The sequence below is a fragment of the Xenopus laevis genome, chromosome 8S, assembly GCF_017654675.1.
Source record: "Xenopus laevis strain J_2021 chromosome 8S, Xenopus_laevis_v10.1, whole genome shotgun sequence".
NCBI lineage: Eukaryota > Metazoa > Chordata > Amphibia > Anura > Pipidae > Xenopus > Xenopus laevis.
Window position 1 is genome coordinate 47,227,656 of NC_054386.1, and position 72,089 is coordinate 47,299,744.

The 72,089-nt window shown below is 43.1% G+C and overlaps 1 protein-coding gene across 1 annotated transcript; it reads left to right on the plus strand.

Moving 5' to 3' along the window:
• The first annotated feature begins 34,965 nt into the window (after positions 1-34,965).
• Positions 34,966-36,661, plus strand: LOC121397621 (P2X purinoceptor 7-like). The gene is made up of 3 exons (XM_041574674.1): positions 34,966-35,457; positions 35,559-35,899; positions 36,472-36,661. The coding sequence occupies exons 1-3, from the start codon at positions 35,395-35,397 to the stop codon at positions 36,659-36,661; spliced, it is 594 nt and encodes a 197-aa protein (XP_041430608.1). The 5' UTR covers positions 34,966-35,394.
• The last annotated feature ends 35,428 nt before the right edge of the window (positions 36,662-72,089 follow it).

Below are 72,089 nucleotides of genomic sequence, written 5' to 3' on the forward strand. Positions count from 1 at the left end.
GTGATATGTTTTTCCACTTTTGCCATTATTAAATGTAGCAACATTAAAATGTTGGGTTGTAAAGAGATGGAGTATATCGCATTTGCAGAACACAGATTACCAACCCACTCTATCCCCCTAAAAACAAAAGTTATTACCAAATAACGGAATGGGATCTTGCAGAACCTCAACTTCCTCTGAGCAGAATTTGGACACAGATACAGCTATTGTCTAAGTACAAATTACAAGAGCAAATAGGAATCCTACTGTACCTTTTGGCCTTTAGCATTGTTCCCATCTTCTGCAGTTTTAAAAAAGGAACTGCTATATATAAAGACAAAATACAATTTGATAATTAATTTCCTATTTTTTAACCAACATTTAACTGTATCACTGTATCTAGTGATACAGTATGTCTTTTGTGCTGTTTTAAACTGCTGTCACTGAAATTTTATATCAAAGTGGGACTAACCTTAAACAAAAACACAGTGTTTGAATATTATTTACTCATTATAAACTTTCAAATTATGCAAAAGATGAAAAATAGAAATAATGCTGATTATTTTACTGACACCGTTATTCTCATTGAATACAGAGAAGAGCATGTTAAAACTATGTGGGATGTGTTACTGCCATCAACAAATATATACAGGGTGTGCAATTGCAAAAACAGGGCCTTAGTGCTCAATTAGAAAGAACTTGTGTTCTGATTCTGGCTCAGATTTGCGTGCTGGCATGATACCCACGGGACCCATGTGTTTACCTACGGGTTGTGCGGGTTCGGGCCAACCTCACACCCCCCTCGCACTGTCGGCTTCTGACTTCTGGCTTCCTTTTTTATAGAAACGCACCTACTTGCCCCTTTTGTGACATCATCGGCAGGGCGGGCGCGGTTCTATAGAAGGATCCCAGAAGTCGGGCACGGGCTGAGGGAGGGCAGCTTAGGGTCAGATTTTACCCAACCCACACATCACTACTAGGCGTGGGGTAGCACCAGGGGGCACAAGCCATGTCTTTACTACCGGCCCTACAGGGCTCTGTTGAATAACTACAATTTTATACTAAGCTTATCACAACCACCTATGATGGAATAGGATTACAATTGCAATAATACAGCTGATATTTTAAAAAATATATTCCCATAACTAAATTAATCAGTACGTATGTAGTTAACATCAACATTAAAATATCTAGGCCAAGTTTACAGGCTGTCTTATTTTTGGTATATTACTTTTCTAATTACTCCTTCTCACATTCCATCCTTCCTTCCAAATATACATCCTTTCATCATTTACTGATGAGCCATTTTTTTTTCATATTCCCTCTTCCACACCTTTCTCTCTGTTTGCCCTTCTGAATGTACCATTCCTTCCTCTTTTTTCTCTCTCCATAAGTGCAGTTCTCTCCCCCACTGATAAATCATTATTTTCCTTTCCTTACTCTTTCGGTGTCCTCCTCTGATCCTTTCCCTCTCACTTTGTGCCATTTTCTCCACTCTTACATTCTCTCTCTTGTGCAATACCTTGTACCATTTTCATCTTTTCTAAAACTATTCCCCCATATGTAATAAAAGGTACTAAGTTTGCCCAGGAGCAGTTAACCATAGTAACCAATAAGATGTTTGCTTTTAAACAGGTGACCAGTAAATGCTACCTGCTGATAGGGTGCTATGAGTTACTGCTCCTGGGCAAACTTAGCACCTTCTATTACATAACCTCACGTGTCATGCTCTCTTACTTCTAATTCTCCTCCATGTGCTAGTCTTTCCTCCATCATTCTGCCACCATATGTACCATTCTTTTATGGTGCTCTTAAACCATGTACTGCTCTCTTGTTCACTCCCCATGTGCCATTTAATTCTGCCATTTTATTTATACCTTTCCAAAAGGCATTCCTCTTTCCTCCCCACTGCCCTCAAGAGACTAAGGGGGTTATTTACTAAAGTCTATTTTTTTCTGGTCGGAGTTTTAAAGGGGAAAACACCATTTATACATAGAAAAATTAACTCGAAATTTTCATGATTTATTAAACCCAGAGGCTGCTAAAAGTCCAAATAAAAAAGTACTCCATCTCAAAACTGCCAAGGTCATGTAGAAGTCAATGTCAGATGTCCATTTTACAACTGGAAGATATTATGATCTGCACTGGGTTTCGTATGAGAAATCCCAAAATCCTGTTTTTCAGGAGGTTTTGGGCATCAAATCTGAAATAATTGTACCCTTCGGATGTTTCACAATTCTTTTCTTTTTTTTTTGTAACTTAAATTTTTTTTATTAGGAAATAAAGGAGACATACACAATCATAAGCCTTACAAAATAGTACAGTACATCGCAAGCAATGTTAAACAGTTGCTAATTCCATAAGGCCTCTTCGATAAAGAAGGTTGATTAAAGGGAAGAAGTAAAGAAAGAAAAAAAAAGGGGAGGGTAGACAGACGATAGGGCAGGGGGGAGTGAGTAAAGAATAAAGAGGGAGGGAGGGGAAGGAGGTAACAAAAATAGACAGCCTAGGATAGTCAACTCCAGCAAAGCTAATAACAGCATCATGTGAAAAAGTCTTCTGTAAAAAGAAGGGAAATAAGTAAAAACATTCCTTGGGTAGACTGCAAGTGGAAAAGTCTCATTCTGCTAGACCCTCGAGTACCCAAACAGACCAGACCTTTAAATATTTCTGGGTTTTGTTCTGGAGAAAGGCTATCCTTTCTTCGAAGAATCGATTACTATTTACCCGGGTTATTACTTCAGACAAAGTTGGAGGATCTAGGGCTTTCCATTTGGCTGCTATAGCTAATCTAGTCGCCGTTAGAATCTGATTGACTAAGGTCTGGGACTGTCTGGACAACCAAGGGAATGGTTTCCCTAAAAGATACGTTAAAATATCTTTGGGTAAGGGAAGGTTAGTTATTCTGGTTAGTAATTTCTCAATATCATCCCATAGTTTCTGCAATTTAGGACAAGACCAAAAAGTAAGAATTAAAGTTCCAACCTCACCACATTGCCTCCAACAAACATTCAGATGATCCGGGAACAGAGCGTGAAACTTGTCTGGTGTATGATACCATCTCATGAGTACTTTATATAGGCTCTCTTTTTGTCTGGTACAGGTGACCATTTTCTGGGCATTAAACCAAATTGCAGACCTCCGCACTCAGTTGTTGTGTCAAGCTCCCTTCCCATTTGAGCATATATGGGTGCTTTGAGTGATTGTCAGGTGGCGTGTCCATCAGCAGTTTGTAGATTCTAGAAATTAGACCTTTTTGTGGTAAGCCTGATCTGGTTAGGAGCTCGAAAGGTAGAGGAGCCGTGGATTCGCCCTGCTGTATATAAGGGTGCAGAAAGTGTCTCAGTTGGAAATATTCGAATAATCGAAGTTGAACCAATGGAGCTTTTTGGGAAAGTTCTCCAAAGGTGAGTAAAGGGGAGAGGGGACATCCCTGCCTCGTACCATTTGAAATTTTAATTGGATTATCAGCCTGGCCTGGAAGTTTGAGATAAGTGGAAGGAGTGCTATACAGGCTATTAAGTGCTGTTAGGTAGGGGCCTGACTAATCCAGGTAACGCAAAAGAGTAAACAGGAAAGGCCAACTTAAGCGGTCAAAGGCCTTTTCGGCATCGAGACTAAATAGAAGCATTGGTTGTTTCTGTTTTTGGGCAATCTCGAAAAGATCGATGGTCCTTCTGGTATTGTCTCCCGCCTGACGGCCCTGAATGAAACCTACCTGATCTTTATGAATGAGGCGTGGCATGATGGGGGCTAGGCGATTGGCAAGAATCTTGGAGAATAACTTTAAGTCAGAGTTTAGTAAGACTATTGGCCTATAATTGGAGCACAATGTTGCATCTTTACCCTCCTTAGGAATTAAAGCTAGGTATGAAGTGAGGTTGGTATGCGGGATGGGGTTACCGTTAAGATATTCATTGAAAAGTTTTGTAAGAAATGGAGAGAAAATATGGAGGAAAGTCTTATAGTACTCATAGGGGAATCCGTCAGGTCCTGGGGTTTTAGCGTTAGGCATTGATTTAAGCGTCATTGCTATCTCATCCGGGGTCAGTTAAGTGTCTGTAGGTCCAAAACCCGTGAATTTTGTGAGGTTAGCTTCCGTCAAGAAATCTGTAATAGGGTCAGAATCTGGGGCATTACCAACAGGCAGTTGTAGATCTAGATTGTATAACTGACGATAATAGTCATGAAATATCTGTCCTATTTGATCAGGGTTATAAGTTAGTTGTCCTGTCGGGGTCTTAATAGCAGTTATCCTAGAGGAATCTTTTTGCTCTCTAAGTTTTTTCGCTAGAAGTGTGTGTTGCTTGTCCCCTTTCTCATAATATTTCTGCTTGGTCCAAACTATAGCTTTCTCTGTATCTTTATATTTGGCTGCCTTAAGTTTATTTCTCACTTGTAGAATTTGTGTCAGCACAGTGGCCGAATTTTGGGTATTATAGGATCTCTCCAATGTGCGAATATAGCTTCCTCTTTTGTGCAGTAAGAGCTATAAATTTACCTCTAATAGTAGCCTTATGAGCTTCCCACAAAATCGGCAGAGATTGTACTGAATCCATATTTAATCGAAAGTATTCCTGCAATGCTTCTTCAATTATTATAACTGCATCAGCGTCATGTAGTATTGTCGCGTTCAGACGCCAGTGGGGTTCTCTGAGTGGGGGTGTGGTAAGTTGCAATTGCAAAATAATAGGGGAGTGATCGGACCAAGTAATGGGGAGTATGTCCGTGGAGTAAGGAAGTTTTAAACAGGGATGTGAAATAAGGAAGTAATCTATACGTGTATGTCCATCGAGTTCAACCTTTTTTTTTTTTTTTTTTATTAAATACCTATCTCCAAGTTGATCCAGAGGAAGGCAAAAAAAACCCATCTGAAGCCTCTCCAATTTGCCTTAGAGGGGGAAAAATTCCTTCCTGACTCCAACATGGCAATCGGACTAGTCCCTGGATAAACTTGGACTATGAGCTATTTCCCATAACCCTGTATTCCTTTACTTGCTAAAAAGCTATCCAACCCCTTCTTAAAGCTATCTAATGTATCAGACTGTACAACTGATTCAGGGAGAGAATTCCACATCTTCACAGCTCTCACTGTAAAAAAACCCCTTCCGAATATTTAGGCGGAACCTCTTTTCTTCTAATCGGAATGGGTGACCTCGTGTCAGATGGAAAGACCTACTGGTAAATAAAGCATTAGAGAGATTATTATATGTTTATATATAGTCATCATATCACCCCTTAAGCGCCTCTTCTCCAGCCTGAACATCCCCAATTTGGCCAGTCTTTCCTCATAGCTAAGATTTTCAATACCTTTTACCAGCTTAGTTGCTCTTCTCTGTACCCTCTCTAATACAATAATGTCCTGTTTGAGTGATGGAGACCAAAACTGTACGGCATATTCTAGATGGGGCCTTACAAGTGCTCTATACAATGGAAGAATGACCCCCTCCTCCCTTGACTCTATGCCCCTTTTAATACAGCTCAAGACCTTATTTGCCCTTGATGCTGCCGACTGGCATTGCTTGCTACAGCCAAGTTTATCATCTACAAGGACTCCAAGGTCCTTTTCCATAATGGATTTGCCTAGTGCAGTCCCATTAAGGGTATAAGTGGCTTGGATATTTTTACATCCCAGGTGCATGACTTTACATTTATCAACATTGAATCTCATTTGCCACTTAGCTGCCCAGATTGCCAGCTTGTCAAGATCATGTTGCAAGGATGCCACATCCTGGATGGAATTAATTGGGCTGGATAATTTTGTGTCATCTGCAAACACTGATACATTACTTACAACACCCTCCCCTAAGTCATTAATGAACAAGTTAAATAAAAGTGGACCCAATACTGAGCACTGGGGGACCCCACTAAGAACCTTACTCCAAGTATAGAATGTCCCATTAACAACCACCCTCTGTACCCGATCCTGTAGCCAGTTTCCTATCCACGTGCAAACGCCTTCATTAAGCCCAACAGACCTTAGTTTAGAAAGCAGTCGTTTGTGGGGCACAGTATCAAACGCTTTGGCAAAATCCAAATAGATCACATCTACTGCCCCCCCACTGTCCAGAATCTTACTTACCACATCATAAAAAGCAATCAAATTCGTCTGACATGACCTATCCTTCATAAAGCCATGCTGATTGTTGCTCATAATGCCATTCATTAGGACAAAATTTTGAATGTGATCCCTTAACAAGCCTTCAAATAATTTGCCTACCACAGATGTCAAGCTTACTGGCCTACAATGGCCTACAATTGCCAGGCTGAGATCGTAATCCCTTAATATTGGAATAACATCAGCTTTTCTCCAACCCATAGGCACCATACCAGATGACAGTGAATCTGAGAAAATCAGAAATAAGGGTTGGTCTAAAACTGAAGTAAGCTCTCTTAGAACCCGGGGGTGTATGCCATCAGGCCCTGGAGCCTTGTTTACATTAATTTGTATTAAAGCTTTTTGAATCATATCCTGAGTCAGCCACTGACTAGATTGAGTTGAACCATTCGTGCAGTTATTAAGTGAGCCTGTGAACCCAGGCTCCTCTATTGTATACACTGAAGAAAAGAACTGATTTAACACATTTGCCTTATCTGTATCTGTTACAACCATACTGGTACCATTATTTAATGGAGCAAAACTCTCAACCTGCATCTTTTTACTATTAATATATTTAAAAAACTTTTTAGGGTTAGTTTTCACCTCCACCGCAATTAACTCTTTATTTCTTTTCTTAGCCTTCCGGATTGCTGATTTACAACATTTATTACAGTGTTTATATTCATTAAATGCAGCTTCTGTCCCTACAGATTTGTAGTTTTTAAATGCCTTTCTCTTCTTTCCCATTAACTTCTTTACTTCTGTATTAAGCCACACAGGATGATTCTTAGAGCTTCTACGTTTAGTCCTTAAGGGAATAAATTGAGAACAATAATGATTTAATATCATTTTAAAGGACAACCATTTCTGTTCTGTGTTTTTAGCTGAAAACCTAATGCCCCAATCAATGCTCTGTAGGGCAGCCCTCAAGGCACTTAAATTAGCTTTTCCAAAATTCATGGTTTTTGTTGCCCCAGTATATTTTAGTTTTTTGCACCAGACATTAAAAGATATAACATTATGGTCACTATTACCCAGGGGTTCAATGACTTGCACATTTGCTATAAGTTCTGGGTAGGGATGTAGCGAACGTCGGAAAAAAAGTTCGCGAACATATTCGCGAACTTGCGCAAAAATGCGAGCGGTTCGCGAACGGTTCGCGAACCCCATAGACTTCAATGGGAAGGCGAACTTTAACATCTAAAAAAGACATTTCTGGCCAGAAAAATGATTTTAAAGTTGTTTAAAGGGTGCAACGACCTGGACAGTGGCATGCCAGAGGGGGATCAAGGGCAAAAATGTATCTGAAAAATCTGCCTGTGTGTGCTTGGAAGAGATAGTGTAGGGGGAGAGCTGTTAGTGATTTCAGGGACAGATGATAGTAAGTTTGCTGGCTAGTAATCTGCTTGATACTGCTCTGTATTGGAGGGACAGAAGTCTGCAGGGATTTGAGGGACATTTTAGCTTAGGTAGCTTTGGCTGGCTAGTAATCTACTGTTCTCTTTAAACAACTGCCATACGTTGACCTTGTAGGCATTGTTTGCCCAGTTTTTTTGGACGCAGCCACTGAAGCACAGTTGCCAGAAAAAATATGCCATATAAATGCTGAAAATAGTAATTTTTCGCCATACGTTGACCTTGTAGACATTGTTTGCCCAGTTTTTTTGGTTGCAGCCACTGAAGCACAGTTGCCAGAAAAATATGCCATATAAATGCTGAAAATAGTCATTTTTTGCCATACGTTGACCTTGTAGGCATTGTTTGCCCAGTTTTTTTGGTCGCAGCCACTGAAGCACAGTTGCCAGAAAAAATATGCCATATAAATGCTGAAAATAGTAATTTTTTGCCATATACGTTGAGTCAACGTATGGCAAAAAATGACTATTTTCAGCATTTATATGGCATATTTTTTCTGGCCTCTGTGCTTCAGTGGCTGCGGCCAAAAAACTGGGCAAACAATGCCTACAAGGTCAACGTCGTTGACCTTGTAGGCATTGTTTGCCCAGTTTTTTTGGCCGCAGCCACTGAAGCACAGAGGCCAGAAAAAATATGCCATATAAATGCTGAAAATAGTCATTTTTTTGGTCGCAGCCACTGAAGCACAGTTGCCAGAAAAATTATGCCATATAAATGCTGAAAATATAAATTTTTTTGGTTGCAGCCACTGAAGCACAGAGGCCAGAAAAATTATGCCATATAAATGCTGAAAATATAAATTTTTTTGGTTGCAGCCACTGAAGCACAGAGGCCAGAAAAATTATGCCATATAAATGCTGAAAATATGCATTTTTTTTGGTTGCAGCCACTGAAGCACAGAGGCCAGAAAAATTATGCCATATAAATGCAGAAAATATGCATTTTTTTGGTCGCAGCCACTGAAGCACAGTTGCCAGAAAAATTATGCCATATAAATGCTGAAAATATAAATTTTTTTGGTTGCAGCCACTGAAGCACAGAGGCCAGAAAAATTATGCCATATAAATGCTGAAAATATAAATTTTTTTGGTTGCAGCCACTGAAGCACAGAGGCCAGAAAAATTATGCCATATAAATGCTGAAAATATGCATTTTTTTGGTTGCAGCCACTGAAGCACAGAGGCCAGAAAAATTATGCCATATAAATGCAGAAAATATGCATTTTTTTGGACGCAGCCACTGAAGCACAGTTGCCAGAAAAAATATGCCATATAAATGCTGAAAATAGTCATTTTTTGCCATACGTTGACCTTGTAGACATTGTTTGCCCAGTTTTTTTGGTTGCAGCCACTGAAGCACAGAGGCCAGAAAAAATTAAACCAGTAGGGTTTGCACCCTTGTTTGTAACGGTGGCGGAGGGAGGAGGACGCTAAAGGACAGCTGTGTGTGGAGTCATGAGGCTTGAAGAGAAGGACAGCTGCATAGAAGTCAGAACAAGTCTTCCGGCGTGCAGTAACCCTCCGAGATCCACCCCTCATTCATTTTAATAAAGGTCAGGTAATCGACACTTTTGTGACCTAGGCGAGTTCTCTTCTCAGTTACAATCCCTCCTGCTGCACTGAAGGTCCTTTCTGAGAGCACACTTGAGGCTGGGCAAGACAAGAGGTTCATGGCAAATTGTGACAGCTCTGGCCACAGATCAAGCCTGCACACCCAGTAGTCCAGGGGTTCATCGCTCCTCAGAGTGTCGATATCTGCAGTTAATGCCAGGTAGTCCGCTACCTGCCGGTCGAGGCGTTCTTTGAGGGTGGATCCAGAAGGGTTGTGGCGCTGCCTTGGACAGAAAAACATTTGCATGTCTGACGTTACAGACTGGCCAAAGGGCTTTGTCCTTGCAGGTGTGCTCGTGGCAGGATTACTGGCACCTCTGCCCCTGGAATGTTGATGAGTTCCTGAAGTGACATCACCCTTAAAAGCATTGTACAACATGTTTTGCAGGCTGGTTTGTAAATGCCGCATCTTTTCGGACTTGTGGTATGTTGGTAACATTTCTGACACTTTATGCTTGTACCGAGGGTCTAGTAGCGTTGCGACCCAGTACAGGTCCTTCTCCTTAAGCCTCTTGATACGGGGGTCCTTCAACAGGCATGACAGCATGAAAGACCCCATTCTCACAAGGTTGGATGCAGAGCTATCCATCTCCGCTTCCTCATTATCAAGGACTGCATCATCCACGGTCTCCTCCCCCCAGCCACGTACAAGACCAGGGGTCCCCAAAAGGTCACCACTAGCCCCCTGGGAAGCCTGCTCCTGTTGGTCCTCCTCCTCCTCCTCCACAAAGCCACCTTCCTCCTCTGACTCCACTTCTGGCACCTCTCCCTGCGTTGCAGCAGGTGCCTGGGTTCGTTCTGGTGATTCCGACCAGAAATCGCGCGCTTCCAGCTCCTCGTCACGCTGGTCTACGGCCTCATCTGTCACTCGTCGCACGGCACGCTCCAGGAAGAAAGCAAAGGGTATTAGGTCGCTGATGGTGCCTTCGGTGCGACTGACCATATTTGTCACCTCTTCAAAAGGTCGCATGAGCCTGCAGGCATCGCGCATAAGCACCCAGTAACGGGGGAAAAAAATCCCCAGCTCTGCAGATCCAGTCCTACCACCCAGTTCAAAAAGGTACTCGTTGACGGCCCTTTGTTGTTGCAGCAGACGTTCCAACATAAGGAGCGTTGAATTCCAGCGAGTCTGGCTGTCAGAAATCAAACGCCTGACTGGCATGTTGTAGCGCTGCTGAATGTCAGCAAGGCGTGCCATGGCTGTGTAGGAATGTCTGAAATGGGCCGACACCTTTCTGGACTGGGTGAGAACGTCCTGGAATCCTGGGTACTTGGAGACAAAACGTTGGACTATTAAATTTAACACATGTGCCATGCAGGGCACATGTGTTAAATTGCCTAGTCTCAACGCTGCCAACAGATTGCTTCCATTGTCACACACCACTTTTCCGATCTGCAGTTGGTGTGGGGTCAGCCACCGATCGGCCTGTGACTGCAGAGATGACAGGAGTACAGATCCGGTATGGTTTTTGCTTTCCAGGCACGTCATCCCCAAGACAGCGTGACAACGGCATACCTGGCACGTCGAATAGCCTAGGGGGAGCTGGGGGTGCACAGGTGTGGAGGAGGAGAAGGAGGACCCAGCAGCAGAGTAAGAAGAAGAAGAGGAAGAAGACGAGGTAGAGAGCGATGGAGGAGTAGAGGTGGTGGCAGAACCGCATGCAATCCGTGGCGGTGACACCAACTCCACTGTTGTTGTTGAGCTACCCATTCCCTGCTTCCCAGCCATTACCAAGTTCACCCAGTGGGCAGTGTAGGTGACATACCTGCCCTGACCATGCTTGGAGGACCATGCGTCAGTAGTCATATGGACCTTTGGCCCAACACTAAGTGACAGAGATGCGGTAACTTGGCTCTGCACATGTTGGTACAGGTGTGGTATTCCCTTTTTAGAAAAAAAATTGCGGCTGGGTACCTTCCACTGCGGTGTCCCAATTGCTACAAATTTGCGGAAGGCCTCAGAGTCCACCAGCTGGTATGGTAAAAGCTGGCGGGCTAAGAGTGCAGACAAGCCAGCTGTCAGACGCCGGGCAAGGGGGTGACAGTCAGACATTGGCTTCTTACGCTCAAACATGGCCTTCACAGAAACTTGGCTGGTGGCAGATGACTGGGAATGGGAACAGGTGGTCAAGGTGGAAGGCGGAGTGGAGGGTGGTTCAGACGGGTCAAGGAGAGCAGAGGTAGAGCAGTAAGATGCTGGACCAGAAGGAGTGTGGCTTTTAGTTTGCCTGTTGCCTTTGAGGTGTTGCTCCCAAAGTGCTTTGTGCTTGCCGCTCATGTGCCTTCGCATAGAAGTTGTACCTATGTGGCTGTTGGGCTTACCAAGGCTCAGTTTCTGACTGCACTCATTGCAAATTACAATGCTTTTGTCAGAGGCACACACATTAAAAAAATCCCACACTGCTGACTTTTTGGAAGTGTGCGATCTGGCGGTAACAGTAGAAGTTGGCGGCATTGGCGGCAATGGCGGGTGCGTTGGCCGGCTGAACACAGGTGCCGATACATGTTGTTGCCCTACTGATCCCTGCGGGCTGTCCTCCCTGCTTCTTCTAAGTCTTATTCTCCTACTGCCTCTCTGACTCTCCGTCTCTCCATCTGAACTACCCTCCTCTTGCTCTCTTCTACTAGGCACCCACAAAACATCAATCTCCTCATCATCATTCTCCTCAGATGCATCAATTTCTTCTGACACATCACAGAAGGAAGCAGCAGCGGGGACCTCCTCCTCATCACTCATTATGTCCATCTCTATCGTGTTCTCTGCCAGAATTAAATCTGGTGTAAGGTCCTCATCTCCTTCATCTTCTTCTGGCAATAATGGTTGCGCATTACTCAGTTCAAGAAACTCATGGGAAAATAACTCCTCTGACTCCAGTGAAGAAGGGGCACCGGTGGTGGAGGAAGTGTTACGTGGGGTGGCCATAGCAGTGGAGGATGAGGAGGATGTTGTGGTAAAGTTAGAAACGGTAGAGGATGGGGTGTGCTGTGTAAGCCAGTCAACTACCTCTTCAGCATTTTGGGAGTTCAGGGTCATTGGCTTTTTAAAAACTGGGCAATTTGCTAGGGCCACAGGATTGCATAGCAGCACGGCCCCTAGCACGGCCTCTGCGTGGCGGCCTGCCTTTGCCTGGCATTATTTTTAAAAAAACAACAACAACAAAAACTCAGTTGGTTTTTCTGGAAACGATAATACACACAGCTAGATGGCAGTTTGAAGAAAACAGTGTGCAAATAATGCCTACAAGATCAACGTATACACTACTACAGCGGTGGATACGGATTACGTAAAATATATGAATGCTGCTTGAAAAAAAGTAACTCAAGTGGTTTTTCTAGAGACGATAATATTATCAATATTTAGACAAAATGTGAACAAGCTCACACAGCTAGATGGCGGTTTGAAGAAAACACTGTGCAAATACTGCCCACAAGATCAACGTATACACTACTACAGCGGTGGATACGGATTACGTAAAATATATGAATGCTGCTTGAAAAAAGTCACTCCGGTGTTTTTTCTGGAGACGGTAATATTATGGATATTTAGACAGAATGTGAACAAGGTCACACAGCTAGATGGCAGTTGGTTGAATAACACACTGGGCAAAAAATGCCTACAGGGCAAATAATGCCTAAAAGGTCAATTTATACACTAATACAGCGATGGATACGGATTACGTAAAATATATTATGGCTGCTTGAAAAAAGTCACTCCGGTGTTTTTTCTGGAGACGGTAATATTATGGATATTTAGACAGAATGTGAACAAGGTCACACAGCTAGATGGCAGTTGGTTGAATAACACACTGGGCAAAAAATGCCTACAGGGCAAATAATGCCTAAAAGGTCAATTTATACACTAATACAGCGATGGATACGGATTACGTAAAATATATTATGGCTGCTTGAAAAAAGTCACTCCGGTGTTTTTTCTGGAGACGGTAATATTATGGATATTTAGACAGAATGTGAACAAGGTCACACAGCTAGATGGCAGTTGGTTGAATAACACACTGGGCAAAAAATGCCTACAGGGCAAATAATGCCTAAAAGGTCAATTTATACACTAATACAGCGATGGATACGGATTACGTAAAATATATTATGGCTGCTTGAAAAAGTCACTCCGGTGTTTTTTCTGGAGACGGTAATATTATGGATATTTAGACAGAATGTGAACAAGGTCACACAGCTAGATGGCAGTTGGTTGAATAACACACTGGGCAAAAAATGCCTACAGGGCAAATAATGCCTAAAAGGTCAACTTATACACTACTACAGCGATGGATACGGATTACGTAAAATATATTATGGCTGCTTGAAAAAAGTCACTCCAGTGTTTTTTCTGGAGACGGTAATATTATGGATATTTAGACAGAATGTGAACAAGGTCACACAGCTAGATGGCAGTTGGTTGAATAACACACTGGGCAAAAAATGCCTACAGGGCAAATAATGCCTAAAAGGTCAACTTATACACTACTACAGCGGTAGTAAAATAAAAAAAAGTAAAATAAAAAAAAATGAATATTAAAAAAAAAATTAAAGTTGGTGCTGCTGAACTACTAGGAGCAGCAGATTAGCACACCAGTCCCACTCCCCAACACTGCTAGACTAATAGCACTGGGCTCTTATAGTAGTAGTAGTAGTAGTAGTAAAACAACAAAAAAATAAATAAAAGCAGTCCTTACAAGGACTACTGTTATTGCAGCAGTCAGCAGATGAGATCAGAAGCAGGACAGCTGCCCACTGCAGCTACATACAGAGCACTGCAGTAGAAGGTAGATTATTAGCCAGCAAAGCTACCTAAGCTTAAATGTCCCTCAAACCCCTGCAGACTTCTGTCCCTCCAATAACAGAGCAGTATCAAAACGATTACTAGCCAGCAAACTTTCAACTGTCCCTGAAATCACTAACAGGCAGCAGCTCTCTCCCTACACTATCTCTTCAGCACACACAGGCAGAGTGAAAAAACGCTGCAGGGCTTCGGTTTTTATAGGGAAGGGGAGTGGTCCAGGGGAGAGCTTCCTGATTGGCTGCCATGTACCTGCTGGTCTGGGGTGAGAGGGCAAAAAAAAGCGCCAACAATGGCGAACCCAAAATGGCGAACGTCGCGCGACGTTCGCGAACTTCCGGCGAGCGCGAACAAGTTCGCCGGCGAACAGTTCGCGCCATCTCTAGTTCTGGGTCATTTGAGATCACTAAATCAAGAATAGCATTTTTACTGGTAGGCTCCTCAACAACCTGTGCTAAAAAATTGTCGTGCAATAAGTTTATAAACTTGTTCCCATTAACTGATCTAGCAGTACCGTTGCTCCAGTCAATATCTGGGTAATTAAAATCCCCCATTATCATTACTTTACCTAAACTAGCAGCCTTTCTATTTGCATTAGGAGCTTTGTCTCTTCCTCCTCACTTACATTAGGGGGTCTATAGCATACTCATACGATTAATTTGCTGGATTCTTTACAATTGGTGAAGAACTCCACCCATACGACTTCTGCCCCCTCATTTTCTAACATAACCTCCTCCTATATATGAGCTTTTAAATCCTGCCTAACATACAGACATACCCTCCTCCTTTTCTATTGCCTCTATCCCTCCGAAACAAAGTATAGCCACTGATATTTACTGCCCAGTCATGCGACTCATTCAGCTATGTTTCGGCCACACCAATCACATCATATTTTCCTTCCAACACCAGCAGCTCCAGCTCTCCCATTTTACCAGTCAGACTTCTTGCATTTGTAAACATACATTTAATACTGCTACCATGTTGAACATATGACATGTGGTCCTCCCTATCCTTAACAGTATCCCCAGCCAAATCTCCTCCCCCATTTTCCCTTTCTTTGCCCACTATCTCATCTAACCTGTCTTCCACTGAATCTTTTACTGAACCCTCCCCCCCCACACCTAGTTTAAAATCTCCTCCAACCCTCTAGCCATCTTCTCTCCCAAAACAGCTGCCCCATCATCATTGAGGTGCAGCCCATCCCTAGCAAAGAGCCTGTAGCCGACTGAAAAATCAGCCCAGTTATCCAAAAACCCAAAACCCTCCTCCCTACACCAATCTTTCAGCCACGCATTAATCTCCCTACACTCCCACTGTCTCCTTAGTGTTGCTCGTGGCTCAGGTAATATCCTCGCCCTCAGCTTTGCACCTAGTTTTTTAAAATCATTTTTGAGGACTTCACCACCTCCTCTAACTTTGTCATTGGTACCTATGTGTACCAAGACCGCTGGGTCTTCCCCAGCCCCTCCCAATAATCTGTCCACTCGTTCCACCACATGCCGAACCCTAGCACCAGGCAAGCAGCAGACTGTTCGGCATGTAGGGGCCTTGCGACAGATTACCCTATAGAGAGAATTGTCTCATTAACTGTCGAAATTTCTTGGACATGTTGTGGGAAGGTTGATTGGGTGCTTGTTGTGAGCGATCCATTGTTTGGGAATAAGTCATATTAAAATCACCTCCGATTATAAGATAAGGGTGGAACGTGTCCAAGTGTCGCTGTAGGGTCCTTGAGAGGAAACTGTATTGCCTTTTGTTAGGGGAATATATATTAAGCAAACTAATTGGGATTCCTACATAAGTAGCCAATAGCAATAGATAGTGGCCTTCAGGATCACTGATGGTCTGAGTGACCATAAGGGGACAATCTTTATGAATTAGGATGGCTACCACAGCCTTTTTTTGGTTACTGGAGGCATAATAGCCGTTTGGGAAATATTTGGAAGACAGTTTGTGAGGTTTGGAAGCATCAAAGTGGGTTTCTTGTATAAAAGCTATGTCCACCCCCGAGAGTCTCAGTTCCTTAAGAGTCAGATACCTTTTAGTTATACTGTTCAAACCTTTAACATTCAACGATATCAACTTAACCATTGTGGATCATCCAAGGTTTGAGCGGTAAAGTGGCACAGGGGGGAGTCTCTCCAGGGGCGGAGTTTCTATGTCTCATAGATAGTATCTTGGTCAGTTGCAACCTATCACAAACAACAATTTGCATAGTTATACAAAGCATACCCAACGGAACATGAAGCTGACATCTAGACAACACATTTACATTTACTAACCATTCAAGTTGAAGTGCAGAAAAAAAAATAGGGAGTCAAATACCAAGGCTGAAAATAACATGAATAAAAACAGGGTCAACTGGTTAAAAATTCCGGTAAGAAAATACACATATGAATTGCCTAAGTGGCCATACAAAAGTCCGGGTTGGAAAATTCCTGGCTCAGTATACCAAGGCATATATGAGCCAAAAAAGAGCCTATGGCTCTATTGAGGGGGGATAGGAAACTCATGGAGTAGCGCAAAGCTAATCGGCATCCCGCGATCTGACCTGTAGAAGCTGACCGAATCAGTGGTTAAACAAACCAAAAGAAGCAAAAAAGGGGAAAACTCACATGCCTGTGTCCTGGCTGCTTCTCCACTATGTCCACTCCCAATGTTGTGCTGGCTCCCTCATGCTGGTCTCCATTCCAGCGGACATCACATGTGGGGGATAAGGTAGTTTAAGGAAGCCAATCCACACTTATGGCGTAAAATCAAAATTCCAGCTTTATTGGATCATAAAACAACAAACAGGCATCTATTACAGATGTACTCCTACCCTATGACATGTTTAGGTAAAGTCATACTTCACACACTGGAGGAGAGGGACTGAGGAGTGGGTTCCTGCGAAGACAAAGGAGCCTTGCTCCATGTAGGAGTGAGTGGTGGTTTAGCTGGAGAATGGTGCGGGGAGGTGGTAGGACCTCTGGACTGGAGTCCCAGTGCTGCCAGCAGCTTATTCCCCTTTGCCGGATTGAGGAGAGTGTGGTTTGTGCCACGATGATGGACAATCAATTTAAAGGGGAAGCCCCATCGATAAGGAATTCTGTTTTCTCTCAATTTCTGTGTAACCGGTTTAAGCTTCCTTCATTTGGCCAGGGTAACCGGGGACAGGTCTGCAAATATCTGTAGTTTATGATTCTGAAATTCAACCGTCTGCATTGAGCGTGTCGCAGAAGCTATCATTTCTTTGCCCTCATAGTAATGGAATCGCGCAATAATGTCACGCGTGGCTTGTTGTCTGGGGGCCTGGAGGCCAGTGAGCGATGGGCCCTGTCAAGTGACCAAAGGGTCGAGGGAGCTTGAGGGCAGAGCACTCCGAATAACTCTTGTAAATATTTCCCAATCTCTGGGCCACCCACAGTTTCAGGGATTCCCCGAAACCTTAGATTTTGCCTTCTTGACCTCTAAATCTTCACAGTTGTCCTTAAGGTATGTTAGTTCATCCCGTAATGAACAATTCTCATCCTCCAAAAGACCCAGTCTTTGAGCAATGTCGTCAGTATATGTCTCTAGTTTGTCAGTTCGCTCACCCAGATCATTCAGATCCCTCTCAACCTCCCTAATTGCTGATGTGACTGCCGGGGAGACTGCTTGCGTAATGGTGTCTTGCAGGGCCTCCTTAAGCTGCGCCAATATTGGGGCAGTAACAGGTTGAAGGTGGTCTGGGAGGGAATCAGTATCGAGGGACTGACCTGTGAGATGTAGTTGCGGACTTTCAGGGTCCGGCGGCAGCGATGAGGGAGAAGCGCTGGAAGAATCACAGCCTCGGTGCGCAATAGCTCCTGCGGCGCCATCTTGCTTGTCAGCATTGCGGCACTGCGTTTGTGGCCGGTGCAGGTACGGAGACATGGTAGCGGCCTGATCTTTAGGTTTTTTCTTGCCCATTTTATGTGTCGGGTATCTCTGAATGTACTTGACCCGATCGTAGGCTGCAGGATAAGCTGGTTGCTGATGTTCGGGCTTGTAAGGTCAGTTAAGGCATGGAGCTCCTAGTCAATGCGTGCTTCCTCCATCAAGGTTGGCCACGCCCCCTCTTTCACAATTCTTTTCTAGTTAATTTATTGATAAATAAGGTAAAAATGTGGATGGGAGTTTGGTTGAAGTGGTTTTATAAAAATGAGAAATTTTTGGCTTCTAGTAAATAACCCCCTTAGCATCAAGCTTCTTAAAAGTCCTTTAAAGGGGTGTTCACCTTCAGGTTAACTTTTAGCATGTTATAGAATTACCTATTCTTATCAGCTTTTCAAATGGTCTTCATTTTTTTATAGTTTGTTTGCCTTTTTTGTCAGGGGCGCTCCTGCCATGAAGCAAGGTGAGAACCGGGCAGTTCCAAGCACCTGCAAAAAAGCCTTGCCTCAGGTGACAGAAGCCCCAGAACCGCCCCTGCTTCTTGTGATACTTTCCAGCTTTCAAATGGGAGTCACTGGTCCCAGCAGCCAAAAAATTGGTCTGTGCAGCTACATTTTTATTGCTGTAATTATAAAATATAATTTTAAGACCTCTCCCATTCATATTCCTGTATTTCTTTTAAACCACTGCCTGGTTACTAGGTTAAATTGGACACTAGCAACCAGAGAGCTGCTTATATTCCAAAGAGGAAAGCTGTTACACAAAAAAGTAAATAATTTAAAAACCTAAAATATGACAACATTAAGACCAATTGCAAATGTTATCAAAATAGCACTCACTACATCATACTAAAACGTAAGATGGAAAAGTATTTAGTGGCAGTAAGGGCTATAATAAGAATGGCAACAAGTATTACTCTTTTGTTTTATCAGCCAGGGAGAGTTGGCCCCTGAAAGCTAGAAAGGAAGTGTATAATCCCCATGACTACTTGTGCATCTTTCTATGGGATTACATTGGTTTTCCTTTCCTCCTGTGGTAGAGCCTGACTAGCCAGCCAGAGATAAAAGTATTGATAGTATCTATGATTTTTATCATTTAGAAAAACCTGTGTACCCAGATGCCAGTTCAATACTATTAGTTAATAAGTGTGGATGGTCTACTGGTTTTTAAGGGACTTAAAGACTGTTTAGGCATGGGGCTAAACATGTTGTCAGTTTCCCAGGTGCCACTAGTCGTGACTTTTGAACTCAATAGTAAAAATTAAAGTCTCACTGCAACTCTTTCTGAAATCTCATGACCAGGCAAAGGTTCCTGAGATGGCTGTCTACACACCAATATTACAAACAAAAAAATAATACACTTGTTGGTTCAGGGTTTGGATGGCTTTTAAGCAAGCGAGGGAATACAGAGTTATGGGAGATAGCTCATAGTACAAGTTGATCCAGGGACTAGTCCGATTGACATTTTGGAGTCAGGAAGGAATTTTTTCCCCCTCTGAGGCAAATTGGTGAGGCTTCAGATGGATTTTTTTGCCTTCCTCTGGATCAACTGGCAGTTATGCAGATATAATAATAAAAAAAAAGGTTGAACTTGATGGACGTGTGTCTTTTTTCAACCTTACTTACTATGTTACTATGTTACTATGTTGGAATAAAGTTTTTTAGGGAGTGAATTAATTGCAGTGTAAACAGTGTAATTCAGAAAAAAAACTATGCCATAAACATTATGATAGAATTCCTGTAATTATTGCAGAACGTGGGTGTAAAATACAGGGATTGAAGAGATGGTGGTCAAAGTCATGTAGCTCATTCATAAATGGAATCTGGGAAAGCTGTATTTTGCTATACCTGTATTGCATCTGTACAGGAACAGGGGTAAGAAAAAGTAGTATTGTATTCAAACAGTGTGCACAATCATTCCATGCAGTATGAGACATTTCCCATCTTCAGGTCATTCATCATGTGTAAACTAAGAAAGGCATTACAGGCTTTTCTTCCACCTATCTTCCCTCACACTCTTGACTCTCGGAGGCATATTTATCAAAAGTCGAATTTCGAATTCATGCGAGTTTTTTAAGCTCCAATAAACTCCCATAAATTCGAAATTCGACAAATTGAAATGTATTATTAAAATCAAATTTTTAAAACTCGGATGAATTGAAACAACCCTAAAAAACAAGATTTGAGGTTTTTCTCCAAAAAAAAATTTCAGCAGGTTTTAGGAGGCGAATAGTCGAATTCAAATTCTTAAAGGGCCAGAGTATGATAAATCTCGAAAATCGAATTCGAATTTTTTTTTAAAAAACTTGAATCAAATTACTCCTTAGTCCCTAACCAAATTGACCATAAAAAGTTTGAAAATTTCTGATCCAAATTTTCAATTCGACCATTAATAAATCTACTCCTCAGTGGTAGGGTTCACTTTGTATTTGTGGGGTGCATTGTAAAAAACAAAAATGCATCTTAATAAAATGTGTCTAGATGGGGTATCTATGTAACTTCTACCCACAACACCAGAGCTGCCCCTACCTCAATATGAAACTACCTAATGTGAAAATAACCTGACTTCTAATCTTTCCCTCCCAAGGATCTTCCCATGCCTCCCCTACCCTCACCCTCTCCCCCATAGGTTTGATTTAGGTTTGTTATATGTTTGAAAACGTTATACAAAAATGAGTAATGTTTTAGAACTACGACATGTTTAAGATCAGGCTTTAATTGCTCAACAATGTTTAATGTTTAACAACATGCTGATATCAAAATTGAATAATCATGTATAATTTTGGCCATTTATATGGTACTTCATTTCAATGTCTTTATTGCTGTCTTTGTATACTTGAAAACAAAAAAATAAAAAATGAATAAAAGATTAAAGTTACAAAAAAATAAAATAAAATGTGTATATGAAAGGAGTCATTTACAGCTTGCTGATATTTATTGTAGAGTTTCCATAGTGTTAAGGAAAAAAGGGTAGCTTGCAGTCAATAATGGAAGGGGAGGGAGACATAAGGTTGTAGGGACAATGTGAGATGCCAAATGATGGCCAAACATGGAAGTACAAAGGCACACCCCCTATGTCAGTAATGAACCCCCAAGAAGGAGTGCCTGTAGGTGCAGGGTACATTGCTCAGTGAGTGCTTTACTTGTGCCAGCAAAGTATTGTTTGGTTGAGGTGAATGTTTGTGTTTTCATAAAAGAAGGTGCTAGACCCTGCTTTAAAAATAGTACAGTTATGATAAAAAAAAAAAATTGTTACAGTACAGCTAAGGTTTGACAACATTATAGTGACTTTCCACACCCTTGCAATAAAAAGTACATGTCACATAATGACTGAATTATACTGAGCAATACTTTAGGTATATTCCCCAGTTAGGTATGTTTACTGTATACTTATGTATATGTGTAAGGGTCTTATTGCTAGGAATTTAGCAGGATTACTTTTAATTATTAGCCAAGCTTTCTTTTATGACCCCTGAGTGTTTTCTTTTCCTAACCACAAGAGCAAATCAGACATAGAGCCATGCAGACATTGCTTCATATTAATACATATGCTATTCATGTATCAGGTCCTACTAGAATGATTTTAACACAATTTTATTAAAAACAATTGCTTCCTTAAAGAAATGCCTATTATAGATCATATAAAATATTTTTTTTTTCCAGATAAAGCACCTCTAGGCTTGATTTGGGCCATTTAACCATCCTGGTTCCCAAATGTTTGAGCGATTTTTTGATCAACCCTAACTGATTAACACAGCCAAGAAAGTACAGTTTTATTAAAATAATTTGTTAGATGGCAATTCATTGAAATCCACTGGAACCATTTAGTAAACAGAGATATCAAAGCAACCAGCATGGACGTTCGCCTTGGGCTCTGGTTAATATATCTTGTGCCTTGATTAATCTGAATATATATTACATTGTGAAATCACTGAGGCCTGAAATCTTTCTTTAACACTGTGCACACTACCTATGGACAATAATTACTGCCTGTAACCCTTCATTTTTTTAATGATTTTATGAGAAATTTTATGAGGAAATGAACCTCTCTGAAACTGAACACACAGAGAATAACCATGTAGAAATATATATTATTATGGCAGTGGCTTACTGACTGAGATTCTCTCAGTGATCTTTTCCCTTAAGGTCTCACACCCTCAACAGAGCACAGAGTCACACTGCTCCAGGTGAAGATGGTATCTTTCAGTTCTATTGTCTTTCCTCCACTTTGAGCACTATAGCAAGTTAAAGGGGTTGTTCACATTCCAAATACTTTTTCAGTTCGATTGCTTTTAGACTGTTCACCGAAACAAAGACTTTTTTTCCAATTGCTTTTTATGTTTTATTTTTGACTGTTTTTACCAACATTTAAGCTTAAAGTTGAATGTTCCAGTCTCTGGTGTTTCAGTCTGGCAGCTCAGTGATCTAGGTGCATTTACAATTTGCTACATTAGTTGATACATTTCTCAGCAGCATCTGTGGAATATTAGAAGCTATTATATCAATTATAAAATGTAACTTTTTTTAAAGGATTTTATTCATACAACACAAAACAAAGCAATAGGGAAAAAAACTAAGAAAACAATAGTTTGATAGTTGGGTATACAAAATTATACAGATCACTTTATATTAGATTCACACATTTGTTTACTAGGGTGATCCAATCCTTCACTGTGGGTGAAGCAGGGCTCATCTATTTGATTGCTATCAACTTTTTACCATAGAAAAGTAGATTTTTAAAAAGCATTCTAGTTTTAATGAAGAGGCTAGGTTATCTAACAGACCCAACAATCAGACCTCCAAGGTTAGGACTCCCAGTAGTAGAGCTTGAGTGTGTCAGGATCAGCCCGGGACTTGAACTCTGGTGGTGCTGTTCTGGCGATTTGCAGCACTTGCCTCATGAGCCACTGGGGGCTCTCAGGACTGGTCCTGAACTATTGTGTCTATTGTTTCTGGTAATCTGCCTGTTTTCCACCCACCTCGTTTACCCTCATGTGTTTCCCATTTCCTAATCACCTTCCCTTTATAAACCCCGCCCTGAGCTTTGCTCAGGGCCGAGTCATTGAATGTATTCTGTTTGTTCCTGACCTGCAATCTGAATCTGAATCTGAATCTGAATCTGAATCTGAATCTGAATCTGAATCTGAATCTGAATCTGAATCTGAATCTGAATCTGAATCTGAACCTTGAAAACCTTGTTTCCTGATTCCTGAAAACCTTGTTACCTTGTTTACCTGAGTGAGTACCTTTGTTCCTGTGTTCCCCATTTTTCCCTCACCATCTGGATACCTCGATTAGCCTTTTCGCCTGTTCCTGCCTTTTGTGTTTCTGTGTTCCGACTGCAATAAACCTACTATTACTTCATCATCATGTCTTTGCCTACAATTACCTATGGCTACACCCCTGGGCTCCCACCATATCCACTCCCCTTGGAGTGGCTATCCTCGGTCACAACGGTTCCCCGTTGTGAACGTTACAGAATGACTCAGCCTAACTGCAGGAAGCCTTTGGGAAAGCCCTCCATGCCTTCTGACTCCGTTGTTAAACTGCAACTCCCTTGGGATGGAGAGGATAAGGCAGAAGACGCCATCCATTGCACTGATGATGTCTGGCAAGATTTTGTCTCTGATGATGACTGGGAGGATTCAGTCTTCGATGAGGACTGGGAGGATCTAGACTCGGATGAGGATGAATTACAAACTGCTATCTGGCCTGTGTTAGATCGGCCACTTCCAGTTTTTGGGCCCTTGTCTCCTCCACAACCTTCTGCTCCTGTGGCAGCTGCCAAACCCAGGTCACCCTCTTTTCCTCTCAGACCTGAACCCCAGTTTATTAGTTTTTCTACGGTTTCCCAGCTTCCTCTTCAGCCACCTGCTCCTGTGCCGGCTCTTCAGTCACCTGCTCTTGTGCCGGCTCTTCAGTCCTTGCTCCTGTGCCGGCTTCCCAGCCAGTCCTTGCTCCTGTGCCGGCTTCCCAGCCAGTCCTTGCTCCTGTGCCGGCTTCCCAGCCAGTCCTTGCTCCTGTGCCGGCTTCCCAGCCAGTCCTTGCTCCTGTGCCGGCTCCCCGAAAGCTGCCTGTGCCGGCTCCCCGAAAGCTGCCTGTGCCGGCTCCCCGAAAGCTGCCTGTGCCCGTTACCATGCCAAGGCAGCCTGTGCCCGTTACCATGCCAAGGCAGCCCAGCCGGTTCCAGTCTCCGTGCCGGCAGCCCAGCCGGTTCCAGTCTCCGTGCCGGCAGCCCAGCCGGTTCCAGTCTCCGTGCCGGCAGCCCAGCCGGTTCCAGTCTCCGTGCCGGCAGCCCAGCCGGTTCCAGTCTCCGTGCCGGCAGCCCAGCCGGTTCCAGTCTCCGTGCCGGCAGCCCAGCCGGTTCCAGTCTCCGTGCCGGCAGCCCAGCCGGTTCCAGTCTCCGTGCCGGCAGCCCAGGCCGGTTCCAGTCTCCGTGCCGGCAGCCCAGCCGGTTCCAGTCTCCGTGCCGGCAGCCCCAGCCGGTTCCAGTCTCCGTGCCGGCAGCCCAGCCGGTTTCCAGTCTCCGTGCCGGCAGCCCAGCCGGTTCCAGTCTCCGTGCCGGCAGCCCAGCCGGTTCCAGTCTCCGTGCCGGCAGCCCAGCCGGTTCCAGTCTCCGTGCCGGCAGCCCAGCCGGTTCCAGTCTCCGTGCCCGGCAGCCCCAGCCGGTTCCAGTCTCCGTGCCGGCAGCCCAGCCGGTTCCAGTCTCCGTGCCGGCAGCCCAGCCGGTTCCAGTCTCCGTGCCTGCAGCCCAGCCGGTTCCAGTCTCCGTGCCTGCAGCCCAGCCGGTTCCAGTCTCCGTGCCTGCAGCTCAGCCAGACTCCGTTCCCGTGCCAGCTCCCAGACGACTGCTTCTACCTGAGCCAGTTTGTGTACTGTTTGCCCTGGCCTGAGGACCTGTTTGCCCTGGCCTCCGGGCCTGAGGACCTGCCTGCCCTGGCCTCCGGGCCTGAGGACCTGCCCTGGCCTCCGGGCCTGAGGACCTGCCTGCCCTGGCCTCCGGGCCTGAGGACCTGCCTGCCCTGGCCTCCGGGCCTGAGGACCTGCCTGCCCTGGCCTCCAGGCCTGAGGACCTGCCTGCCCTGGCCTCCGGGCCTGAGGACCTGCCTGCCCTGGCCTGAGGACCTGCCTGCCCTGGCCTCCGGGCCTGAGGACCTGCCTGCCCTGGCCTCCGGGCCTGAGGACCTGCCTGCCCTGGATAATTCCACTTTCCCTGCTACTGGACCTGGTAGGGCGGTTAATCCTGTCTCTATCAGGTCTATTGCTGTAAGTGGTGGTATTGTTGTCCTGGCTTGCCTCTTTCTGTTTCTAACGGATGCCTGTGCTCCTGGTCCGCCACCTGTGATGGGTGCCTGTGCTCCTGGTCCGCCACCTGTGATGGGTGCCTGTGCTCCTGTTCCGCCACCTGTGATGGGTGCCTGTGCTCCTGGTCCGCCACCTGTGATGGGTGCCTGTGCTCCTGGTCAGCCACCTGTGATGGGTGCCCGTGCTCCTGGTCCGCCACTTGTGATGGGTGCCCGTGCTCGTGGTCCGCCACCTGTGATGGGTGCCCGTGCTCCTGGTCCGCCACTTGTGATGGGTGCCCGTGCTTGTGGTCCGCCACCTGTGATGGGTGCTCCTGGTCCGCCACCCGTGATGGGTGCCCGTGCTCCTGGTCCGCCACCCGTGATGGGTGCCCGTACTCCTGGTCCGCCACCCGTGATGGGTGTCCAAGCTCCTGGTCCGCCACCTGTAATGGGTGCCTGTATTGGTCTTGTCTGTCTTCATGTCCTGGCTTCCGACTCTGGCTGTGATATCTTGGCTCCTAATTCTGCCAATGTTCCTGATCTGGCTCCTGACCCCAGCGACTTCTGTTTTGTTTTCCCATCCTGGTGAAGCTCCTGTTCACGCTTCTGTTTCTAGCGAGGCTTCTGTCCATTTCCCCAGTGTTTGGACTAAAAAGGATGGGGGACCATTTGATCCTGGGATCGCCCAGAGGTCGATCCTCAAGGGGGGGGTAATGTCAGGATCAGCCCGGGACTTGAACTCTGGTGGTGCTGTTCTGGCGATTTGCAGCACTTGCCTCATGAGCCACTGGGGGCTCTCGGGACTGGTCCTGAACTATTGTGTCTATTGTTTCTCGTAATCTGCCTGTTTTCCACCCACCTCGTTTACCCTCATGTGTTTCCCATTTCCTAATCACCTTCCCTTTATAAACCCCGCCCTGAGCTTTGCTCAGGGCCGAGTCATTGAATGTATTCTGTTTGTTCCTGACCTGCAATCTGAACCTGAACCTTAAACCCTTGTTTCCTGATTCCTGAAAACCTTGTTTCCTGAGTGAGTACCTTTGTTCCTGTGTTCCCCATTTTTCCCTCACCATCTGGATACCTCGATTAGCCTTTTCGCCTGTTCCTGCCTTTTGTGTTTCTGTGTTCCGACTGCAATAAACCTACTATTACTTCATCATCATGTCTTTGCCTACAATTACCTATGGCTACACCCCTGGGCTCCCACCATATCCACTCCCCTTGGAGTGGCTATCCTCGGTCACAACGGTTCCCCGTTGTGAACGTTACAGAGTGGTTATATATTGAGTCAGGTTAGTCCAGTATTTATAAATTGCTGGGCATGCCCACAGCATGTGGAAACAATTTGCCTCTGGGGCTTGGCACTTAGGGCAGTTTGCAGTTAGATTCCTGCCCATGGCTTTAAGTCTTAAAGGAAAGGCTAAAATTAAGTAAGCTTTATCAGAAAGGTCTATATAAATACACCAGTAAACCCTCAAAGTAATGCTGCTCTGAGTCCTCTGTCAAAAGAAACACTGCATTTCTTTCCTTCTATTGTGTACACATGGGCTTCTGTATCAGACTTCCTGTTTTCAGCATAAACCTCCAGGGCAGGGCTTGAGCATGCTCAGTTTGCTCCTCTCCCCCTCCCTCCTCCCATCCCTGCTTTAATCTGAGCTCAGAGCTGTATGTGAGCAGGGAAAGACTCAGGCAGGAAGTGGTGTCACACCAAGCTTATATGGCAGCTTCTATCCTAAACAAACAGAGTCAGTGTCTAGAGTTGTTTACTCAGGTATGGTAAAGCATTCTGCAGAATAAATATAGCGTTCTATCTTGCACTATTGTGGCTAATCTGTTGGCAATAAACTGTCTTGGAGCTTTCCTTCTCCTTTAAAGGGGTGATGCAGGTTCTGTGGATGGCCCTGAACTGTACCATTTTTCTCTGGTACAGATTAAAGAATTATAGAGGTATGTGGTGGCATCCTCCCATAGGTATTCATCCAATGAGGGGATGTGTATCGTTCATTTGGCCCTAGCTTTTGTAAGGGGATTGGCAGGGTGGTTACCAGTGTTGTGTAGACCTTAGAGACAAGTTCCTTTTGGGTTTGAGTCCCATAACCTATTCTAGTAGGGTAGGGTTTTTGTCTGGACCCTTGTGGAGCCAAATTGGGCCACAAATGCATTATGGAGTTGAAGGTATTGGAACAGTACAATGTTTGCCTGGTTTAGAGTTGATCCAAGTTAGGTCATAGAGTGAAAATCATCATCTATCAGATCAGATAAATGTCTAACCCCAAGTTTTAGCCAGTAATGGAAGTCTTGTAATGAGCATAGATTTGGGTAGTCTGAATTTCTCAACAAAGGAGAGTGGGGTGATGGCTGTGAGGAAGAGTCAACAAATAATCATTCCCCACACTTTCTCTGGGACCGCCAGTACAGGGGGAGTTCAGGGGTGTATCTGGCCTTCCTATAGGGAGTGTTGCATATGGCTTCCAATGAGCCAGCAAGAGTAGCATGGATAGTGGTTAGTGAGCTGTCAGGGTGGAACCAGTTACATAGTTAAATAGTAAGTAAGGTTGAAAAAACACACGTCTATCAAGTTCAACATTTTAGTTATTTTTTTAATCTGCCTAACTGCTAGTTTATCCAGAGGAAGGCAAAAAAGACATGAAGCCTCTCCAATTTGCCTCAGAGGGGGAAAAAAATCCTTCCTGACTCCAAAATGGCAATCGGACTAGTCCCTGGATCAACTTGTACGATGAGCTATCTCCCATAACCCTGTATTCTCTCACTTGCTAAAAAGCAATCCAACCCCTTCTTAAAGCTATCTAATATATAGTACAACTGATTCAGGGAGAAAATTCCACATCTTCACAGCTCTCACTGTAAAAAAACCCCTTCCGAATATTTAGGTGGAACCTCTTTTCTTCTAATCGGAATGGGTGACCTTGTGTCAGCTGGAAAGACCTACTGGTAAATAAAGCATTAGAGAGATTATTATATGATCCCCTTATATATTTATACATAGTTATCATATCACCCCTTAAGCGCTTCTTCTCCAGCGTGAACATCCCCAATTTAGCCAGTCTTTCCTCATAGCTAAGATTTTCCATACCTTTTACCAGCTTAGTTGCCCTTCTCTGTACCCTCTCTAATACAATAATGTCCTGTTTGAGTGATGGTGACCAAAACTGTACGGCATATTCTAGATGGGGCCTTACAAGTGCTCTATACAGTGGAAGAATGACCCCTTCCTCCTGTGACTCTATGTCCCTTTTAATAGAGCTCAAGACCTTATTTGCCCTTGTTGCTGCTAACTGGCATTGCTTGCTACAGCCAAGTTTATCACCTACAAGGAGTCCAAGGTCCTTTTCCAGGATGGATTTGCCTTGTGCAGTCCCATTAAGTGTATAGGTGGCTTGTATATTCTTACATCCCAGGTGTATGACTTTAAATTTATCAACATTGAATCTCATTTGCCACTTAGCTGCCCAGATTGCCAGTTTGTTAACATTGTGTTGCAAGGATGCCACATCCTGGATGGAATTAATTGGGCTGGATAGTTTTGTGTCATCTGCAATCACTGATACATTACTTACAATAACCTCCCCTAACCTCCCCTAAGTCATTAATGAACAAGTTAAATAAAAGTGGACCCAATACCGAGCCCTGAGGGACCCCACTAAGAACCTTACTCCAAGTAGAGAATGTACCATTAACAACCACCCTCTGTACCCGATCCTGTAGCCAGTTTCCTATCCACGTGCAAACGCCTTCATTAAGCCCAACAGACCTTAGTTTAGAAAGCAATCGTTTGTGGGGCACAGTATCAAACACTTTTGGCAAAATCCAAATGGATCACATCTACTGCCCCCCCCCCACTGTCCAGCATCTTACTTACCTCATCATAAAAAGCAATCAAATTTGTCTGACATGACTTATCCTTCATAAAGCCATGCTGATTGCTGCTCATAATGCCATTGACTAGGACAAAATTTTGAATGTGATCCCATAACAAGCCTTCAAATAATTTGCCCACCACAGATGTCAAACGTACTGGCCTATAATTGCCAGGATGAGATTGTAATCCCTTTTTAAATATTGGAATAAAATCAGCTTTTCTCCAATCCATAGGCGCCATACCAGAAATAGAGGCTGGTCTATAATTGAACTAAGCTCTCTTTGAACCCGGGGGTGTATGTCATCAGGCCCTGGAGCCTTGTTTACATAAATTTTTATTAAAGCTTTATGAATCATATCCTGAATCAGCCACTAACTACATTGAGCTGAGCCATTAGTGCAGCTATAAAGTGTGCCTGGGAACTCAGACTCCTCTGTTGTATACGCTGAAGAAAATACACTGATTTAGCACATTTGCCTTTTCTGTATCTGTCACAACCATACTGGTACCATTATTTAATGGAGCAAAACTCTCAACCTGCATCTTTTTACCATTAATATATTTAAAAAACTTTTTAGGGTTAGTTTTCACCTTGTCAGGGTTCTTACCGGCAGCAGCGCCGGCAGGCGCATCTCTCCCTTCCAGCGTGGCATCCAAGATGGCGGCGCCCAGGATCCCAACGTGGGCGCAGAGATGCCGGAGTTGGGACGCCTGCTTGATGACGTCACTGGCGCCAAATTCAAAATAAAGGAACGCCAGAGACGCCGGTTCAATACCCGATGATAGGTTTTATTTTCTGTGAGTACCTGGGTGTTATTATTACTGTTTATTCTCTGAACTTGACCCTGCCTGGACTTTTGACATTGTTTGTATGCTGCCTGCCTTTTTGACCTCTGCCTGGACTTTGATTGTGCCTTTCTCTTGAACCCTTGTCTGTACTTCGTATTTGGATATTGCCCCTGTAGCTTCCTCCCTGGTCCGGACTACCCCCGATGAGTGCCGTCAGGCCCCTGACATTATCATCGGGCCATGGACCCCATTGAGGAAGCTCAGCCTGATTTCGGAAGGGCCTTTCGTGGACTGCATTCTCGCATGGAGGCATACGAAGCACGGCAATCCTATGTCGGACAAACGCTGGAGGCGATTCTGGAAAAACTATCCATTCTTATGCCAACTACACCGGTGCCTGTTCCTGTTGCTGCAGCCACGGCCCTACAGTCTTCCACTACTGGTCCACGTATTCCGACACCGCCTCTCTACAGTGGTGATCCCCAAGCCTGTTGTGGTTTTGTGAACCGGTGCCAGATCCGGTTTGCCCTGCAACCATTGAATTCGACTCCGAGCGAGCTAAAGAGGGATTTGTAATTACTAGTCTGGCTGGAAAAGTGCTCGAATGGGCATCTCCGCACTGGGAGAAAGAGTCTCCCTTAATTGATGATGCCAAGGCTTTCCTTCAGGAATTCCGGACGGTGTTTGATGCTCCTGGTCAGGTTCCCCCTTGTTCCAGATTTGCCAGGGGAATCGCAGCATGGCTGAATATGCTATTGAATTCCGTATGCTTGCGGCTGAGACTAGTTGGAACAATGATGCCTATCATGCTGCATTCTACAATGCCCTCTCTATCCGCCTGAAAGACAACCTGGTCTCCTGTGAATTACCCACACAGGTAGAAGACCTTATTGCTTTGGCTGTCAAGGTGGACACTCGGCAGAGAGAACATCAAGCAGATAGGGACCGAGTCAAGAGATTTCAACCCACGCTGGATCCTCGATTTCAAAGACCTCTGTTGCCTCCTTCTCCCCAACAGACCTCTGTAATTCCGCTGGAGGAACCTATACAGATCAGAAGAGCACGTCTCTCTGAGCAGGAGAAACTCCGGAGGCATTTGGCGGGGCTTTGTCTATATTGTGGTGGTCAGTCTCACTTTGCCAACTCCTGTCCCATGAAGCCTAAGGATCTTCTTCTTCAAGGTAATCTTGGAAAGACATATGTGGGAGGGGTCACCTCAAGTTCCCAAGAGAATTCTCATCGGTTTCTTCTGCCTTTACAGATTTGTCTGGCCACTAAGACTATTGTCGGTTATGCCTTCATTGATTCTGGGGCTGCTGGAAATTTCATGGACGCTCTTTGCCAAGTATATGGAGGTTCCCCTGTATCCACTGACCACCCCCCTTCGTGTTACAGCAATTGATGACAGACCTCTTTCGTCCGAGATAATCTCCATGACGACAGGAGAATTACCTGTGCAGGTTGGGACTTTACATAGAGAGAAGTTATCGTTCCTGATTATTTCCTGCCCCTCCGTTCCTGTCGTCTTAATAACATGCTCCAAAAAAATAGCTACCACACACCAAGCACTATAAAGGGCATCCCTAAGGGACAATTTTTAAGGGTTAGACGGATTGCCTCTGCAGATCAGAAATATCTAAATAGTGCAAAAAGCCTTCTTGAAAATTTGTAGCGAGGGGATACAAAATAGAAGTGTTGGTAAAAATAAGGGATGAGGTACTGCAGATTAAAAGATACACCTTGTTGAATAAAACAATAAAAAAACAAAGAGTTGAACAAATACCATTTGTATCCAAATTTGGACCTAACAGTAAGCCCATACAGAAACTGATTAATCACCACTGGTCCATATTACAAAAAGATACAGTACTCCCACTTCTATACAAATCTCAGCCTCTCTACTCTCCTCTCCTTCCCTCTCCACGCATGAAGTTTATAAAGTACTCTGTTTAGCTATTCCACAAAACTCCTCTTTTTCATACAAACTAAGGACTTATAAATGCCACTCTCACTTAGTCTTTCTTTCCTTTTTATTACTGGCAGCTGGGGACATTTCCCCAAACCCTGGCCCTTACCCCATCCCAGTTATATCATGACCACGAGCTCCTTCTCTCCGGAGCAAATTCAAACAGTACAGAACTCTTAATTCTATACCCAAAACCAACTTCATCTTTCCTGTGCTCACTGGAATGCCAGATCTGTCTGCAACAAACTCACCGCTATACATCTCTGATCACAATATGCTCACATTTCAACTCTCACTAACTCCCTCCTCACCCCCTGCTATTCCCCAAACACGTACTTACAGTGACTTGCAAGCTGTAGACGTGTCACATTTCTCTTCTTCCTTTGACTCTCTTCACTCTCAGCCATCTCATGTCCTAATGTGGCTACCTCTGTCTACTATAGTACTCTCACCACTGCCCTAAATGAGCTTGCTCCTATAAAAACTAAATGTTCTAGACCCAAACCACTTCAACCGTGGCATACTGCTCATACAAAAGCGCTCCAAAGACACTCACGTGCACTTGAGCTTTACTGGCGCAAATCCCGTTCAGAATCAGACTTTTGGAGCTACAAATCTGTCCTGAGCTCCTATAACACCAGCCTCTTCCAAGCCAAACAAACATACTTTACTTCACTCATTAACTCCCTTTCTAAAAAACCAGCACAACTTTTCTCCACATTTAAAGGTAACGTCAAAAAATTTTATTTAAAAAATGCATTCTATATGTTGAAAATAATGGGCATGCCCTAATAATGCCCTATAATATACCTAGCTTTTTTTAAAAAAAATGTAAAAATACCCTTTCTCCATTACCTGTGCAAAACGGCGAAAAGGCGACCAGTTCGCCACTGCGTGCACGTTCCCGATGCTGTTCCTTCACAAAGTGCTGGAAGTCAGGAACAGGAAGTCGCAGAGTGAGAGGCAGCGCGTCGGAAGAGGCAGCACTGAAGAGCGGTGAGCTGAGGCTGCAGTTAGACACTGCTACATAGAGAGAGTGAGTGAGAGAGCGAGCAAGCTGGGGGGAACATTGTATGGCTGGGCAAAAGAGCGGGGGGGGAGAGACTGCACGGAGAAAGAGAAATGCTGGGGGGAGGGGAGAGAATGGCTGGGCAAAAGAGCGGGGACAGAGACTGCACGGAGAGAGAGAGATATGCTGGGGGGAGGGGAGAGAATGGCTGGGCAAAAGAGCAGGAACAGAGACTGCACGGAGAGAGAGAAATGCTGGGGGGAGGGGAGAGAATGGCTGGGCAAAAGAGCTAGGAAAGAGATTGTGGAACAGAGGCTGCGGATGAGAAAGGGATTTTGGAACGGAAGAGTGTGCGGGGAGTGAGAGAATTGCTAGGGAGGGCACAGTACGGCTGTGGAGAGACTGCGGGACAGAAAGGGTGCCCACAGAAAGGCTGGGGGGGGAGGAATTCTGAAATGGAAGAGAAAGGAAGGCTTGTCAAGAAAGTCTGTGGGGAGTAAGAGAAATGCTGGGGGGAGGGAACAGAACAGCTGGGCAAAATAGCTCAGAGAGACTGCATAGAGAGAGACTGCTGTGGGGGGAGAGACTGCTGGGAGGAAGAGAGACTGCTGTGGGGAGGAAGAGAGACTGCTGTGGGGTGGAGAGAGAATGCTGTGGGGTGGAGAGAGAATGCTGGGGGGGGGGGAGACTGCTGGGAGAGAGACTGGTGAGAGAGAATGCTGTGGGGGGAGACACTGGGGGGAAGAGAGGCTGCTGTGGGGAGGAAGAGAGACTGCTGTGGGGTGGAGAGAGAATGCTGTGGGGTGGAGAGAGAATGCTGGGGGGGGGGAGACTGCTGGGAGAGAGACTGGTGAGAGAGAATGCTGTGGGGGGAGACACTGGGGGGAAGAGAGGCTGCTGTGGGGTGGAGAGAGACTGCTGGGATATAGACTGTGGTGAAAGAGAATGTTGGGGGGGAGACACTGCTGGGAGAGAGACTGCTGGGGGGAGGAGAGACTGCTGGGAGAGAGACTGGTGAGAGAGAATGCTGTGGGGGGGACTGCTCGGTGGCAGACAGGCTGCTGGGAAGAAGAGAGACTGCTGTGGGGGAGAGACTGTGGTGAGAGAGAATGCTGGGGGGGAGAGACTGCTGTGGGGGGAGAGAGACTGGGTGAGACAAATGCTGTGGCTGAGACAGACTGCTGTGGGGGTAGAGAGACAAATGCTGTGGGGAGAGAGAGACTACTGTGGGGGGGAAGAGAGACTGCTGGAGGAGAGACTGCTGTGGGCGGAGAGAGTCTGGGTGAGAGAAATGCTGTGGGTGAGAGACTGCTGTGGGTGAAGAGAGACTGGGTGAGAGAAATGCTGTGGGTAAGAGAGACTGGGTGAGAGAGACTACTGTGGGTGAAAGAGACTACTGTGGGGGGGGGAGAGACTGTTGTGGGTGAAGAGAGACTGGGTGAGAGAGAAATGCTGTGGGTGAGAGAGACTGGGTGAGAGAGACTACTGTGGGGGGGAGAGAGACTGCTGTGGGTGAAGAGAGACTGGGTGAGACAAATGCTGTGGGTGAGACAGACTGCTGTGGGGGTAGAGAGACAAATGCTGTGGGTAGAGAGAGTCTACTGTGGGGGGGGGGAGAGACTGCTGGAGGAGAGACTGCTGTGGGCGGAGAGAGTCTGGGTGAGAGAAATGCTGTGGGTGAGAGAGACTGGGTGAGAGAGACTACTGTGGGTGAGAGAGACTACTGTGGGGGGGGGGAGAGAGACTGCTGTGGGTGAAGAGAGACTGGGTGAGACAAATGCTGTGGGTGAGACAGACTGCTGTGGGGGTAGAGAGACAAATGCTGTGGGGAGAGAGAGACTACTGTGAGGGGGGGGAAAGAGAGACTGCTGGAGGAGAGACTGCTGTGGGTGGAGAGAGTCTGGGTGAGAGAAATGCTGTGGGTGAGAGACTGATGTGGGTGAAGAGAGACTGGGTGAGAGAAATGCTGTGGGTGAGAGAGACTACTGTGGGTGAGAGAGACTACTGGGGGGGAGAGAGACTGCTGTGGGTGAAGAGAGACTGGGTGAGAGAAATGCTGTGGGTGAGAGAGACTGGGTGAGAGAGACTACTGTGGGTAAGAGAGACAACTGGGGGGGGGGAGAGAGACTGCTGTGGGTGAAGAGAGACTGGGTTAGACAAATGCTGTGGATGAGACAGACTGCTGTGGGGGTAGAGAGACAAATGCTCTGGGGAGAGAGACTACTGTGGGGGGGGAAGAGAGATTGCTGGAGGAGAGACTGCTGTGGGCGGAGAGAGTCTGGGTTAGAGAAATGCTGTGGGTGAGAGACTGCTGTTGGTGAAGAGAGACTGGGTGAGAGAAATGCTGTGGGTGAGAGAGACTACTGTGGGTGAGAGAAACTACTGTGGGGGGGAAGAGAGACTGCTGGAGGAGAGACTGCTGTGGGCGGAGAGAGACTGGGTGAGACAAATGCTGTGGGTGAGACAGACTGCTGTGAGAGAGACAGACTGCAGGGTGGCTGTTTGTGGGGAAGACTGTATATTGGGGGGGGGGCTAAAGACTGTGTGGAGGGAAAGACTGTGTATGAGGGGCTAAAGGCTCTATATATGGGGGGGGCTGTGTGGGGGAGGAAAGCAGAGTATTTGTTCTGTCTTGTTGTTCATATTATATACTCTTTTACATTTTTAGATTATGGCACCAAAGAAACTAATTCTGTTGAGTGAAAAGGACCCTGAAGCACAAAGAACTAACATGGTTAGTATATAATATTTGATTGGAAACGGATTCCTCCCTTTTCATACATTTGAATTTGTCTGACTAACTAACCTGTGTTTTATTTTTTATTTTTTGTATAGCAATCCCAAGGGCAAGGTGATCTGACATGTTTTGGCAACGAGCCAGTGCGAGACACACCAAGTGTGCGCAACAGACCAAGTGGACATCACCATCAAACAGCAGATAATCGAATTGGGACAACTGAGTGGTGTAGGTGTGGCAATTGTGTGCCCATGAAAACTGTGGTGGAATCCTCTTGTTGCATGGAAGTATCATCTGTGGAAAAGAAATATCTACAACATGGGTGCATATGCCATAGCAGAAAATTTTACCTGAGGTGTTTACGTAAATCCCACCTGGAATACTTGCAGATATTTTGGAACATGCAACGCCCCAAAGGTGGAATAAGCAGCCACAACAGGCAAGTTCATCTGACTTTTACCTATAGATTGAGGATTATGGGAATCATTTTGGCATGTTTTCCTTATGTCAAGCAGAAAGAATCCCAAGGCACACAGGATAAATGCAAGCAAGCTGCCTTGCGTGTTTATTGCGAAGTGCAACATTTTGGAGTCACGCCCCTTTCTCAAGCATGCTTGAGAAAGGAGCGTGACCCTGAAACGTTGCACTTCGCAATAAACCTTGGGATTCTTTCTGCTAGATTGTTTGTGAGGCGAGGCGGCCCATCCTCTACCTTTGTGCACCGGGTGTGCGGGAGCCAAAGTTGAACTTCCTTATGTGAAGAACATCTGTTCTAGACAAAACTGCTTTGTAAATGGCACAATTGGCCATGGTTTTTTTTATCCACTTAAGCTCCAACAATGGCCAAAACTGCTCCAAGAAAAAAAGTACAGAAACCCGGTTTGCTCCATAAAGTCCTGCCAGTGTTAGCCCTATATAAAATAATGTCACACGACCTATCCCCTTGGCGTGTGATGACTAGTGCAGAGCAACATTTTTGTACAGATCACTAATCCTCTCTTTCTTCTACAGAAAACTACGACAGACTTCCTATCGGTCATTCATCGCCTGGATTTATGGCTACTTAGGGCCCAAGAAACGGGTGCCTATTCCAGCCTGTGTCGTTCAAAAAGTCTGCAGCTCTTATCCAGACCCCAAAGGCCGGTACAGAGGATTTCTACAGGCATTTGACTATAATGCTTTTGATATGGCTTTGGACTAGTGCCTTTTGTGATTGTTTATTTTTCATTGATGTTTGAATTTGTAGTATTTATTAATCTTTATGATTTTTTTCAATAAAAAAAATACAAACATTAGTTCTTTGTTCTTCTTTTATTCAAACAACATGACACAGTGGACATAGATACACACTTACAAGTATTTGTAACACAAGTTTCCTAAAATGCAGTTGGGAACATAGGGGTCTATATTTTATCATACAGTTTTTTTTTACAACAGGGGGTACTTAGATCGTTACAAGACAGGTTTCATAAAGTACACTGGAACACATTACAAACATTGCTTAGCAACAATTACAATTCACAAGTACTGTTCATTTACCATTAGTGGCAGAGGTTGGGGGGGTCAGCTGTTACTATAAGGGTAAGGCCAGACGAGGAGATTCGGGGAGATTTTGTCGCCTGGCGACTTATCGCCACTTCTTTTGCGTGACTATCTCCCCGAACTGCCTCAGCGTTTTTTCCCCATAGGCTACAGTGCTAATGCACACGCAGTGATGCGTTTTCAATAGTCGCCCAAAGTTGCCTCAGAGGGGAAAAAACGCTGAGGCAGTTCGGGGAGATAGTCACGCAAAAGACGTGACGATAAATTGCCAGGCGACAAAATCTCCCCGAATCTCCTTGTCTGGCCTTACCCTAAGTGCACAGAGCGTTGGGGGGGATCAGCTGTTACTATAAGTGCACAGAGCGTTGGGGGGGCAGCTGTTACTATAAGTGCACAGAGCGTTGGGGGGGTCAGCTGTTACTATAAGTGCACAGAGCGTTGGGGGGGGCAGCTGTTACTATAAGTGCACAGAGCGTTGGGGGGGTCAGATGTTACTATAAGTACACAGAGCATTCGGGGGGCAGCTGTTACTATAAGTGCACAGAGCATTGGGGGGGGGCAGCTGTTACTATAAGTGCACAGAGCGTTGGGGGGGTCAGACCTCAGATCAGAGGGGACCCGAAAGTGAAGTCCAGTTGACTGTCAAAGAAAACCTGGAAGGATGCAACTGATTCGATCTGTGAAGATGATCCAAGTAACACTATCCAAGTGAAGTGTTCCAGAAGAAGCAATCCAGACGAAGTGATCCAGAAGAAGCAATCCAGACGAAGTGATCCAGAAGAAGCAATCCAACGAAGTGTTCCAGAAGAAGCGATCCAGAAGAAGCAATCCAGACGAAGTGATCCAGAAGAAGCAATCTAATCCCTGGAAGTGCAATATAGAAATGTATTCAGAAAAGGTTATTGACATTACCAATAATAAATATATGTACCAATAATAAAATCAGACCCCAGACCAGGTATCCCCCCCTGCTTTATTGCAGCAATAATAAAATCAGACCCCAGACCAGGCGGCCCCCTGCTGTATGTACCAATAATAAAATCAGACCCCAGACCAGGCGGTCCCCCTGCTGTATGTACCAATAATAAAATCGGACCCCAGACCAGACGGCCCCCCTGCTGTATGTACCAATAATAAAATCAGACCCCAGACCAGGCGGCCCCCCTGCTGTATGTACCAATAATAAAATCAGACCCCAGACCAGGTATCCCCCCCCTGCTTTATTGCAGCAATAATAAAATCAGACCCCAGACCAGGCGGCCCCCCTGCTATGTACCAATAATAAAATCAGACCCCAGACCAAGTGGCCCCCCTGCTGTATGTACCAATAATAAAATCAGACCCCAGACCAGGCGGCCCCCCTGCTGTATGTACCAATAATAAAATCGGACCCCAGACCAGACGGCCCCCCTGCTGTATGTACCAATAATAAAATCAGACCCCAGACCAGGCGGCCCCCCTGCTGTATGTACCAATAATAAAATCAGACCCCAGACCAGGTATCCCCCCCCCTGCTTTATTGCAGCAATAATAAAATCAGACCCCAGACCAGGCGGCCCCCCTGCTATGAACCAATAATAAAATCAGACCCCAGACCAAGTGGCCCCCCTGCTGTATGTACCAATAATAAAATCAGACCCCAGACCAGGCGGCCCCCCTGCTGTATGTACCAATAATGAAATCAGATCCCAGACCAGGTATCCCCCCCTGCTTTATTGCAGCAATAATAAAATCAGACCCCAGACCAGGCGGCCCCCCTGCTATGTACCAATAATAAAATCAGACCCCAGACCAGGCATCCCCCCCCTGCTGTATGTACCAATAATAAAATCAGACCCCAGACCAGGCGGCCCCCCTGCTATGTACCAATAATAAAATCAGACCCCAGACCAGGCGGCCCCCCTGCTATGTACCAATAATAAAATCAGACCCCAGACCAGGCGGCCCCCCTGCTATGTACCAATAATAAAATCAGACCCCAGACCAGGTATCCCCTCCCCCTCCCTTTCTGTGGAACCAAAATAACAGACCTCAGATCAGGACCAAAATAACAGACCTCAGATCAGGAGTGAGTGACCCAAAAGTGAAGCAGAGATCCTGTCCAGCGTTCCTGTCAGCAGCCTGTTCCTGTCAGCAGTGAAGAGAGCAGCCAAAAGAAGCCTCCATAACCTTGGAGATGCAGCTGGGAAATTAAGCCGCAGTACTGACGCCTTCCTGAAGACTCAGTTGCTATGTGACGTCATTTCCGGAAGTGACGTCACGAAACAGGAAGTCGGGTCCCAGAAGAGAGCCACAGCAGCGCGCACGTACAGAAGAAGAAGGAGAACAAGGAAGAAGATGGCGGAGACCCCTTGGACTTGGACAGTGCCGGTTTGAGATTTCTCCAACCTCTTACCCAAACAGCAGGAAAGAACAGCATATTGTCATGTATATACATTTGTTTTTTTAAATAATTATAAATTCTGTTACTGGTCCTTTAACACTCTCCTTTCCCCTTCTCCAACCCCTCCATGCACATCTGTCTCTGCTCAAGATATTGCTGAGCACTTCAAAAACAAAATTGACACTATCAGAAGGGACATTACACTACAACCCCCCTAGACTTCCACCACCCTCCCTCCACTCTCCCCAGTCTCTCCTGTGCTCCTTCACTAGTGATGGGCGAATTTGCGCGAAATTCGCGAAACGGCAAAAAATTCGCGAAACGGTGCCGGCGTCTCTTTTTTGACGCCGGCGCCCGTTTTTTCGACGCCGGCGCCCATTTTTTAAAAAAAAACGCGCAAATTCGCCGCGATTCGCGTCTGGCGAATAAATTCGCCCATCACTATCCTTCACCCCTGTCAATGATGAGGAAGTCTCAAAGCTTCTGGACTCTTCTCACCTTACCACCTGCCCGTTTGATCAAATTCCCTCAAAACTTCTCTGCAATACCAATCCATGTCTAATCAAAGCCTTAACTCACCTATTTAATCTTTCACTCTCAACTGGACTGTTTCCTTCTCAACTAAAACATGCTCTTGTCACCCCCATTCTGAAAAAACCCTCTCTTGATCCCTCCAATTTTGACAACCTCTGACCTATCTCTCTGCTACCTTTCATCTCTAAACTACTTGAGCGCCTACAACCGACTAACCTCATTCCTCTCTGACAATAACCTGCTGGACCCCCTACAATCTGGTTTTAAGCCACAACACTCCACGGAAACTGCCCTGACTCGACTAACTAATGACCTTTTAACCGCTAAAGCCAACGATCATTTCTCACTACTAATACTGCATGATCTCTCAGCCGCATTTGACACTGTAAATCATCCTCTCCAGTCGCTTGGCCTTCGTGACACAGCCCTGTCCTGGTTCTCTTCTTACATCACCAATCATTCCTTCAGTGTCTCCTACAATGGAGTATCATCTTCTCCCCTACCTCTTTCTGTTGGAGTTCTTCAAGGCTCTGTCCTGGGACCATTACTATTCTCCCTCTATACTTCCTCCCTCGGCAAATTAATCAACTCGTATGGTTTCCACTACCACCTCTATGCTGATGATACTCAGATCTATCTCTCATCTCCTGATCTCAAATCAGAACTCCTAACTCGCGTCTTCTCCTGCTTGTCCGCTATCTCTACCTGGATGTCACAACGCTACCTTAAATTAAACCTCTCTAATACTGAAATGGTTCTCTTTCCTCCAACTAACACCAGTAACATCCCGGATGTTTCCATCATAGTTAACAATTCCACTATCACCCCCTCTCCCCAGGCCCGGTGCCTTGGGGTTATCCTAGATTCTGCCCTGTCATTCACACCTCATATCCAGTCACTTATTAAATGATGTCACTTCCACCTAAGGAACATATCCAAAATAAGATCATTTATCACCCAAGATGCTGCCAAAATTCTTATTCACTCTCTCATCATATCGCATCTAGACTACTGTAACTCTCTTTTAATTGGCCTTCCCCTCCAGAGATTCTCACCTCTCCAGTCCATAATGAACACTGCTGCGAGGCTCATATACCTCAGCAACCACTCCTCCTCTGCCTCGCCATTCTGTCAATCCCTGCACTGGCTTCCGTTACTAGGGATGTCGCGGACTGTTCGCCGGCGAACTTGTTCGCGCGAACATCGGCTGTTCGCGTCCGCCGCAAGTTCGCGAACGTCGCGCGACGTTCGCCATTTTGGGTTCGCCTTACCTGGCGCTTTTTTTTGACCTCTCACCCCAGACCAGCAGATACATGGCAGCCAATCAGGAAGCTCTCCCTCCTGGACCACCCCCACACCCCCTGGACCACTCCCCTTCCATATATAAACTGAAGCCCTGCAGCGTTTTTTCATTCTGCCTGTGTGTGCTTGGAAGAGCTAGTGTAGGGAGAGAGCTGCTAGTGATTTCACTGATTTGAGGGACAGTTGATAGTAAGTTTGCTGGCTAGTAATCTACTTGATACTGCTCTGTATTGGAGGGACAGAAGTCTGCAGGGATTTGAGGGACATTTTAGGGTAGCTTTGCTGGCTAGTAATCTACCTTCTACTGCAGTGCTCTGTATGTAGCTGCCTGCTGTGGGCACTGATCTCTTCTGATCTCATCTGCTGACTGCTGTAATAACCCAATAGTCCTTGTAAGGACTGCTTTTATTTTCTTTTTGTTGTTTTACTTTGCTACTTTAACAGCCAAGTGCTATTAGTCTAGCAGTGTTGGGGAGTGGGACTGGTGTGCTACTGTGCTGCTCCTAGTAGTTCAGCAGCACCAACCCGAGAATATTTTTTTTTTTAATATACATATAATTTTTTTTTTATTTTACTTATCTTACTGTTCTTTAAGGTGTCCAGTGCTGTTTGCTGTTCTTCATAGTAGTGCACCAATAGTAGTGCACTTGCAGGCATTATTTGCCCAGTGGCCATCTAGCTGTGTGAGCTTGTTCACATTCTGTCTAAATATCAATAATAATACCGTCTCCAGAAACACCACCTGAGTGACGTTTTTCAAGCAGCAATAATATATTCCGTATCCACCACTGCTGTAGTGTATACGTTGACCTTGTAGGCATTATTTGCCCAGTGTGTTCTTCATTTTCAAATCACTGCCACTTAGCTGTGTGAGCTTTTTCACATTCTGTCTAAATATCAATAATAATACCGTCTCCAGAAACGCCACCTGAGTGACGTTTTTCAAGCAGCAATAATATATTCCGTATCCACCACTGCTGTAGTGTATACGTTGACCTTGTAGGCATTATTTGCCCAGTGTGTTCTTCATTTTCAAACCCTTGCCACTTAGCTGTGTGAGCTTGTTCACATTCTGTCTAAATATCAATAATAATACCGTCTCCAGAAACACCACCTGAGTGACGTTTTTCAAGCAGCAATAATATATTCCGTATCCACCACTGCTGTAGTGTATACGTTGACCTTGTAGGCATTATTTGCCCAGTGTGTTCTTCATTTTCAAACCACTGCCACTTAGCTGTGTGAGCTTTTTCACATTCTGTCTAAATATCAATAATAATACCGTCTCCAGAAACACCACCCGAGTGACGTTTTTCAAGCAGCAATAATATATTCCGTATCCACCACTGCTGTAGTGTATATGTTGACCTTGTAGGCATTATTTGCCCAGTGTATTCTTCATTTTCAAACCACTGCCACTTAGCTGTGTGAGCTTGTTCACATTCTGTCTAAATATCAATAATAATACCGTCTCCAGAAACACCACCTGAGTGACGTTTTTCAAGCAGCAATAATATATTCCGTATCCACCACTGCTGTAGTGTATACGTTGACCTTGTAGGCATTATTTGCCCAGTGTGTTCTTCATTTTCAAACCACTGCCACTTAGCTGTGTGAGCTTGTTCACATTCTGTCTAAATATCAATAATAATACCGTCTCCAGAAACACCACCTGAGTGACGTTTTTCAAGCAGCAATAATATATTCCGTATCCACCACCGCTGTAGTGTATACGTTGACCTTGTAGGCATTATTTGCCCAGTGTGTTCTTCATTTTCAAACCACTGCCACTTAGCTGTGTGAGCTTGTTCACATTCTGTCTAAATATCAATAATAATACCGTCTCCAGAAACACCACCTGAGTGACGTTTTTCAAGCAGCAATAATATATTCCGTATCCACCACTGCTGTAGTGTATATGTTGACCTTGTAGGCATTATTTGCCCAGTGTATTCTTCATTTTCAAACCACTGCCACTTAGCTGTGTGAGCTTGTTCACATTCTGTCTAAATATCAATAATAATACCGTCTCTAGAAACACCACCCGAGTGACGTTTTTCAGGCAGCAATAATATATTCCGTATCCACTGCTGTAGTAGTGTATACGTTGACCTTGTAGGCCTTGTTTGCCCAGTGTGTTCTTCTTCTTCTTCATTTTCAAACAACTCCCATCTAGCTCTGTGAGCTTGTTCACATTCTGTCTAAATATCAATAATAATACCGTCTCCAGAAACACCACCTGAGTTGTTGTTGTTTTTGTTTTAAAAATAATGCCAGGCAAAGGCAGGCCGCCACGCAGAGGCACTAGGGGCCGTGCTGCTATGCTATCCTGTGGCCCTAGGAAATTGCCCAGTTTTAAAAAGGCAATGACCCTGAACTCCCAAAATGCTGAAGAGGTAGTTGACTGGCTTACACAGCACACCCCATCCTCTACCGTTTCTAACTTTACCACAACATCCTCATCCTCCACTGCTATGGGCACCCCACGTAACACTTCCTCCACCACCGGCGCCCCTTCTTCACTGGAGTCAGAGGAGTTATTTTCACATGAGTTTCTTGAACTGAGTGATGCGCAACCATTATTGGCAGAAGAAGATGAAGGAGATGAGGACGTTACACCAGATTTAATTCTGGCAGAGAACACAACAGAGATGGACATAATGAGTGATGACGAGGAGGTCCCCGCTGCTGCTTCCTTCTGTGAGCTGTTAGAAGAAATTGATGCATCTGAGGAGAATGATGATGAGGAGATTGATGTTTTGTGGGTGCCCAGTAGAAGAGAGCAAGAGGAGGATAGTTCAGATGGAGAGACGGAGAGTCAGAGAGGCAGGAGGAGAATAAGACTTAGAAGAAGCAGGGAGGACAGCTCGCAGGGAACAGTAGGGCAACAACATGTATCGGCACCTGTGGTCAGCCGGCCAACGCACCCGCCATTGCCGCCAACGCCGCCGACTTCTACTTTTACCCCCAGATTGCCAGCCTCAAAAAGGTCAGCAGTGTGGGATTTTTTTAATGTGTGTGCCTCTGACAAAAGCGTTGTAATTTGCAATGAGTGCAGTCAGAAACTGAGTCTTGGGAAGCCCAACAGCCACATAGGTACAACTTCTATGCGAAGGCACATGAACGGCAAGCACAAAGCACTTTGGGAGCAACACCTCAAAGGCAACAGACAAACTAAAAGCCACCCTCCTTCTGGTCCAGCATCTTACTGCTCTACCTCTGCTGTCCTTGACCCGTCTGAACCACCCTCCACTCCGCCTTCCACCTTGACCACCAGTTCCCATTCCCAGTCATCTGCCCCCAGCAAAGTTTCTGTGAGGGCCATGTTTGAGCGTAAGAAGCCAATGTCTGCGAGTCACCCCCTTGCCCGGCGTCTGACAGCTGGCTTGTCTGCACTCTTAGCCCGCCAGCTTTTACCATACCAGCTGGTGGACTCTGAGGCCTTCCGCAAATTTGTAGCAATTGGGACACCGCAGTGGAAGGTACCCAGCCGAAATTTTTTTCAAAAAAGGGAATACCACACCTGTACCACCATGTGCAGAGCCAAGTCACCGCATCTCTGTCACTTAGTGTTGGGCCAAAGGTCCATATGACTACTGACGCATGGTCCTCCAAGCATGGTCAGGGCAGGTATGTCACCTACACTGCCCACTGGGTGAACTTGGTCATGGCTGGGAAGCAGGAAATGTGTGGCTCAACAACGACAGTGGAGTTGGTGTCACCGCCACGGATTGCACGCGGTTCTGCCACCACCTCTACTCCTCCTTCGCTCTCTACCTCGTCTTCTTCCTCTTCTTTGTCCTCTGCTGCTGGGTCCTCCTCCTCCTCCACACCTGTGCACCCCCAGCTCCCCTAGGCTATTCGACGTGCCAGGTACGCCGTTGTCATGCTGTCTTGGGGATGACGTGCCTGGAAAGCAAAAACCATACCGGATCTGTACTCCTGTCATCTCTGCAGTCACAGGCCGATCGGTGGCTGACCCCACACCAACTGAAGATCGGAAAAGTGGTGTGTGACAATGGAAGCAATCTGTTGGCAGCACTGAGACTGGGCAATTTAACACATGTGCCCTGCATGGCACATGTTCTGAATTTAATAGTACAACGTTTTGTCTCAAAGTACCCAGGATTCCAGGACGTTCTCAGGCAGTCCAGGAAGGTGTCGGCCCATTTCAGACGTTCCTATACAGCCATGGCACGCCTTGCTGACATTCAGCAGCGGTACAACATGCCAGTCAGGCGTTTGATTTGCGACAGCCAGACTCGCTGGAATTCAACGCTCCTAATGTTGGAACGTCTGCTGCAACAACAAAGAGCCGTCAACGAATACCTGTTTGAACTGGGTGGTAGGACTGGATCTGCAGAGCTGGGGATTTTTTCCCCCGTTACTGGGTGCTTATGCGCGATGCCTGCAGGCTCATGCGCCCTTTTGAAGAGGTTACAAATATGGTCAGTCGCACCGAAGGCACCATCAGCGACCTAATACCCTTTGCTTTCTTCCTGGAGCGTGCCGTGCGACGAGTGACAGATGAGGCTGTAGACCAGCGTGACGAGGAGCAGGAAGCGCACGATTTCTGGTCGGAATCACCAGAACGAACCCAGGCACCTGCTGCAACGCAGGGAGAGGTGTCAGAAGTGGAGTCAGAGGAGGAAGGTGGCTTTGTGGAGGAGGAGGACCAACAGGAGCAGGCTTCCCAGGGGGCTGGTGGTGACCTTTTGGGGACCCCTGGTCTTGTACGTGGCTGGGGGGAGGAGACCGTGGATGATGCAGTCCTTGATAACGAGGAAGCGGAGATGGATACCTCTGCATCCAACCTTGTGAGAATGGGGTCTTTCATGCTGTCATGCCTGTTGAAGGACCCCCGTATCAAGAGGCTTAAGGAGAAGGACCTGTACTGGGTCTCGACTCTACTAGACCCTCGGTACAAGCATAAAGTGGCAGAAATGTTACCAACATACCACAAGTCTGAAAGGATGCTGCATTTACAAACCAGCCTGCAAAACATGTTGTACAATGCTTTTAAGGGTGATGTCACTTCAGGAACTCATCAACATTCCAGGGGCAGAGGTGCCAGTAATCCTGCCACGAGCGCACCTGCAAGGACAAAGCACTTTGGCCACTCTGTAACGTCAGACATGCAAATGTTTTTCAGCCCAAGGCAGCGGCAGAACCCTTCGGGATCCACCCTCAAAGAATGCCTCGACCGGCAGGTAGCGGACTACCTGGCATTAACTGCAGATATCGACACTCTGAGGAGCGATGAACCCCTGGACTACTGGGTGCGCAGGCTTGATCTGTGGCCAGAGCTGTCACAATTTGCCATGAACCTCTTGTCTTGCCCCGCCTCAAGTGTCCTCTCAGAAAGGACCTTCAGTGCAGCAGGAGGGATTGTAACTGAGAAGAGAACTCGCCTAGGTCACAAAAGTGTGGATTACCTGACCTTTATTAAAATGAATGAGGGGTGGATCTCGGAGGGTTACTGCACGCCGGAAGACTTGTTCTGAGTTTCTGATTCTGACTCCCCATGCAGCTGTCCTTCTCTGCACGCCTCATGACTCCACATACAGCTGTCCTTTAGCGTCCTCCTCCCTCCACCACCGTTACAAACTAGGGTGCAAACCCTACTGGTTTAATTTGAATCCAGGTAAATCCTGAGTTTTTCTGGCCTCTGTGCTTCAGTGGCTGCGACCAAAAAAAACAGAATATTTTCAGCATTTATATGGCATATTTTTTCTGGCCTCTGTGCTTCAGTGGCTGCGACCAAAAAAAACAGAATATTTTCAGCATTTATATGGCATATTTTTCCTGGCCTCTGTGCTTCAGTGGCTGCGACCAAAAAAATTGAATATTTTCAGCATTTATATGGCATATTTTTTCTGGCCTCTGTGCTTCAGTGGCTGCGACTAAAAAAAACAGAATATTTTCAGCATTTATATGGCATATTTTTCCTGGCCTCTGTGCTTCAGTGGCTGCGACCAAAAAATTGAATATTTTCAGCATTTATATGGCATATTTTTTCTGGCCTCTGTGCTTCAGTGGCTGCGACAAAAATAAATGAATATTTTCAGCATTTATATGGCATATTTTTTCTGGCCTCTGTGCTTCAGTGGCTGTGACAAAAAAATGAATATTTTCAGCATTTATATGGCATATTTTTTCTGGCCTCTGTGCTTCAGTGGCTGCGACTAAAAAAAACAGAATATTTTCAGCATTTATATGGCATATTTTTTCTGGCCTCTGTGCTGCAGTGGCTGCGACCAAAAAAAAACAGAATATTTTAAGCATTTATATGGCATATTTTTCTGGCCTCTGTGCTTCAGTGGCTGCGACCAAAAAAATTGAATATTTTCAGCATTTATATGGCATATTTTTTCTGGCCTCTGTGCTTCAGTGTCTGCGACAAAAATTTTTTATATTGTTAGCATTTATATGGCATATTTTTCCTGGCCTCTGTGCTGCAGTGGCTGCGACCAAAAAAAAATTAATATTGTTTGCATTTATATGGCATATTTTTTCTGGCCTCTGTGCTGCAGTGGCTGCGACAAAAAAAAATTAATATTGTTTGCATTTATATGGCATATTTTTTCTGGCCTCTGTGCTGCAGTGGCTGCCACAAAAAAAATTAATATTTTCAGCATTTATATGGCATATTGTTTCTGGACTTCTGGTTCAGTGGCTGCGACAAAAAAAACATAATTTTTCAGGAAAGTACACATGCCTAATTTTTCAGGGTTCTGCAACAGTGGCAAAATCGCATCTTTTATGGTCACCGCAGGTGATCAATAATGTAGACCAAAACTGGGCCCACACTGCAGAATCAGTGTTTTTTGGTTCGCTTCACTGTACATTGAATTACCTCTGCCTGACCGTGCACGTGCGCACAAGCACGGTGACTGCTAAACACACCACTACAGAAATATTGCCACCAACAGGACGAACATCCTGGAGGTGACAAGCAACTAGTAATTAAAAACTATTATTTGCTCACTTGACGGTATCATTCATTAAAGCTCTTTGCGTCTTTTTGCGTTGCAGTAAGCACCGCGTTTCGTCTTTGCGTGTGAACAGGCTGTAACTTTTACACGACTTGATTGGCATGTAGACGCCGGACGTTTTAAAGCATTTTATTACACAGGTTTAGAAATGTAGTGTGATTTCTGCCCTTTACAGCACAAAACGCAGCGCTGTGTCAACAATGGATTTTTTAGAAACATTTTTGCCCTTGATCCCCCTCTGGCATGCCACTGTCCAGGTCGTTGCACCCTTTAAACAACTTTAAAATCATTTTTCTGGCCAGAAATGTCTTTTCTAGCTTTTAAAATTCGCCTTCCCATTGAAGTCTATGGGGTTCGCGACGTTCGCGAACCGTTCGCATTTTTGACGCAAGTTCGCGAATATGTTCGCGAACTTTTTTTCCGACGTTCGCTACATCCCTATCCGTTACCTTTCAGAATCAAATTCAAATTAATGACACTGACTTTCAAAGCACTTCATAACTCTGCCCCACCCTACATCTCTGAACTCATCTCTATATACTCACCCAATCGCTTACTACGCTCCTCTACTGACCTGCTACTCAACTCTTCCCTTATTACCTCCTCACATGCTCGCATTCAAGACTTTGCAAAGGCTGCACCCCACCTCTGGAACTCTCTCCCACGGTCTGTCTGACTTTCTCCCAACCTTTCTGCTTTCAAGAAATCTCTGAAAACGCACTTCTTTCGAGAAGCCTACCCTCACTCTGCTTAACTACCAAACGCAACACCACATACAATACCACATTTCTCACCCACTTAATTCGATCTTGCCTACTCCCACACTTTGTGTATTACTCTCTTCCCTTTAGAGTGTATGCATAGGGCCTTCCTCACCTTTTTGTACCTGTATTGATTGTGATGTTTGTTACTCCATATGTTCTATGTATAGAATTCATGTGATTTAGTTGTATAATCACATTTACTTTACAGTGCTACGCAATATGTTGGCGCTATATAAATACATGTTAATAATAAAATAATAATACTCGGGAAATATTGTAGGGAACTCCCGCTATTCTCATACAAAAGAGGCCCAAACCTAGCAGGGAAGCTGGTCAGATCTGATATTTATAAAAGACAAAATTAAACCAGATTCTCAAGCACACCAAAAATGGGAACGTTTCCATGCTTGAATTGCGGTTGCTGCAACTCAATTATAAAAGGAGATTCTGTAAACCACCCACTAAAGGGCAATAAAATTCCAGTTAAACAATACTGTACATGTAATACCGACTATGTAATATACGGTTTGAAATGTCCATGTGGGAAAATGTATGTAGGTCAAACCTCTAGAAAGGTGCGAATACGGATTAACGAACATAAGAGATCAGTTGCTAACTTTAATCCTAATGAAATAAAAAACCATACAACTGTGGGAAAACATTTCTTTGAACATAAACACATGAGTGCAAGCCTTAGGTGGCTTGTACTAGAAGAGGTCAAATTACCAATTAGAGGAGGTGACTGAAAAAAAACTGTTATTGCAATGTGAGACAAAATGGATTGATATATTGAATATACTTGAACCATACGGCTTAAATGCTTTTTGTAATAAAGCTCTTTATTTATTACAGGGAAATGAACCTTTCCAACATTGAATACACTGATAGCTTGTAACAGGTAGGAAAGAATTGCAACAATGTTTACAGATGCAGCCACTTTGGTTTGTCTGTTTGACACAGAATAACTAAACACAGATATCCCATTTATCTCATTTAACACAGAAAACTGTGTCACAACAACCCATCTAATTAAAGCATTCACCATTGTGAACAATGGAGCTTTGGTATGCTAATGAAAAGGTTAAATGCATTAAATGAGTTAAGATGACTTAAGATAACACAGTTTCTTCAATTACCCCTGAGTCATGACGCATTTAACTCACAAATCCAAGTGGCTTCATCTGTATATAGATACTATTGTAACTATTGTCTCAAGTGTCATGTATTTCTGGAGTAGGCCCCTGGAGGGCAGTACTGCATTTGAATTGTTAATGTAATATATGATGTCTTGCCACATTGTGGAACTGACAGTCTTGTTGGTTTATTCTTGTGTTTAAATTTTGGGCTATTGGGTTATGTACACTGTGAACACTGGCACCTGAGGAAGGATCAGATAGATCTGATCTGATTTATACAAAATAAATGATCACTTGTTTGATGATACTGGTTCTCCAGAGTGGTTGATTTGGATTTATGAAGACAAGGAGAAGTGGCGGCTCCTATGCTCTGTTTGAGGAACCTGACACAGTGAGGACAAAAAGAGAGTCTTTTACCTACACCTGATTGATCTATCCTGTCGTCTTGGGTCTGCCTTGGCTTTGCCTACATAACCCCACCATTGATTGGTCTTCTGGTCAGATCTTTCATTGGAGTCCATTTTGTCAGAAGCATTGTCTTCCTGCTAATCCCCTCCAATGGGTGAATATTTCTTCGACAGATCTGAAGACTCTACCATCCTTCTACAAGGAATTCTCCGAAGTCTTCTGTAAAAAGTCTGCAGAATTCCTTCCCCCTCATCATCACTACGACTGTCCAGTCGATCTCCTTCCTGGAACCATGCCTCCCAAAGGTCGTACTTATCCTCTGTCTCCAGAGGAGACTACCGCCATGAAGGATTATATCCAAGAAAACCTCCAATGGGGGTTTATTCGCCCATCTACCTCTCCAGCAGGGGCTGGTTTCTTCTTCGTGGAGAAGACATCCTGCTGATGGAAAATTACATCCTTGTGCTTTCTTCTCCAAGAAGTTCTCTCCAGCAGAGCAGAATTACAACGTTGGGAATTGTGAACTCTTGGCTGTAAAGCTTGCTCTCGAGGAGTGGCATCACCTCCTGGAAGGATCTTTGAACCCAGTCACTATTTATACTGACCATAAGAATTTAGAGTTCATACAATCTCTCAAGAGATTGAATCCCCAACAAGCAAGGTGGGCTCTCTTCTTTTCCCGCTTCAACTTTGTCCTAACTTATCGCCCTGGCTCAAAGAATCGGAAAGCTGATGCTCTATCCCGAAGTTTCACTCTGGTGGACCGTCTTCCTGAAAGGCAAGAACCAATTATTCCTCCTGCCAAGATTATTGCATCTCTGTTTCCTCAATTGGCTGAACAAATCGTGGCTGGCCAGTCCTCTTCTCCTCCTGATACACCCATTGGGATAGCGTTTGTGCCCTCGGAGCTTCCCCTGCCCATCTTGCAACAGACTCATTGTTTCAAGCAGGCTGGACATCCTGGTCCTGAAAAGACTCTTGAGTTGTTATGACGTCTAGTCTGGTGGCCGACTATCCGTAAAGACGTCAAAGACTTTGTTGCTGCCTGTACTGTTTGTGCCACTTCCAAGGCTAGCCATACTTGCCCTAGTAGGTTGTTACAACCTCTACCCATCCCCTCTTGTCCATGGACTCACTTAGCAATGGACTTCATTGTAGAGCTCCCACCCTCAAGAGGGAACACGGTGATATGGGTTGTCATTGACCGCTTCAGCAAAATGGCACATTTCATCCCTTTGCGAAAACTTCCTTTCAGCGGTGGAACTGTCTCAGCTCTTCATCCAATTTATTTTCCGGTTGCATGCCTTCCCTGCTGAGATAGTCTCTGATAGGGGATCTCAATTTACAGCTAAGTTCTGGCATTCTTTATGTAAAGACTTAGGTATCACGCTTCAGTTCTCTTCCGCCTACCATCCCCGGCAGAACAAGTGAACCAAACTTTAGAGCAATTCTTGAGGAATCATGTCTCCCTTTGTCAAGATGATTGGTCAGATCTCCTCCCGTGGGCGTAATTTGCTCATAACAATGCATGCCACACTTCTACTGGAAGGTCTCCGTGATGACTGTGTACGGACAACATCCTCAAGACTTCGTCTTGTCTGACGTCCCTGCTGCAGATGATCAGGCTGCCCATATGTCTGCTATGTGGGCTGCGACCAAATCCAGTTTGGAAAAGAGTGCTCTGGTGCATAAGACTTTTGCAGATCGGAGACGTAGATCTTCTCCTCTATATAAAGTTGGTGACAAGGTGTGGTTATCCACTAGACATTCGCTTAAGAGTACCTACTCACAAGTTGGGTCCAAGATTTGTTGGTCCATTCTCCATTTTGGAGATCGTTAATCCTGTGGCTGTCAGACTTCAGCTTTCCCGTGAGATGCAAATTCCCAACGTGTTCCATGTATCCCTGGTGAAACCAACAATTTCTAATCGCTTCTCTTCTGACTAGCCTCCTCTTTCTGCTATTTCTGTGGAAGGCCAACATGAGAACGAGGTGGAAAAAATCTTAGACTCCAGACCCTCCAGAGGTTCTCTCCAATTCCTTATTAAGTGGAAGGGTTTTGGTCCTGAAGAATGCTCCTGGGAGAAACATTCGGATGTTCATGCCCCTTAAAGAGTTCTACAAGCAGTTTCCCCAGAAGCCAAGGCTTAGTGGTGCAGAGGCCCCCCTGTGGGGGAGGGGGTACTGTCAGGGTTCTTACCGGCAGCCGGCAGGCGCGTCACTCCCTTCAAGAGTCACATCCAAGATGTTGGCACCCAGGATCTCCATGTGGGCGCAGAGACGCCGGTGTCAGGACGCCGACGTGATGAAGTCACTGCCGCCAAATTGAAAATAAAGGAACGCCAGAGACGCCGCCAAACTGCGCAGCTTCTGTCCCAAGAGATTTGTAGTTTTTAAATGCCTTTCTCTTATTTCCTATTAACTTCTTTACTTCTGTATTAAGCCACATAGGATGATTCTTAGAGCTTCTACATTTACTCCTTAAGGGAATAAATTGAGAACAGTAATGATTTAATATCATTTTAAGTGACAACCATTTCTGTTCTGTGTTTTTAGCTGAAAACTTAATGCCCCAATGAATACTCTGTAGGGCAGCCCTCAAGGCACTAAAATTAGCTTTTCCAAAATTCATGGTTTTTGTTGCCCCAGTATATATTTTTTTTTGCACCAGTCATTAAATGATATAACATTATGGTCACTATTACCCAGGGGTTCAATGACTTGCACATTTGCTATAAGTTCTGGGTCATTTGAGATCACTAGATCCAGAATAGCATTTTTTCTGGTAGGCTCCTCAGTTGTGAGTAAATGCTAATTGCATAGAGAACCGGAGCTGTGGAGGAAGCCATAACGGGGCCTGTTGTAGTGAGTAAAGAAATTTAGAAAGGTATACCATCTTGAATAAGTTGACCCTACCCCACAACGTCAGATGGAGGCATATCCATTGATTAACTATTGTTTTGAAGTTTTGTATTATGGGTTCTATATTATCTGGGATGTAATCACTCTGATTTTTGGAGATGTGTATTTCCAAATATTGAAATTTTGTTACCCATTGCAGACCTTGGGTATCCCCTTCTCCCCTGGAAACCTCCATGTAGAACAGGGTGGATTTCTTTTTGTTTATGGTAAGGCCACTAAAAACACTAAACATATCAGCTTGTTCTAGCGTATGATAAAGGGAGTCGTTGGGAATCTCTAAGAACAATAAGACATCATCTGCATAAAGTGCAATTTTCCCTTATAGACTACCACATGTAAGGTCTACGACTCTAGGGGACTGATGAATCATGATGGCATATGGCTCAACAGCTAATGCAAATAAAAGGGGAGAAAGTGGACAGCCCTCTCTAGTACCCCAAGAGAGGGAGAATGGTTTGAAAGGATATTATTGGCCCGGATCTGTGGGATAGAGACTTGGTAGAGGAGTTTAATCAAAATAAATAAATTGTGGTCCTATCCCAAATTTTTCCAATAACTTTCACAGATAATGCCATTCAACTGCCTTGGTAGCATCTAGGGCTGCCAAGGTTTTGGAACCGGTATTAATATGCTCAGCTTGTAGGTGAAAGAATAGGCATCTGAGGTTGATTGTTGTGCTCTTTTTAGGCATGAAGCCTGTTTGATCGGATTGGACAATTAAGGATATCACTGTGTTCACACGGCATAGTAGTTTTGCCAGGATTTTTACATCAGTGTTTATAAGGGAGATGGGGCAGTATGAATCACACAAATAATTTTTATTAATAAAGACAATAATCACTGAGTAAAACAATTGGGGGAGGGAAACTGATTAATTTGCCCCTATAATGGTTTCATGGAGCTTAGTGGTAAGATCCTCACTAAGCATGCAATACCATGCTGTGGTAACCCATCCGGGTCAAGGCTGCCTATCGCATCTGCTACTTCACTTACTGGTTTCAGCCTGCCTGAGTCAAGGGAATTCAATAATTGAGAGAAACTGTTCCAGATTAGTGTCCGTATATGTGGACCTGGAGTAGTACAAGTCTTTATAGAAGCTTGCAAATTCGTGTGCTATCTCCTCAGGTTCTGAGGTGTATACATCTGTGGCTGTTTGTATTCTAAAAATGAGCATAGAGGGGTGGATTGTCTTTGCCAAATACGCCAGTGTCTTGCAGTTTTTGTCATCTTTGTAAAAGAATCTCTGACTTGCGTATAATAGCTTTTTCCGGGTGGAATTAGTTTGAGCAAGCTCTAGATTCCTCTGAGTGGTCACTAAGGCCTGGTGATTTGTTACACTATCACTTTCACATAGCGCATGTTCAGCCTCGTGCAACTTCCCCTCTGTCTCATCTATTGCTTATCTGGCATTTCTATGGGCTCTGGATATTGCTGATATTAATAAGCCAAATCCACAACCTTGGAGGCTTCCCAAACTATGTTAGAGGAGCTGGTATGTGCGTTTGATTCCCAATAAACCTTATAATCTGCTGTACTTGCTACCATAACATCGAGTTGCTAAGACAGATGACGGAAAGTCTCCACATGTGGTATTGGGGCTGTGGTTTGGTGCAAAAGGATAGCCACAATGGTGCGTGATCTGATAGGGCCTTTGTAAGATATGATATATCCCACAACCAATGGACAAATTCAATGGAACCATTTGCCATGTTTAAGCGGAAAAATATGTTTTTTCCAACTGTGTGACAGGAAAACTGTTTCTCAGTGCGATGTATGTTTCCACAAATATCCAGTAGGCTAAGTGTAGATAGCCACTGTTATAGTTGATTAGACTGGTGGGCTGTGGTGGTGAGCCTGTTTAGGGATGGTTCTAGAACTTTATTGAAGTCTCCCAAAAAGCAAAGAGGACAGGGCAGGTATCTGGATACTTTGGTGAAAATGAGGTATAAGACCTCCTTTTTGAAAGGTGGGGGATGTATAGGTTTACCAACACCAAAGTCTGGTTATTCATTTTACAATGAAGTATAACATTACTGCCTGTATTGAGATTCAGGAGCTCAAATTGCAGACTCCTGCATAATAGGACTGAGACTCCCCTGGAGAAAGTAGAGTGTGCAGCATGATACGCATGACTCAGGGTTTCTTGAGGGATAGGAGCTTCTGGCAGACCAGGAGAGTCTCTTGTAAAAACAGGAGATCTGGTTTATGCCTTTTAAACTTAGAATTTAGCCCTCTGACATTCCATGAGATCAATTTGACTTCACCCATTATAGCTCCAAAGTGCTAGACTATGTGAATCTACGTAGAAAAGAGTATTTGACCATCTAATAGGATCTGCATTATTGTGAGAGAGCTTAAAGGGGGTGGTTCACTTTTAAGTTAACTTTTAGAAATAGAATGGCTAATTTTAAGCAACTTTGAATTGGTCTTTATTTATTTTTTTTTATTGTTTTTGAGTAATTTGCCTTTTTCTTCTGACTTTTTCCAGCTTTTAAATGGGGGTCACTGACCCCATCTAAAAACAAATGCGCTATAAAAATGTACAAATGTATTGTTATTACTACTTTTTATTACTTATCTTTCCATTCAGGGCCTTGCCTATTCATACCCCAGTCTCTTATTGAAATCAGTGAATGGTTACTATGTTTATTTGAACCCTGGCAACTAGATTGCTGAAATTGCAAACTGGGGAGCTGCTGAATAAAAAGCTAAATAACTTAAAAACCAAATATGATAAGACATTAAAGCCAATTGGAAATTGTCTCAGAATATCACTCTCTACATCATACCAAAAGTTAATTCAAAGGTGAACAACCCCTTTAACATCAGAACGCCTTGTAACAGATGAAGGTACATAAAATTTACAACAGAGAACCCCATCCCTTTTTCTCACCCTGTTCGTTTACCCTGCTCGTCTATAGACAGCCTTTACCCCGAACTTGGTATTAACAGGAAGGAACTGGTGGGTAACAAAATGTGAAGTCTTACAAACTAGTTTGGCCTACATGGCCTTGCCAGTCCCAGCAGGCAACCAGCTTGCATGTGAGCAATTAGAGGGAAGCTGTCACGGAACTTGAGTTATAGCTTTTTTGGGGGGCTGGGGTGGGGGTCCTGCCACTCAGCATCACTGTGAGAGAAGGCACTTGTTGTCAATCTGTTCATGATCCTATGAGCCCAAAGAGTCATAGCGTGATCATTTTGCATCAAGTGTAGTTTAAGAGGGAAGCGGTAACCCCTAAAAGAGGCCATGGCTCGTCTCCCTCTCGATAATGGGTCCTCTGAGTGTCCTGTCTCAAGGGTAATAGTTCTGTATATATCTGTAGAAATAAATCAAATCAACTGTGTTTTTTAGACATTTCGCCAGTCAACTAACTGGCTTTATCAATTCAGAATAACTTGTAAATAAGATGACTATGAAGATTTTCATTCATCCAGGTCATGGTATATCTAGTATAGGTAAATCTAAAACAACTGGACTTGCTGAGTAATCATTGAAGACGTTTCACCACTCATCCGAGCAGCTTCTTCAGTTCAACTGACTTGTGTGGGAAGTTTTCGGCATATAGACTCTTCCACTAATACAATCACAAAGGCAAATTGTAACTCTTCAAAGAAGTGACATCTGAAATGTACAGAGGTGTTAATTCTATATAATTACTATGATAGAATTATCCCATTTGTCATGCAACTCCTAGAAACAGCTGTTACTTGTGAGAGTTGCATGAGACAGTTGCACTTCACACATCCATTCATGAAACTCTCACAAGTAACACCTGTTACTCAGTGTATACAATAGAGGAGTCTGAGTTCCCAGGCTCACTTCATAGCACTACTGATGGCAGTGGCGTAACTACCAAGGGAGCAGGGGGTGCGATTGGGCCAGGGCTCGCGCGCCACTCTGTTCTGTGGCCGTTTCCGGCCGTATGGAGGGGGGCGGGCCCGGCTGCATGACCCGCCCCAGGGCCCGCCCCCCTCTAGTTACGTCTCTGACTTATGGCTCAGCTCAGTCTAGTCAGTGGCTGACTCAGGATATGATCCATACGGGGGAATGTAATAAAAGTCGCAAAGAGCAAAACAATTCGCACCAATAGGAATAAAAATCTGCATCTTGCAATGAAATATTGTTCCTTAAACTGTTATTACATTGCGAAGTTTAATTGCGCATTGCAAATTTTAATTGCGCACTCTTAAGAAGTGCTTGAAGGTGTCGTAATCTTTTGGAGCAAACATAACGACTTTTTCAGTAAGAAGTTTTATTACATTGACTGAGCATTGGCGCAAACGGTCTTCCACTGTCGGAAGTGGTCGCTAAACAGTTTCGCGCAAAGGCTTAACTTTTCGCATTGTGAATAATTTTTCCATTACCGACTTTTTTTACATTCCCCCGATAAAGCTTTAATAAAAATTACTGTAAACAAGGCTCCAGGGCCTGATGGTATACACCCCCGGGTTCTAAGAGAGCTTAGTTCAGTTTTAGACCAGCCACTATTTCTGATTTTCTCAGATTTGCTTTCATCTGGTATGGTACCTATGTATTGGAGAAAAGCTGATGTCATTCCAATATTTAAAAAGGGTTTACGATCTCATCCTGGCAATTATAGGCCAGTAAGTTTGACATCTGTGGTGGGCAAATTATTTTCATTCAAAATTTTGTCCTAGTGAATGGCATTATAAGCAGCAATCAGCATGGCTTTATGAAGGATAGGTCATGTCAGACAAATTTGATTGCTTTAAGGTAAGGTAAGTAAGATGCTGGACAGTGGGTGGTGGCAGTAGATGTGATCTATTTGGATTTTGCCAAAGCATTTGATACCGTGCCGTGGAAGGGGTTTATTATAGTGAGAGCTATGAAGATGTGGAATTCTTTTCCTAAATCAGTTGTGCTGGTTGATGCATTAGATAGCTTTAAGAAGGAGTTGGATGGCTTTTTAGCAAGTGAGGGAATACATGGTTATGGAAGATACCTCGTAGTACAAGTTGATCCAGGGACTAGTCCGATTGCCACTTTGGAGTCAGGAAGGAATTTTTCCTCCTCTGAGGCAAATTGGAGAGGCTTTAGATGGATGGGATTTTTTGCCTTCCTCTGGATCAACTTGCAGTTAGGCAGGTTAAAAAAAGTTAAAATTTTGAACTTGATGGACATGTGCCTTTTTTCCACCTAAATTACAATGTTATTATGTTACCACAGGGATGGTTTTTGGAGAAATTTTAATATTTAACCCTTTGGCTAGGACCTCCATCTCAAGCTGGGTAAGGGCCCTGTCAAACAGATTCTTTACCCACTTTTCTTTGTTTTCTTGTGTTCCAGTTCCTTCTTTTCTCCTCCAGGTTAATTTCTCCTCTTTTTGGTTGTTTCCAGAACAATACGGAATATTGTTATTTTGGCACCTCTCCCTGAAAGGTTTAATAACATCTCACAGCTCCAATCATGCTAATACAATCAACACCTAACTTAATGACATCCTTGCTGATTATGATAAACTGATTATGCTGATTGGAGCAACATTCCAGAGGATATATTCCCGAAAGAGCTTATTTACAAGTTCTCTGAATTGAGAAAGCCAGTTGGATGACTGGTGAAATGTTTTCAATCAAAAATCACAGCAAGTCTAGTAGATTTGACTTATTTCTACAGATATACCATGACCTGGATGAATGAGAATCTTCACAAATTGGTCTGTATATACTTTACAAAGGTAAGGTGTCTCATCAGCAGCCCACAGGAATCTATGCTTATAATTGTAGCCCAGGCCTCTGTCCTGAGATAGTGAGTGAAGGAATGTCCCACTAGACAGAGGGGGTAGCTTTTTAATAACCTTTAAGGAATACAATGGTGAATAAATTAAAGAGACATTAACTTATTACCAGGCACTTAGCACTTTATTATTTATTTAATCATCAAATAATACAGGTAATAGAAGCAATTTATTTTGTTAGTATTGATTGATTTGGTGTTTATTATAGAATAATTTAAAATGATTTGAAGGGTTGAAAGTTAATGAATTGATTCTACAAGTTAATAGCAACTTAAGGGTTTTATAATTAATAATCTGGAAATATACGGGGTACTTTCTTTCTTTTCTTTCTAATTAATTTTATACACCGACCAAGTCAGACCACTGTATAGGTCTAAAAACATTTTAGAGGTACCGGTATATCACAGCTGTTTAATGTCTTTCTTTTTACTATACATTTCCTCTGTTCCGAAATATCTGTGAAATAAGCTATGGCTATGGGCTTCAAACAGATGCAATGTAATAGAACGAAAGATTTAGATCAGATTTTTGAGTCACATGTAGCAAAAAAGAGCAATAATAATAGTGAACTCCAGGAGCATTTAGATCAATTTGAATGGCTGACGATTAAACAATGCAAATCCTAGTGGGACCTGCCATTTTTTAACAAATACAAAGCAAAAGGTTTGATCCCTATGGGTTTAAGAGTTCAGATTTTCCCTACTTTTGAGGCACCTAACCAACACTTTAAGGACAAATGGGAAATGGTGCTTAATGAATGCTCCAATAGGTTAATAGATTTTCTAATTTTAGAAGAAGAATCCAAGCTCTCCAAATTAGATGAAGAGATATCATCAATGGAAAGTCATTTAGAAACTATTAAGGATGATGGGGAATGTGTTCTGAAGTATAGTAATATCATGAAAGGTGTCCAAATGTTTGAGAATTCCCTGTTGGACACCAGGAAAAATAAGCTTTCCAGAGACATTCAAGATTATTCTTTCATTTCTGTGTATAAATGGTCACACACAAAAGGTAAATCTAATAATTTCAAAACAACACGATGGAATAATTATAGTGAGAATGAAACACAACAACAGAGGGAAAGAGGGAATGTAACAATTTCCCCTCAGGGAAGAGATAAACAAATACAGTCTCCAATTAATGAGGCCCCCCACACAAGTGAGATACCTAACAGAGACAACACAGCACAAGGGGGAACCAATTCTGGCCAATATCCAATTTTTTTAGGGTTGGGGAGGAACTTGAGGGATATCTCTCAAACTCAGGGGGAGAACCACATGAGAGAGAACAATCAGGGGAAGGAAAGATTCAATCTAAGGGGTCGGACCCAGGTCAATTATGCACCAACTCGGAATTATCAAAGTAGAAACAATCACTAATTATAATTAACCTTTCCAACCATACACTTTCTCCAGCACATATTGATGTTTTAAATAGAGGATTCTCCTTTTCTCCTACCTTTAAGCTGAATATTTTTCATATGGTCAAAGATCTTAATTTATTTGCACAAAAGTTATGCAATCGGAACTCAATGCACTAAATGACTTAGAGGATTTATTACAAGAAAATTTTGAGAGTAAGGATAATGATAAAGACTATCTGCCACTTGAGGATTGGAGACAGAAATTTAAGATTAAATCCATGTTTACTCTGGCAAGTAATGTTTGCCCCAATATTGGGATCTTTTTAAATCTAGTCATTAATGACATCATCACGACACAACCCAGAGTATATGGAGATTGATTGTGAAATCCTTCTTTTAACCCTTGATGTTGAATCTCTCTACACATCCATAAAACATGAAATAGGATTGGAAGCCCTTTTATATTTTTTATCAAAATATTTGGGGGGGAAATGATGAGATCACAGCCTTTTTGTGTAAATTGATGAGGTTTGTTTTGTGCTTCAATTACTTCACTTTCCATGGTAAATTTTTCCTTCAAACCCAAGGAACAGCTATGGGGACTTCCCGTGCCCCTTCTTATGCCAACCTTTTTCTGGGATATTGGGAAGAAACCATAGTTAAAGGTGACGCCCTGGGACCCTTCCAAAGTAAAATCCTCAAATGGATAAGATATATCAACGATATATATTGATTATCTGGCAGGGTACAACTCAGGAGGCTATACAATTTGTTGAGAAACTCAATGATAACAACATGAATATTAAACTGACCATGGAGATATCCAATAAATCTGTGTCCTTTCTAGACCTCCTTATCATGAATGATAATGTAGGCAAACTACAAACTAAAACCTACAGGAACCTACAGGTTACTCTGGAAAATGTGTAAAGAGAGCATACCATAGAGCTCTTTACAAAGACAGATCGACCCTATTGGAGAAAAAACAAAAGAGCTTGAATGCTGAGTCAGTTACGGTCATAACAACTTATAACAGCAACAGTATACAAATACAGGAGATTCTCAACAAGTATTGGCCAATTTTACTTGAGGATATGACCCTGAAATCCATCCTTCAAGACAAAGTATCCATCTGTTATAGAAGGAGTCCAAACTTAAAGGATATGTTATCCAGGAGCCATTTCGAGGATCACCAAACTAAAAACAAACACAAAGGCTGCTTCCCATGTGGGAACTGTAATATATGCGAAAAAGTAATTACTACTACAAAATTCTCTGATAGATTTGAACAAGAACATACAGTGAACGGTTACATTATATACTGTTTGGAGTGCCCCTGTAATAAAAAATACATAGGAATGACAACTCAGATGTTTAAAACTATAATCCAACAACTTTGCAGATCTATTAGAACTGCTGGAAATGTCAAAAAATCAGAAAAAACATTGTCCACGGTAGCACAACATTTTAAAAAATATCATTATTATTATCTAAAATGAGAGTGTGGGCTTTGGAGAAAGTCAACTTGGGGATTAGAAAAGGAGATCTGGAGTATAGGTTACTAAAAAGGGTGAGTTTCTGGATTTTTAAGAAGGATAGTGTTTCTCCAAGTGGGATCAATTTATATACTGCTTTTATATGAATTATATGTAAAAATTGCCTTATACTGGATTTAATAATTTTAAAATCAAATTAATAAAAGTTACATTTTAGCGTCTCTTTGAACCCATTTACAAGTAATAGTGAATATTGGTAGGCATTTTAGTTTTATTTTGGGGATGCCCATTATTAATACTGAACGTTTATAAGCCTAGATAGGCTGTCCATGAAGAATGGTAGCAAATCCATAATCCCGCGAGAATAATTCGGGAGACAAGGGAGAATTGACATCTTCTACGCCAGATACGTTTGAACTCTTGCGCGATTCCATGATGTCATCGCGTTTTAGATGTACGTTCACGCATACGCAGAAGTCTTTAAATAGTCGGCGTCCTCGTGCAAACACATACTTACTGCCTTGATAAAGCTCTTTTAGCGAAACGCGTGTCGACAAGATCTATACGCGCAGTACACCTGTTTTTACCAGCAAAGAAAGTACTGGGGCCTCCTATAGAATTTGGGGCAACTGGTTATCCGGCGAAGTACCTTAGGGGTCTTTTCTTTTTGGGGGGCATTGGAATTCATTATCCTTTCTCCTTTTCTCAATAACATTCTTAAAGGTTGCTGGAATTGTAGTCTTATCTTTTAGATAGCTCTCTATCAGATATCTTAAAATAATATCATGACTACAGTCCAGTATACATTGACTGCCTTTGCTTTGTGGTGTCCCTGAGATAGAAAAAAATTAGATAGGGATCTTGGGACAGCTCCACCATCTATAATTTCTGTTTTCCATCTATTTCAATGAATTCAAGTGCTCCAGGAATTTAATTACTTTTTTAATTCTTATCTGATCATCAATTTCATTTGTGTGGCATAATTTAATGAATTATAGGATTTTTGAATTAATCAATTGAGGCACCTGACACTTTATATTTATTAAATACCAACATTAAGGATAGATCAATTCTCCCTGTGTTCGAAGCATTTGCACTTTCTATTTATTAAGGAATCACTTTTTCTTATCTAGTTTTTAATAACCTTTAAGGAATACAATGGTGAATTGATTAAAGAGACATTAACTTATTACCAGGCACCTGGCAGCTGATGTGGCATTAATGGGAGAAAGTTCAAAAACACAGTCTGGGCAGTGGACCTAGTGGTGTAGGTCAATAAATGCCATACTCACAGATAATGATGAAGGGATGTTCAACTTCAGTTATGACTATCACTTTGGGGAGCTTGTCTGCCCCTGGTGTTCAGTCACTAGTCCATCTCGTTTGGTATCAGGAACAAATTGGTAGTGCCATCATCAAAGATCCATAGCTTCACTGGGTAGGCCATGGAGTAGGTAATACTAGCTTTTCACAGTCTCTCCTTGATGCCTTGGAAGGAGGCTTGCTGTTTTTGCACCACTAGAGAGTAGTCTGGGTACAATGAGATGCAGCAGTCATTCTATCAGTAGAAAACCCAAAAGTGCTGAACTTTCACATCACTCTGGTCATTTGATAAAGTCAGTGTCAAGGCTGCCGGGAGTGCGAAGAGGGGCGTCTGCTCCCGGCGGCAAAGAATCCAAAATGGCGGCGCTCAGTCGGCCCACGTGGGCGCTGGGATGCCAGCGCCGCAACGCCGACGCATGCGTAAACGCGCATGCGCAAACACGCCGGCGCAAGCATGCCGGCGTAAGGACGTCAATGACATCACTTTGGCGCCAAATTTGAATACAAAAGTGCTTCCTGGACGCCAGAATGGCACCCAAGAATAGGATTTGCTATCTAGAATCCTGGGTTCCTGTTATTTGCCTGATTCCTGCTCCCACCTTGTTTCCAGCTTCCAGCCTGTTTTCTGTCTTGGTTTTTGACCCTCTATCTGAACACTTATTATTTGATCCTGATCTGCCTGTGAACTCTTGCCTGGACTCTGACCTTCCGCTTGATTTACCCTTAGGACACCGTGACTTTGATCCCTCAAGAAGGCTTCCTCCTTGATCCTGACTACCTCCCTGGAGGGAGCTCCCAGCTCCCTGACAGTCAGCTGCAGAGCTTGCACTAGCAGCCAGTGCATTTGCTAAATCAAAACCATAATAATGTAACCACTAAAAAGCAGAGCTGTGGGACAGCAAGTTCTACTCATACTCCATAAACAATGCTTTTCTTAATGTTAATTTATACATATTGTTCTGTTTTTCAGCAGGCTTGGTATTTCTTCTGTTAAGTCTGTTATATAAATATTCAGAGCTGGTGAATGTAATAGACACATCTCATGCAAAAGGAATGTTTCATACATTCTCACTGACTGGAACACAAAGGGGTAAATGTAGAAAAGAGTGAAGTTAAAGATCACCATAGTCTGCTAGATTGAAATTCCACCACACTCCATTAATTTCTATGGGATTTTGAAAGGCGTATTTATCAAAGGAAACTTTCAGTTTCACCCATTGATATATACTCTTTTAAAATTCCCATAGAAATGAATGGAAAGTGGTGGAATTTCATTCTAGAGTACTGTGATGATCTCTTAATTCACTGTTTGATAAAAAAAATACCCCAATGGCCTTTTATCAAGCCAATGATCAGATTATACAACTTGATGTCGTGTCTTGAGGTTGAGGGGGTCTGGAAAACAGAAGCAGAAGAAACAACATTAGAGTAAGGGGCATTTCAGAATAAATCCAGCCAGAGGGAATCCATCCAGTTCTCTTGCAAATCTTAATCTAATAGTATATTAAAAAGAGACATTAATATGGATATCGCAATCGAAAGAGTCCACAGGGTGTCCAAAGCAAGGGCAGCTCCCCTAAACGCTCCAAGGGATATTAAAATATCTGCTGTCTTCACAGTTTCTCCTTATAGAAAGCAATCTTGTCCAAAATTAGAGATTAGTAATCTTATATGTGAGGATAATAAGATTACATTATTTCAAGATCTCTCCAAAATAACTCTCTCGAAAAGGAAAATGCATAAACCCCTTACAGACTTGCTTAAAGATAACAATATATTTTATAGATGGGGGTATCCATTTTCCCTACATGCCTCCAAGTATGGAACTTCTGCGGTTCTACAAGCACCATCTGATACAGACAACTTTCTTAAGAAATGAAAACTCTCTGCGATTGACCTGCCTGGATGGTCAACAGTTACTACTAAACTTCCAGAATTGTCATTTAAGATTCAAGGAGAATGGACACAGGTCCCACCTGCCAAGAGCACTCTGCAAAATTTGAAAGACTCGAACCTGAACCCGTCATAGAGAACTTTCATCATATTCACTATGTACGCTAAGTATATTAATGTTGAGGAATTAGAGATGAATTTAAGTGGAATAATCAATTTACAGTTTTTTGAACCCTCAAAGAATGGCCCAGATTGGTAATCATCTTATCATTTTTTACAAACTGTTATATACCAGGTAGGAAATGGTTTGTTAGTTTTGCTTTATGATTATCATGTCTGGCTCAGAGTTGAGGGATCCATATCTACTGATTACTCTTTGTTATGCAACTTTGGGTTATAATAATAAATGTATCACCAAGCAAAGATTCATAGCCATGGTCATTTTTTTTACTCTCCACTCACACAGATCCATAACGATGTTTATGTTGGTGCTGGGGCTTGGCAGCATAGCATGTTCACTTATGCTATGCCAGAAATACTCTAATGTCTCCCTCTTTTCCACTTTACCCTCAAATATAGGTGATATTCACCTTAGCCACTGTTGTAAGTCTCAAGCAATGGGATATTCTCCCTGTAAGTCTTTGGTGGCCTTTTTTCCCTCTTATGTTAAAATTTTCCTAGATGTGCTAATTTTATTTTTTTATACCTTTCCTCTTATCTTCTCCTTTCTATGCAAGGTGTCAGAAAGTTTTACAATTTTACTTATCCTCATCTACTTGATTATTTTATATTTTTAGTATGAACACTCTTAAAATGGAACACATTGTGATGTCATACAATGTTAATGATATTAATGAACCTGTCAAAAGAGGACAAATATTTCAGGAATGTAGGAAAAATAAGGCAAAGATAATATTATTACAAGAAACACATCTTATACCTTGAAATTTTTTTGAAATCTCTTGATCAAATCAGGGACGGACTCCTAATTTTTTTTTTTGGGGGGGGGACTTTAATAGTACTCTAAACCCCTTAACTGATTCTTCATCAAAGACATTAAGGGGCTGATTCACTAAGCTCGAGTGAAGGGTTCGAATGAAAAATACTTCGAATTTCGAAGTATTTTTTGGGTACTTCGACCATCGAATTGGTTAAAATCGTTCGAATTCGAACGAAATCGAACGAAAAATCGTTCGACTATTTGACCATTCGATAGTCGAAGTACTTCCCCTTTAAAAAAAACTTCGACCCCCTACTTCGGCAGCTAAAAGCTACCGAAGTCAATGTTAGCCTATGGGGAAGGTCCCCATAGGCTTGCCTGTGATTTTTTGATCGAAGGATTTTCCTTCGATCGTTGGATTAAAATCCTTTGAATCGTTCGATTCGAAGGATTTAATTGTTCGATCGAACGGAAAATCCTTCGATCGATCGATCGCAGGATTAGCGCTAAATCCTTCGACTTCGATATTCGAAGTCGAAGGATTTCAATCCGAGGGTCGAATTTCGAAGTATTTTTAACTTCGAAATTCGACCCTTAGTGAATCGGCCCCTAAATGTTGCGTATAAGGACTTAACAGAAATTAAAAGACTACTATCAAATATGCAATTAATGTATGTTTGGAAAGCATTACATTTGGAAAAAATATATTATACACATTTCTCCAAAACTGTTTAGTTTATTCTAGAATTGATTATGTGTTTGCAAATCAATACATTTGTCCACAAAGGCAGATATTTGTTTTTCTCCATTTTCTGATCATTTTCCGATTGTTATAAAAATTTTTAATTCCACAAACACTTAGACCAGAAACTCAATGGTGTTTGAACGAGAACATTTTGCACGATGAAACGGTAGAGATTAATTCTACCCCTGAGATTTCATCTGCAACTATTTGGGAGACAGTTACGTGTGTTGTAAGAGTTTTTTCTAATATCAATGAGCAGTAACTGGAAAGGGAGAAAGAAAAGGATATTACTGCACCGCGGTTTTAGAAAAATCCCACAAAGACATTTCTTTGGAAAGCAAGAGAATTAGTCTAAAAAGCATGCTTACTCAGAAAGCCCAGGGGGTCTATATGAGAAGCAAATACAAATATTATGAACTGGGGGACAAATGTAATAAATATATTCCTAATACAATTAAGAATTTACAACTTAAAACCCAGATTTAATCTATAAGGGATAAAAATAATCAAATACATTTTGACACAAAGGGCATCTCCGTTTCATTTCAAGAATATTACCCTATATAATTTAAAAATATTGCATTCCCATTCAAGCTCGATAAATGATATGGACAAATTTATCAATGAAGCAGGTTTAAACAAGCTTTCACCAGAACAATCACATAAATTAGAAGCTCCCTTTTTTTCTTGATTTCTCTGAAATTGTTGAGTGCATTGACTCCCTTCATGTTGGTAAGAGCCCTGGGCTGGATGGTTATACTGCTTTATTTTATAAGGTATTTAAGGAAGAGTTGACATCGCTATTGTTGGAATATTTCATCTATATTTCGGATATCAATGGCTTTTTATCAACAAGCTCAAGAGATTCTTATTACCATTATAGCTAAGCCCGGTAAAGATCCCCAGCTTTGTTCAAGTTATAGACCCATTTCACTTATCAATATCAATATGAAATTATATGCTAAAATTTTAAGTAATAGAATAAAACAATATCTCCCAGAAATAATTCACTCAGATCAAGCAGGATTTGTCCAAAAGGGAAGGGAAAGACGACACTGCTAAAATTATATTTTTAATTTATTATGCACAAAAGAAAAATACTCCCACAATACTACTTACTACTGACGCCGAAAAAAGTTTGACAGGATTTCCAGGGATTTCCTAGAGAGTACTATGATAGGTTTTGGTCTAGGTACAAAACATAAGACATCATAATATGGCCCTATACGATAAACCATCAGCAAGAATTAGAGGGAAAGGTATACTTTCTCCTAAAGTTTAAATAGCTAATGGCACGAGACAGGGCTGTCCACTTTCTCCAACTTTATTAATTTTAGTAATAGAAACTCTTCTTGCCCATATTAGTATCAACCCAGATATAGCAGGCATGACTATAGCAGGGGAAGAATACAAATGCGCTGCGTTTGCTAATGATCTACTTTTATGTTTAACTAATCCAAACATTGGCGAACTTTGTGCTATTGTTGAAAAAATTCTGGGGTTTGTCTAATTTCAAAGTTAATTATACTTAATCAGAAATCCTAAATATAAACAGCTCAGATTGTATTATTAGTTTTTTGAAAAAACAATTCTCCTTTAAACAAACAAAAGCTTACCAAGAAAATTATCTAACTTTATTAACATCAATACAAAAACATTTGAAAACTGGGATAAACTGGGACTTTCATGGCTAGGAAGAATTCAAGCTGTAAAATGTTTATAGTGCCGAAGTTTCTTTATTTGTTTCAAGTACTCCCTATATTTGTTCCCAAATCTTTTTTTACTTCTGTAAAATCTTTAATCTCCAAATTTATTTGGAAGGGGAAAACATCTAGATTATAACATGATTTATTAATATTACCCAAAGATAAAGGGGGGATAGGTCTCCAGAATACATACCTTTATTATGTCCAATTCACGAGGGTCCTGGATTGGTTCTCTGCATAAAAAGAAAAAGAATGGAATATCCTTGAGCAATCTCTATTCAATTACCCTATAGGAAAGTACTTACCCTGGGATGAATACCATCTGGCCCCGGACCTTTGTTAATCTTAACATGTTCTAGTCTCTTTTGAATTTCCTCATGTATGAACCATGCATCATTAGTTGTATTACTAGAATTGGGACTATTAAAAAGGAAACCTTCACTTACTGGTTCCTCATTTGTTTAGACAGATGAAAAATATGAGGTCAGAATCTGCGCTTTTATTTTGTTTTCATCAACCAGCTGACCCCCCTCTGATAGTAAGGGTCCACCCCTTCCTGCTTCATTTTTTTACTATTAACATATTTAAAAAATAATTTTGGATTTTTTTTACTGCTTGCTGCAATATCCTTTTCTATAGCAATTTTAGCTTGCCTTATAGCTTCTTTGCATGATTTATTGGCCTCCTTGTACCTTATAAATGATTCAGCTGTCCCAGCTAACTTGAAAGCCTTAAAAGCACGTCTTTTCTTACCCACCTCAACACCAACGTTTCTATTGAACCAAAAAGGTTTTGCTTTGCAACGACGTTCCTTGCTTACAAGTGGAATATACTGACAAGTATATTTATTAAGAAGCATTTTAAAGACTTCCCATTTTTGTTCTGTGTTTAACCCTGTAAAAAGCATTTCCCACTAACTATGTTGCAGAGATGCCCTTATACTTTCAAAGTTTGCACATCTGAAATTTAGTGTTTTAGTTACTCCCTTATAGAATTGCTTCTGCAACAGAATCTCAATGGAGACCATTTTATGATCACTATTCCCTAAATGGAAGAATAAAAGTGTTCCACTCTGAGGTATGTCATTTTCACCTCTAACTAATTAATTGCAGAATTATTTGTTGTTATTCTTATATTCTTGTTCGGCTGAAAAAGGAATTCTTGTTCAATCTGAAATTTAGTGTTTTAGTTACTCCCTTATAGAATTGCTTCTGCAACAGAATCTCAAAGGAGACCATTTTATGATCACTATTCCCTAAATGGAAGAATAAAAGTGTTCCACTCTAAGGTATGTCATTTTCACCTCTAACTAATTAATTGCAGAATTATTTGTTGTTATTCTTATATTCTTGTTCGGCTGAAAAAGGAATTTCATTCTTGTTCAATCAGTAGTTGTGCTATTTGGTAAGCAGGTTGCTATTGCATCTCACTCACGTTCTGCAACTAGGTGGAACAGTTTTTGTGTGTGTAGAAACCAGAAATAACCGATGGATAAAGAATCAGAAAAGGAGGATTGCTCTGTGATGCTTGCTGAGAAGACCCTGAAGCTGGTACAGTTTTCTGCTAGCATTATGATCGGCCTGGTATCAGGTAAGTGAGTCAAGTGTTTTTTTTACACCTTATTTAACTGTTTGTTGACACACCTATAAATAGTTGATCAAATGTATTATTATTATTATTGGGATATGCATTATTTAGTGTAAAATAGGCTAATGGTGATTTTGCCTGTCATGGGTTTTTTAATTGTCAAAACACACAACACCAAAACTGTCCTGAATATTAGGGTACTAAAAATGTAATTGACAAGCCCAAAATCCTTCATTCCGTTGCCCGTAGATGAAGATTTATATTTTCACTTTACAAAATGGACACATGCCCACCCTTCTTCCTTATACAGGATAGGCCTTGTAAAGCTCATCATGTGTTTAAAGATTAAGTTCACCTTACAGTTTATTATTAACATATTTTTAAAGAGCCATCATATTCCGTAGTGCAACTAATAGCCAATCCAAGATGGAAATCTCTTTATGATGTAGATGGACATATTGAAAGTAATTTGGCTAATTTGTTATTATTTTCCTCAATCTATACTGTGATTGCTGATGTCAGTGATTGTAAGACTATATTATTGCTATTGGCACATTCTATTGCTGTTGGTTGCATGTCTCACTGCTGGTGATCACATGCTGCTCCTCGGTAAACTCTTGGTTGTCAACTGTAACTGCCCAACTGTCATTTGGACAGTGGAGAAAGAGGGAGCGAGCGACAGAGATTGCCAAAGTGGATGCTATAAAAGAAGATATATTTTGGATAAAGTACTACAGAATTGCAATAAAAGCAGAAGAAGAAGGGAAGTGAAGATGAAGAAGAGAGTGCCAGACTCCAGAAGTGAGAGAACTTCCAAAGGATAAAAGCTGCGTAGAGAAGAAAGCAAAAATTAAGAAGAAGATGTAGAAGAGAAGACCACCTTCAGAAGAAATAAGAAGAGGAAATGCTGAGAATAAAAAACTAATCAGTGTAAGGAAGAAGCCCCCTAAGGATGGAAGGAAGAAAAGAAAAAGGATACAAGAACACCAAGCAAAGAAGAGAAAAGAAAGCCTCTCAGATGAGACCAGCAAATCTGAGAGCAAGAAGAAAACTAAAAATATAGAGAAAACCGGCTTAGAAGAGATGAAAAATCCTCAGAGCAGCAGAAGGACGTAGGAGCAGTATAAGCAGAAAAGAACAAGGAGCCCAGAAGATCTGTTGGAAGGTAAGGGGAATATGCAAGAAACATATTGCTTTAGTATTATTTTCTGTTATAACTTCTATCTAATGTATTAATTTGAGTCATTACAGTCAATTAACTGCCCACATTGGTAGGATGTTTGTTCTTTGGGGGGGGAGGGATTTGAAGACTTAGTAAAGAAGGCTTAGATTAACAGTTAGGGGTTAGTTAGTTAGTTAGTTAGTTAGTTAGTTAGTTAGTTAGTTAGTTAGGGTTAAATGGAAAATAGGAAACCACAAAAGGCCTAAAGAAAAACCCTCTTACACTTTATGCTAAGTATCTTCATAAATAAGTTTCCATATATGGCTAAATTTGAAGGTCAATCTATATTACAGAGAATATTTGTGGAACCCAAAATTCTATTTAGAAAGGTTACAACTCTCTGTTGTCACACACAGATCTCTGTGGGTGCTGCCTTAACTACAAATAATTGTTATTATTGTAATTAAATAGATACATTTATAAGAATGTGCTCTGCATAATATATTTTGATATAGGCTTTTGACTGAATTAGTTTGATCCCACAAGGTGGAAGTGCACAGAAGAAATCCCGTGTGGATAGGAAAAGGCCAGCCCCCCATGACATACAGAGTTACAAGTTCACTGAGAGCTAGGAGAAGGCACGTTCAGACAGGCGAGTGTGGGATCCATT

Coding starts and splice junctions, on each gene's coding strand:
- LOC121397621 (XM_041574674.1), top strand. CDS start 35,395: ATGGCACCAAAGAAACTAATTCTGTTGAGTGAAAAGGACCCTGAAGCA. Junction 35,458..35,558: donor AAGCACAAAGAACTAACATG/GTTAGTATATAA, acceptor TTTTTTGTATAG/CAATCCCAAGGGCAAGGTGA. Junction 35,900..36,471: donor GGAATAAGCAGCCACAACAG/GCAAGTTCATCT, acceptor TTTCTTCTACAG/AAAACTACGACAGACTTCCT.